Source organism: Lactuca sativa, chromosome 1, assembly GCF_002870075.4.
Source record: "Lactuca sativa cultivar Salinas chromosome 1, Lsat_Salinas_v11, whole genome shotgun sequence".
Taxonomy (NCBI): Eukaryota; Viridiplantae; Streptophyta; class Magnoliopsida; order Asterales; family Asteraceae; genus Lactuca; species Lactuca sativa.
Window position 1 is genome coordinate 108,210,134 of NC_056623.2, and position 72,089 is coordinate 108,282,222.

General features: G+C 38.1%; 1 protein-coding gene across 1 annotated transcript; it reads left to right on the forward strand.

Annotated features, from left to right (window-relative positions):
* The first annotated feature begins 14,786 nt into the window (after window positions 1–14,786).
* On the forward strand, window positions 14,787–15,410 carry LOC111921462 (uncharacterized mitochondrial protein AtMg00810-like). Its single transcript, XM_023917045.1, has one exon. The coding sequence runs from the start codon at window positions 14,787–14,789 to the stop codon at window positions 15,408–15,410; it is 624 nt and encodes a 207-aa protein (XP_023772813.1).
* The last annotated feature ends 56,679 nt before the right edge of the window (window positions 15,411–72,089 follow it).

The following is a 72,089-nucleotide window of genomic DNA, read 5'->3' on the forward strand; positions in this document are numbered from 1 at the left end:
CTTGAGTCCGAGATGTGGAATGGTACGAGATGTGTTTATGGTTAGAGATGGAGTTTGAGCCCGAAGTGGCGTAATTCCGAGATGATGAAATAATCTGAGACTATATGTCTGATAGAGCATTTATTATTATTGTCTATTTCTTTGATGTAACTTTACATAAGTCTAAGTTATTTTGTCTATTTGGATAATCAGAGTGTCAGAAGTAGTTCGATTATCCAGTCCTTTGTAGGCATTTCAGAGTGTTAGGAGTAGTTCGATCAGAAGCAGACATTGGTCTTAAGCATTAACTCAAGGTTTGATTTTTTAAACATTGGCCCTGCGCAATCACATCCTTGTTCTCACAATTGGTATGAGATCTTGAGTGGTTGTCCTTCGAATCCAAAAGATCATATTATAGATGATTTGAAATTACCTTGGTATTTCAATCATTTATGTGTTCAGGATAAAAGTTCTTCTATATACCACTTTTGCTCAAGATATCGTAACTTCAATGGATGCTTCTAATTCTCCACAAATGTATTCAATGCAAATATCAAGTAGCTTGGGTTGCCTTACTCGTGACACACTGCTAGTTGTTGAAGAGTATGATCATTGGAAAGTCATAATGAAAGGTTTAAAGATGTTGTTGTAACTCACATGGGCTAAGAAGAATAATGTCCAGCTCCTCTTATTACTGAGGATATAATGTTGATCAAGTTGCCTTTTCCTCAATGGTGTTTTGTGTTCCACCATATCTCTTTGAACAAATTAAACTATGTAAGTTAGCAAAAGAGATCTACGACACACTCCAAGACTTGTTCGAAGGCTCAAAAAACATGAAAGACAAGCATTTAACTTAATTTTTCAACGAGTTTGATACCTTTACAACAATCCATGGTGAATCAGTTGCCTCAGCTTCCAACCGATATAGAATCATTGTTAACAACATGACAGCTCATGGGATTATATGAACTCCATTAGAGTACATTATCAAGTATATAAATAGTCTTGGTAAAGGATAGGGAAATGTAAAATCGTGTCTTTAGAGCAATGGGTCTCTGAAGAAGCTAAAGCCTTACCAACTGTTTGATGAACTTCAAGGTCATGAATCAAATGTTTCACAAACCTTCATAGAACTCTCAGGAGGTCCTATAGTTGTTGTTAGTTCCTTTGAACCCCTTGTTTTGAACCCATATATCACGGATCCTTTCAAAACTGTTGCTCCACCTATTCATTCGTCACCACCAGGTTTGCTAGCCCCTACCAACTCTAACTACCAGCTGGACGGTGACCCCGACCCTAAAGCAATGGACTCCGAACTCCGCTTCCAACATGAGTTTTCTCTACTTTCCATGAAATACAAATGTCCTTTCAATCCCTATAACAAACCATATCATAACCGTTTCCATGCCCCTCACTAAAACAATCTTCAATTGTTTAACAAACCTTCCGAAAACCCACCAACTTATAAACCCAACATCTCTCCACCAAATCGCACCTCAGAATCTCAATAGAATCCGAAGTCTAACAAACCAAAAATTGTGTGCCACAAGTGTGGTTATGCTAGTCACTTTGTTAAAGATTGCCTCGCTGAAGCACCACAAAAACCCAAAATCAAGGATTCAGCTTACTATGTAGATCATGCTCAAGAGATGGCAACAAGCGAGAAGGCATTTTTCACAACTGTGTCCAGAGATGTGGAAGGATACTGGTCTTCTGGGGATGATGACGATGTGGCTACCGGGCAAAACATGTGTCTGATGGCAAGACAAACAATTGAATGTGATGAAGGCTATTGGTCCTCTGGGTCAGAAGAAGAAGAAGATGATAATGATGAACCAAATATTGCTACATGGCTACAAATGATCCACCTAGTCGAAGCATCGTTCAACAAGTAAAATCGATGATTACTGAGAATAATTTTGATTTATCTCTTTGTGAATCATATCTAACCCAGATCCAAATGGATATGAATACCATCTATAAAGCCTATGAGTCTGCCATAGAAGCCAGTGAGAAGAAAGACAATAAACTAAGTTGTCTTAGGTTGCGTTTCGAGGATAAGAAGTTAAAAATAGAGTCTTTAGAACATGATCTTCTAATGTCAAAAGATGAGTGTATCATTCTTAAAGACAAATGTGAAATCACTTATTGTAAAAGAAATGTTTTAATGTCGGATAACAAACGTCTCAATGCTGAAATAGATGCTTCACATAATTCCGATGATATTATTGAACCAAATGAACGGATGAGTCACAATTTTCGTCATCCTTGGTCAAAAGCACCTGGTCTCAGAAGCGAGTTTCCGAAACCCATTTCTCGTCCCTTAAAGGATTTGCATCTCACCTTTGTCACCTCATCTTGAGACTTCTGACCAATTTGCATCTCTAATTCCTGAGTTTCATCCAATAGTTGTTAAGTGTCCTTATTCCACCCCTCTTCCACCTCTAACAAACTTGGACCTGAATCGGACCTCGGAATTCCACTCTAGAATTCCAAACCCAGTAGTTCAAATTCTAAAACAAAGTCCTCCTAACAATTGTGTTGTCGAGGAAATAATTCCTGAGAAACCTGAACCTGATACTTCGGAGTTTGCCTAGGCATTATTACACGATGACATTGAAACCTCAAGTGATAACTCATCTGATTCATGTGAATCAAATTCCCAAGTGATTTCCAAAACAACCTCAGTGCCAATCACACTCAACTTTATCAACCCCTCCATTGGTCAAACTTCCAAGTTAAGATCTGACTTCGGGAATAAACCTTCATTGAATAGAAAAGATGTCGTTGATCCTAAGAAAGAAGCCAAAAATGCTCTCAAACAGGAAATTAGGTTAAGACAAAATTCTACGTTACTTGAAAACTCCAAAAAGAGTGTATCGCGAACGGTTAACATGTCAACTAGGAATCACAACACCTTTACGCCTTTTAAGATTCTCAAAAGACCATCCAATTCCCCTAGTCAGTTGGAACCTGTAACACTCGTGTTTCTAGCCTAGGCATTTATATTGAGGTCATAGTCTAGGTTAACCTTTGTAACTCATTTTGAAGAAATGAAAAGGAATTATGTAAATATTATGTAAATTATGTGTTTTGTGCTTAATTGTTAGCATTTAATTAATTAAGAATAAAAATAAGCATCAAAATCAAAGTGTGAGATAAGCCCAATATCTTTACATAAAGTTGTAGTGGTCGAAACAAGGATTTCGGGAATATAAAGAATACCAAAATGCGAGTTATAACGACGAAGTTATGACCTGTCGAAGTTTCGCGACAAAACCGACACGGTACTGAATGTCGTAAAAAGTGAGTTTTTGATAAATTACTTTTTAGCCTTAGAGATATAATCAAAAGTCATAGTATTCGTTAAACCGAGAAGTTCGATAAAAAGAACGCCCAAATCTGACTTCGTATAAGGAAGTTATGATTTTTCGAAGTTTCAGCTAAGAAGTAGACAACTAAAAATTCGAATTTTAGATCGAGAGATTTTTAGCCAACACAACCTAAAAGAGAATCGAAGGTCTCGTTATTACTAGCACAACGGTAAAAAGTCTGACGAAAACGGACGTCGGATGAAGAAGTTATGAATTTTTAACGGATTTCCTGTCCGGGTCTGTTAAAAATAATAATAAAAAAATTAAAGTCAAAATTAGCTGACGAAATCTAAACGGAAGTTGTAGAGCGTAATTTTAGCTACGCGTGCATATAAAGAAAGTAAAAAACAAAGCTCGTATGCGAATGTTATGAATTTTAGAAAATTTTCGCACAAAATTCGAGAAATTTCGCATAGATAAGCTTCACCCGGAAGTGCCACGTCACCCTCGCCTCGCATGTGCCACGTATCCGAAATCTGCTGAGTCACCGAAGCCACCTGGCGAGACGTGTCTCCTGCCCTCGCATCCGAAGTCCGGTCCACTAGAGGTTCGACGCGTGTTCCATTCCTCGTGTCCGAGCCTCGCAGAAGGAGCCATGTCTGAAGCCTTAAACTAGACCGCGGTCCAATCAGGAGGCGACAGCGAGCCCCTCGCAGGTGCGAGCCATGTGCGAGCCATGCGCAGCCCACATGCGAGCCCTCCCCTGCAAGCTTCGGATCTGCGACGCGTGGCCTCTTCTCAGCCCTTGGATCAGAAGCATCGCACCTATATATAGAAGGGTGCGAGACCTCCCGGGTAACTTTGAAAATTTGCCACTTTTAACCCCTTTTCCCATATTTTCTTCATATTAACATCCCCCAAAGCCCCAGTATCGATTATAAGCCCCGGAATAGACCATGAAGCGCCCAAGAAGCCCGGGAAATTTATCTTTTTGGTTTCGAAGCCCGACCTTTGCAAAGCCCGGTTTCTCAATAAAACTCTCGGTTTTATTAGAAACGGTCGTTTTAAGAAACGAATTGCTGCCCGATTATCATCAAATCATGTGAGTGTATAGTCAGTTTCATTTTACACATAGATATGAAGTATTTACCTTATAATACATGCTATGTGTAAATATATTAATTGTTTATTTGAGATAACTGTTGAGTTGATGTTTTATACAAGTTTTAAACTGTATATGTATTTTTTTTATCTATAAATATGTTGGGTAGAACATGGGTAGACAGTGATGTGTGATAAAATAAAATTGATGGGAGGCCTCGATGTATTTTGAGATCCAGTCATCTAGCGGAGTTTGGATGACGACCACAGAATTTCTAGACAGTCCAATGGGAAACATTAGCAAGTCCGCAACCTATAGGTGTTAATGAACTAAGAGTGTTCATTCGCTTTACTCCATCCCCCTCATGGTTGCCTTTAGGACATGTATGGCTGAGCAAACCCCTTAGCAGTAGTGTCCATCCCGATGATATTCTTTAAGCTAGGTCCCTTGTGATAAGTGTTTAGGGACGTAAAGTGAGGATAACGGGAACGGGTAATCAGGGTTATTGTTGATTGATGAACATAGTAAGTTTATTATTATTGTGGGTTGAAAACCCTATATGCTCACCAGGCTCCCAAGCGTGACCCACCCAGCTTTTTATGTTACAGGTAGTGGACCCCGAGCATAGTCAGAGGACGACGAGAGATTTTTGGATTATAGGCCAGTAGTTGTAAATAACTGTTGGAAGGCTTATAATGTCTTGTTTATGCTTTTGATCTGTATCGAAACATGACATCCCGAGGGTTTGATATATATGGAAAATATATACCTTCTTAATGAAGGGTTTTGATAATCTTTTATCATATGTTGTTTGGGGACGAATTCCGCAACATCTTTTAAAAAGATTTCTCTGATTTTAATTTAAAAAGCATAAATTCAATCGGTCTTTTTTGGCCGAGAAATTAGGGGATGTCACAGTTGTTATCAGAGCATTAGTTTAAGCGAACTAAGAAATTGTAGAATTTCTAGACTTGAACTTAGAATGCTAAGTGATGATTGTGAGATGAGTGTCTATCATATTTTAGACACGAGCACTAGTTTATTTTAGGTAAGATGCCTAAAATGCCCTTATATGCTAAATGCTATGTGTTTGCCATGTGTGCCATTATTTGTTTGGATCTATGGTCTGTTGCCGACCGGATCTGCAAACCTTATGTGTGTAGGATTCTAAGCGTATGATTATGAGATTAGAACTATCATGTAAACGTTTTGGAGTGATATGCGAAATAATATGTCTAACAAGCATAAAGACCTAAATTCGCCTTATTTGGTATATAGATTGTAATGGAAAGAACTCGTAGTAAAGCTGCAAATGCAAACGGAAACAGGGATCAACAGCCTCAACCTCAAGTAGTTGAGCAAGTACCTGTTGTAGGAGCTGCACCTGAGCCAATGACGATGGTTGCGGTACACGCAATGATGCAGATGATGTTAGATCGCCAAATGGAGGAGACAAGGCAATTCCTACAACAACATAGGGAAGAGACTATGATGCCTGTTGAACAACCCATATTGAATGAAGGGCAATCAGTAGGAGGGAACTACAGTGGGACTCTTGGTCAAGCCAACCCACCGGTAGTTAGACAAAACAACCAGGATGGAGGAGTTGATGGACGCAGATGCAAATACAAAGATTGCATGGCATCTAAACCGCCGTGTCTATCTGGAAGTCCGACACCGGTGGAAGTCATGAATTGGATCTACGAAATGGAGACGATGTTTGAAAGTTGCGAGTGCAGAAACAAACAAAAGACCGCACTTGCAATTCCTCTGTTAAAGTATGGTACATTGAGCCGGTGGAAGTTACTAGCTAATTCGATGCCCAAGGGTGAAGCTGGTAAGATGTCTTGGGAAGATTTTGTGGTACAACTGAAATTTCAGTACTGCGATGAGTAGGATCTTTCGGAAATCAACAATGAGTTCGAGAATTTAAAGAAAGGAAAGATGAGTGTTACTGAATACGCTGCTAGTTTTATGGAAAAGATGAAGCTTGTTCCTCATCTAGTTCCACCTGAACTCTCTAAGGTCAACAAGTTTGCCCTCGGATTACCAGTGGACTTTGGTCTGATGGTTAAGCAAGCAACCACTTTGAAAGCCGCCATTTGGGCTGCTAAGAATGTTGAGGTTCATATTAGAGAGAAGGGTCTGGAGAGAGCAGAAGTTGGTGAAAAGAGAAAATTTGAAGGAACTTTAGGTTCCAATAAGAAAAGCAAATTTTCTAAGTCCAAGAAGTTTGGAGGAGGAGGAGGAGGTGAAGCGAAATGGTGTGAGAAGTGCAAGAAAAAAGCACTCTGGGAAATGCAGTGACGAGGTGACTTGATTCAAATGTGGAAAGACTGGGCATTATGCTAACGTGTGTCCGTCCGACAAGAGAGTATGTTTTGAGTTCCATGAAGTAGGGCATGTTCTTAAGGACTGTCCAAAGAGGAAGGATGCAGCAAAGCCCAATCTACCACCAAAGCTGAAGGCGAGAGCCTTTCAGGTGACACTTGAAGCTACAAAAGAAGAAGTCGATGTCGTGTCAGGTACCTTTCTTGTAAACGAATTGTCTACCCAAATTTTGTTTGATTCTGGAGCCAATTACTCCTTTATATCACATGAATTTGGTAAAAAGCTAGCTTTGCCTGTAGATAAGCTAGTTAACGCTTTATTAGTCGAGATTGCCAGTAACAAGTTTGTTCCACTTGGAATTATTGCCTACCGATTTTAATGGATTCGACATAGTTTTAGGAATGGATTAGCTTAACACTAACGATGCATAAATATTATGTAGAAAGAAGATAGTGAAAGTAAACCCGCCAGGGAAAGAGTCGTTTATGGTGTATGGAGACAAACACATAGTATATTCTGGAATCATTTCCCTAATGAAAGTCAGGATATGTTTGGCCAAGGGATATACATCATATCTAGCATTCGTGGTCGATGCTAAGATGGAAAAGAAGGAGGTGCAGAATATTCTGGTGGTGTGTGATTATCTGGAAGTCTTTCCTGAAGATGTTCCCAAATTGCCCCCTAATCGACAAGTAGAATTTCGTATTGAATTTTACCAGGAACAACGCCGATAGCAAAAGCACCATATCGATTAGCACCAACAGAGATGAAAGAACATATGACACAACTTCAGGAGTTATTAGACAAAGGTTTCATTCGACCTAGTTCATCTCCCTGGGGAGCCCTTGTGTTATTTGTAAAGAAGAAAGAGGGGATCATGAGAATGTGCATCGATTATAGAGAGCTGAACAAAGTGACGATAAAGAACAAGTACCCGTTGCCAAGGATCGATGACCTGTTCGACCAATTGCAAGGTTCGAGCTATTTCTCGAAGATCGATCTTAGGTCGGGATACCATTAACTAAAGGTGAGATAGCAGGATATCGAAAAGACTGTGTTTAGGACAAGATATGGACACTATGAATTTTTGATTATGTCGTTCGGATTAACCAATGCCCCATAAACTTTCATGGATTTGATGAATAGGGTTTGTAAACCATTCCTAGATATATTCGTGATTGTATTCATAGACGACATCTTGATTTATTCGAAAAGCAAGCAGGAGCATGAAAAGCATCTACATGAAGTGCTAGAAGTCTTGAAATAGGAGAAGCTGTATGCAAAGTTCTCCAAATGTGAATTGTGGATTCAAGAAGTCCAATTTTTAGGTCATGTGGTTAACCAAGAAGGAATAATGTTTGACCCATCAAATATTGAAGTTGTGATGAAGTGGGAACAACCAAAAAGCCCTACGGAGATTTGAAGCTTTTTAGGATTAGCTAGATATTACCGAAGGTTTATCCTAGGCTTTTCTTCGATTGCTACTCCATTAACAACTTTGACCCATAAAGGAGCTACTTATGCTTGGAATGAGAAACATAAGGAAGCCTTTGAGAAGTTGAAGAAGAGATTGTGTGAAGCACTGATTCTTTCGTTGCCTGAAGGAGTTGATGACTTCGCAGTTTATAGAGATGCATCTGGAGTTGGGTTGGGTTGTGTTCTGACCCAAAGGGATAAAGTGATAATGTATGCATCGAGGCAATTAAAGGAGCATGAAAAGAACTACCACACTCATAATCTAGAGTTGGCAGCAGTAGTATTTGCCTTAAAGATATGGAGGCATTATCTTTATGGTACTAAATGCAAACTTTTCACTGATCATAAGAGTCTCCAATATCTCTTTAATCAGACGGAATTGAACATGATGCAACGACACTGGCTAGAGTTACTCAAGGACTTCGACTGTGAGATACTTTACCACCCTGGTAAAGCAAATGTTGTTGCTGATGCTCTCAGTCGGAAGGTAAACCTTGAAAAGAAAAGGCCAAGAGCATTGAGAGTTGAAGTTGTCTCGACAATTATGGAAAGTATAAAGAAAGCTCAAGAGGAAGCTTTAGAGAAAAATGACCGAAAGGAAGAACTTTTGGGCAAAACGTTAGTATTTGGTACAAACAACCAAGGGTTGAAGGTATTCCAAGATAGGATTTGGGTACCTAAGACGGGCGGAGTAAGAGATCTTCTGATGGAAGAAGCTCACAAGACCATGTACTCGATTCATCCCGGGAGTACAAAAATTTATAGGGATCTAAAGCCCTATTATTGGTGGCCAATGATGAAGCTCAATGTTGCTAAGTATGTGCCCGAGTGTGTAATTTGTGCTAGAGTTAAGGCACAACATCAGAAACCATATGGGAGTTTAGAACCTTTACCCGTACCCATGGGTAAATGGGTAGACATCACCATGGATTTTGTGACTAAACTGCCCAGAACAAGGAACGGTCACGACATGATTTGGGTGGTCGTTGATCGCTTCACTAAGAGTGCGGATTTCATAGCAGCCAACGAGAAATGGTCTATGGATAAACTTGCGAATTCTTACGTGAAGGAAATTGTGAGGCTTCACGGTGTTCCGCTAACGATTGTATCCGATCGTGACAGCCGTTTTACCTCAAGGTTATGAAGGAGTCTACAAGAGGAATTGGGTGCCAAGTCGTGTTTAAGTACAGCTTACCATCCGCAAACCAATGGTCAGAGCGAATGAACGATTCAAACATTGGAGGATATGCTGAGAGCATGTACCCTAGAATTCCAAGGTAACTGGAATGAACACGTACCTCTAGTAGAATTGTCCTATAATAACAGTTTCCACTCAAGCATTAAGATGGCACCTTATCACGCTTTGTATGGGGAAAAGTGTCGAACGCCATCATGTTGGCTGGAAGTTGGGGAAAAGCAGGTTATGGGACCTGAAATAGTCCACCAGACTGCTGAAAAGTTGAAAGTGATAAGGGAAAGGATGTTAGCTGCTCAAGATCAACAAAAGAGTTATGCTAACAAGAAAAGACAACCGATAACCTTTGAAGTTGGAGATTCGGTTTTACTTAAAGTCTCGTCGTGGAAGGGACTTGTAAGATTTAGGAAACGAGGAAAGTTGAGTCTAAGGTTTATTGGACCGTTCAAAGTTCTTTAGAAGATCGGGAATCAAGCTTACAAGCTAGAGTTACCGGAAGAACTGGAGGGTATTCATAACACCTTTCATGTGTGTTATTTGAGAAAGTTTACGGGAGATGTGCCCAACATAATTCCGATTTCTGAGTTAAGGTTTGATGAAAACAAGAGGTTGATCGAAGAACATGAGGCAATCGTTGACCATACGACTAAGAAGTTGCGACGCATGATGGTCGATTTAGTGCTTGTGTGTTGGAAACATACGAATGGGCCAAATCTCACTTGGGAAACGGAGAGTGACATGATGAGTCGCTACCCACATTTGTTTGGTGATATATGATTTCGAGGACGGAATCATCCTAAGGGGGAGAGAATAGTAACACTCGTGTTTCTAGCCTAGGCATTTATATTGACGTGATAGTCTAGGTTAACCTTTGTAACTCATTTTGAAGAAATGAAAAGGAATTATGTGAATATTATGTGAATTATGTGTTTATGCTTAATTATTAGCGTTTAATTAATTAAGAATAAAAATAAGCGTCAAAATTAAAGTGTGAGATAAGCCTGATATCTTTACATAAATTTGTAGTGGTCGAAACAAGGATTTCAGGGATATAAAGAATACCAAAATCTGAGTTATAACGAAGAAGTTATGACCTGTCGAAGTTTCGCGACAAAACCAGCACAATGCTGAATGTCGTAAAAAGTGAGTTTTTGATAAACTACTTTTTAGCCTTAGTGATCTAAACGCAAGTCATAGTATTCGTTAAAACGAGAAGTTCGATAAAAAGAACGCCCAAATCTGACTTCGTATGACGAAGTTATGATTTTTCGAAGTTTCAGCTAAGTAGTAGACAGCTAAAAATTCGAATTTTAGATCGAGCGATTTTTAGCCGACACAACCTAAATGAGAATCGAAGATCTCGTTATTAGTAGCACAACGGTAAAAAGTCTGACAAAAACGGACCTCGGATGAAGAAGTTATGAATTTTTAACGGATTTCCTGTCCCTGTCTGTTAAAAATAATAATAAAAAATTAAAAACAAAATTAGCCCACGAAGTCTAAATGGAAGTTGTAGAGCGTAATTTTAGCTACGCGTGCATATAAAGAATGTCAAAAACGAAGCTTGTATGTGAAAGTTATGAATTTTAGAAGATTTTGGCACAAAATTCGAGAAATTTCGCATACATAAGCTTCACCCGGAAGTGCCACGTCACCCTCGCCTCGCTTGTGCCACGTATCCGAAATCTGCTGATTCACCGAAGCCACCTGGCGAGACGTGTCTCCTGCCCTCGCATCCGAAGTCCGGTCCAGAAGTGGTCTGACGCGTGTTCCACTCATCGTGTCCAAGCCTCGCAGAAGGAACCACGTCCGAAGCCTCAGACTAGACCGCGGTCCAATTAGGAGGCGACAACGAGCCCCTCACAGGTGCGAGCCATGTGCGAGCCATGCACAGCCCACGTGCGAGCCCTCCCCTGCGAGCTTCGGATCTGCGATGCGTGGCCTCTTCTCATCCCTTGGATTAGAAACCTCGCCCCTATATATAGAAGGGTGCGAGACCTCCCGGGTAACTTTGAAAATTTGCCACTTTTAACCTCTTTTCCCATATTTTCTTCATATTAACATCCCACAAAGACCCGATGTCGATTATAAGCCCTGGAATACGCCACGAAGCGCCCGAGAAGCCCGAAAATTTATCTTTTCGGTTTTGAAGCCCGACCTTTGCAAAGCCCGGTTTCTCAATAAAACTCACGGTTTAATTAGAAACGATTGTTTTAGGAAACGAATTGTTCGCCGATAATCATCAAATCTTGTGAGTGTATAGTCACTTTCATTTTACACATAGATATGGCGTGTTTACCTTATAATACACGCTATGTGTAAATATATTAATTGTTTATTTGAGGTGATTGTTGAGTTGATGTTTTATACAAGTTTTAGACTGTATAAGTATTTTTATCTACAAATATGTTGGGTAGAACATGGGTAGATAGTGATGTGTGATAAAATAAAATTGATGACAGGCGTCGATGTGTTTTGAGATCCAGTCATCTAGCGGAGTTTGGAACGACCACAGACAAAGTCCAGTGGGAAACATTAGCAGGTCCGCAACTTGTAGGTGTTAATGAACTAAGAGTGTTCATTCGCTGTACTCCATCCCCCTCATGGTTGCCTTTAGGACATGTATGACTGAGAAAACCCCTTAGCAGTAGTGTCCATCCCGATGATATTCTTTAAGCTAGGTCCCTTGTGATAAGTGTTTAGAGACGTAAAGTAAGGATAACGGGAACAGGTAATTAGGGTTATTGTTGATTGATGAACTTAGTAAGTTTATTATTATTGTGGGTTGAAAACCCTATATGCTCACCAGCCTCCTAAGCCTGACCCACTCAGCTTTTTATGTTACAGGTAGTGGACCCCGAGCATAGTCGGAGAATGACGAGATATTTTTGGATTATAGGCCAGTAGTTGTAAATAATTGTTGAAAGGCTTATAATGTCTTGTTTATGCTTTTGATTTGTATCGGAACATGACATCCCGAGGTTTTGATATATATGGAAAATATATACCTTCTTAATGAAGGGTTTTGATAAACTTTTATCATATCTTGTTTGGGGACCAATTCCGCAACATCTTTTAAAAAGATTTCTCTGATTTTAATTTAAAAAGCATAAATTAAATCGGTCTTTTCTGGCCGAGAAATTAGCGGATGTCACATAACCGAAGAAGATTGAAAACCCCATTCTGAAAAGCCTGTTGTAGATACTCAATTTGTTCGAATTAACTCTCTTCGGACCATGTCATCTGTTTTTATAGCTAAATCTAATGGCATTATTTTCAAACCTCAACTTTCTAAACCAAGTATGCCGTCAAACAAAGAACAAAATATTTTAGAAAACTGTTTCTCGAAAATCTTCAAAACAAAATTTTGTTTGGAAAGTAAAAAATCTCAAATATGAAAGTGCAACTCCGAGAGACACAATGGTTCTTACCACTCCGAAAGTAAACAATCCGAGAAAAGTTGTTTCGAAACCACATGTCATTGAGTATGATTTTTGGATAGATGAGAAAACCATGGCTTTCTGCCTGTTGCCAAAAGGATCTCGAAACAAATATTACAAAACATCTGTTTCCCAAAAGTCACAACTGAAGTACAAAGTCTGTGCCCTTCTCCTTAAACCTAACTCAGAGCCTAAAAAGTCCACAACTCACTAATTTTATAGGCACTCTATGCTTCAAACTAAGAAACAATATGGTATATTGATAGTGCATGATCCATGCACATGACAGGATAGAAGGATTTTCTGCGAGATCTAAAACTTTCTGCAAATGATGGCTATGCGTCGTATGGAAACAACTCCAACTCTCAGATTCGTGGTTATGGAATCCTTACAAACGAAAATTTCTCCATTTCGAACGTGGCGTATGTAGCTGATTTGAATCAGAAATTGATTAGTGTTTCTCAACTCACTGATATAAATTGTCGAGTTGAATTCTGCAAGAAACAAAACTATGTCATATCAAAAGACCGGAAGGAATGTTTAATCAAGTCAAATCGCAAAAAGAACATGCATCATCTTGATATCAACATGATCATTGGCAAGCTTCAGCTCTGTTTACTCTCCAAATCCGTTCCTGATGCCAGTTGGTTATGGCATAGAAGGCTTCCTCGTTTAAATTTCATATATTTATGAATGATCTTGTTTCCGGTGAAAGCCACTCCTCAAGTTTGAAAATGATCATTTTTGTGTTGCGTGTGAGTGTGGAAAGCAATCGAAGAAGGGTCATCCAGTCATCATTGAAAAATCTATCTTGGAGCCATTAGAACTTGTACACATTGAACTATGTGGACCCTCAACAGTAGAGAGTCTACATCACAAAAAATACATTCTTGTTATTGTAGATGATTTTACGAGGTTCACCTGGGTCTTCTTCCTTTGGCTAAAGTTAGAAACAGTTTCATAACTTATCAATTTTATAAAAGGAATTGAAGTTCTCGTCAAACTACATATAATACGAACCCAAAGTGATAATGGTTCGGAGTTTACAAATGCAACTATTCAGAAATTCCTCACCGAAAAAGGTATTGATCACAACTTCTCAGCTCCCTACACTCTAGAACAAAACAGTGTAGTCGAAAGACGCGATAGAGCACTAGTTGAAGCTGCTCAATCCATGCTTAACTTTGCAAATCTTCAACTCTATCTTTGAGCCGAAGCCGTATCAACAACTTGTTTCACTAAGAATTAGAGTAGTATTAATCGATGTCTCAGCATGACACCGTACGAACTCATGAACGTTCGTAAGCCAAGTATTTCTTTTCTTCATATTTTAGGATGCTGGTGCTTCATCAAAATAAAGCGAGATTGGTGGCCAAAGGATTCACACAAATCGAAGGACTTGATTACAATGAGACCTTTGCTCCTGTTGCCTGTCTTGAAGTTATCATAATATTTCTTGGTTATGCTACTTACAAAGGCTTTAAGGTTTACCTGATGGACGTCAAAAGTGCTTTTCTAAATGGTGAACTAGATACTAATGTGTATCTCCAACAACCTCCCAGTTTTGTCAATCCATCATTTCCGAACTACTACTACAAACTCTGAAAAGCTGCGTACGATCTCAAGAAAGCTCCTCATGCCTGGTATAAGACTCTTACCGACTTTCTCAAGCGGTCTTGTTTTCAAAGAGGTATTCTCGATCCTACCCTATTTCGAAGATGAAATGGAAAACATCTTATGCATGTCCAAATATACGTTGATGATATCATTTTGGATCCACATATTCATTAATGGTTGATGACTTTGCTGAGTTAATGATCAATATATTCCAAATGAGTATGAATCGTGGATTGAGCTTTTTCCTCGGTCCTCAAATTAAGCAAACAAATTGAGGAATTTTCATTCACCAAGAAAAGTACATCTCAGAACTTCTTAAGAAATACTCAATGGACACATGTGCCTCTGCTACGGTACTTATGGGTTTTGTACACAAAAGCTTTTCAGACCCATCAGGTGTTGCTGTTGATGAAAAGAAGTACAGTGCAATGATTGGATCAATATTCTATCTTACGCCAAGTCGTCCAGACATTATGCTTGCTACATGTCTATGTGCCAGATTTCATGTCAATCCAAAGATGTCTCATCTTTTGTCTATTAAGCAAATATCCCGATACCTCAAAGGTACAGAGAGTCTCGGAATCTGGAACCCAACAAACAAGAGTTTTCTCCTTCAAGCATATTTAGAATCAAAATATTGTGGTCTACAATTGGACAAAAAACACACATTAGGTGGCTGCCAATTTTTGGGTGGTCGTTTGGTTAGTTGGTCATCTAGGAAACACAATTGCATTGCACTCTTAACAACCGAAGCAGGATACACTATTGCTGCTAGTTGCACATCTCAAGCTCTTTGGATGAAATCACAACTTTTGGACTATGGTTACTGGTTCAACGAATTCCAATCTGGTGTGATTCACAAAGTGCCATTACAATCTTGCACAATCCAATTCAACACTCAATGGCGAAGCACATCGATATACGGAAACAATTCATTGAAGATCATGTTTTAAATGGTAATATTAAAGTTATTTTTACTCCATCTGATGATAAGATTTCTGATGTCTTTACTAAGTCATTAGAAAAAACAAAGTTCAATAGTTTTCTAAAGAAAATGGGTATAATGATGCCTGATCTATAGTTCTTTCAAGAGGCTTGTACTCTCTGATGGTAACATCAGGAAGTGAACTAGTTCCGAAGTCAAATATTCTCTCATCTTAGAATTGTTGCCTTTCGGAGTAATTAGTATCATTTTAGTTCTCTTTTTCTAACCACTTTTTCCAATCTTAAGATGTACAGTTCACTTAGTCCTTTGAAGTTCATGACCAATATAGTCACATTTGCATTTTGTTATAATCATGCCTCGGAACATACTTCATAAGTATGGTAAGAAGATCATCTCGGAATTCAATTTCGAAACATTATTGAATTTTCATCTTATCTGTGTTTCCGAGATCAGACCCTTCTTCTCTTGGAGTCTCTCAATTTGTTTAACAAGTGTCCACTAGGATCTTCCTATCTTTGAATCTCTTATATTCAATCCGAGTCTGTGCAATCTTGTACTCTATATTAAGTACAAAGTGTTTTCATTCCTATCTTGGAAGTATCTTATGATAGTTCATCTCGGAACCCTTGGGCTCCGAGATCACTTCAGAAATCCATCTCGGAGTATTCTATAATCCGAGTCCATTTTAAAACTTCATCTTGGAGCTTCTCTGCTTCGTGATCAATTCTTTCAGAAACTCAAAAGGTTTTTCACTATTTTTTTTGAAACGTTTTTATCTTAAGAACCCAAACGGTTACTTTTTTAAAAATGATTACCCTTTTAATCCTAGAAAACACACCACTCTTTTCACACGTCTTCGTAAATTGAACATCCCATCACCTATGTGACGGTTTCTATTTTGCACATCACGCCATAGTATCCTTTAGCCATTGCATATCAACTCAATCCCTTTTTGGCAACAAATTATATGCGGTCCGTATCCTTATCCGGTTTTCATCATTACACCTCTGACCTGACCCATTTCGTTAACCTATTAAAACCCCCTTTGAAACCCCTTTTTACCGTTTACGCTCACAAAAAGCTTAACCCTTTTCTCTCTACATCTGTGTTCTTCAAGCTCTCAACCTACAACAATGGCTTCCTACCAATTAGCTCCCAAAATCACAAAATCAATTCCAAAGAAGAAGTCATCGAAAGGATCTGCATCGTTTTCTTCAACAGAAGCCTTCCTCAAGGAAATAACACAACTCTTCTCGCTGGACCCCATGGACTACGATGAGTCCATCCGGGTCATGATCGATTTCATCTATCGACACCCCATCTATGTTCCACTTACTAAGATCCTTAATCCACCCCTTCTTTTTCACCTTCTTCAAACTGCGTTTGAGAGGGCCAGAATTGATGTTGATGTTGTTGAGACTATGATTCCTAGAGATCACATTGTTGCACTTCATAAGAAGACTTTCCTAGATGTGATTAGAATTTCGGAAGACCCTGAAGGTTTCAATGTTCAAGAACCAACACCGCAAGAATTTTAGTCATTCCTTAACGACATTGGTTATGCATGGGAGTTCAAAATGAAGCAATTCAAGAAATCACCCGTTCATGGGCTGTGAACTATTCTGATGCACCTCATGCTGCAAGGTCTCTCCGGAAAGCACGGTGGAACTGATACACTTAGCAAGGACTGGCTGTACGTCATCTATAGCATCTTCACCGGAAAATCCAATGCCATCGACATTACGGAAGTCCTATGGTAGGACTTTCGGAAGTTCTTGGTCAACATGAAACCTCAAAATATTTCTAGTATGTGATTCTAGGCTCTGACTGTTCAAGAACGTTTCAAGGAATGGAAGTAGCCTATCCCAGTTGATACAATTACTAAAGAGGTACTTCTATCTTTCAAAGCAATCAAAACTTATCGAGTTTCGAACCAAGACACTTTCGTACCTATTAGGCGATTGCTTGAACATATGTTAGCCACTCTCCCATCTATTGCACTTCGGCAGGTTTCCGGAGTACGACTTTGTTAGTGCTGGGGTGGTAGGGACAGTGACAGTTTGAGCTGCCACTATTTGTTGTCTTTTTGGATTTTCCTGTGTTGTTTGCCGCTTTCCTTTTTTTCAGGGTTTCCTTGTGTTCTGAATCTCTTTTGGTGGATCGGAAGTAATTGTGATTGTGCCCTGGCGAACCCCATGGTCAATCGGTCGTTGAGCCAAGAACTTTGCGTTGTCAAACGTAATTGGGTTAGATGCTAGGACATGCCCTTGGATTTGGGGAGACAGTCCCCATATACACTTCTCTACCTTCTTCTATTCGGGACTCACCATCCCTGGACACAAGGCAACTAAATCAGTAAACCTGGCCATGTATGCAACAATATCAGATCCAGCCATCTTTAGATTCCATAACTCTTGCTCTAACTTCTGAATTTCGCCCCTTGGGAAATACTCCGCCAGCATTAAGTTTTTTAGATCCTCTCAGCTCATGGCATTAACAACCGGGAGAGATAAGGCTTTAACATGGCCCTTCCACCAAGTGAGGGCTCGATCAGAGAAAGTACAAGCAACGAACTTCACTTTACTTGCTTCCGGACATATATAGATTTCGAAGACCGTTTCGGTCATCTCGAACCACTGCATAAGTGCAATGACTCCTCCGATTCCATTAAAAGTTTTTGGTTTCGCATTAGTAAAATGCTTGTGTGTGCATTCTCTGGAATGACCATGACCAGTGCCACGGTTTAAGTGGTTAGTACTACTTCCTGCTCCACCTGTGCCATTAGAGTTTATATGTGTCAAAGCAGCTGCAACTGTTGTAGTTATAGCAGCTTGTACCACAGTTTAAGTGGTTAGTACTACGTCGAAATGTTATGACGTTTGTCACCCATAACTGCTGGTCGGGCTGTAGTTAAAAGCCAGGATGCGGGATCATAAGTCATGTATAGATCTATACACTCTTATCACGTTCTTCAGACGGAGACTTTGGTTATAAAATTGGGCTTTCTTGTATACCTTGATAGGTACTATGAAGACGAGTGACTCACAAATTCCCAACGAGACTACATATTTTCAAAATGAATATCGTTATATCTGAAATGGTTACCCTTTTTACAATGTTTATAAAGACATGAAAATAAGTCATATTTTTATATATAAACATTGTTTTATCTCGAGAGGGTAAAATGGTATCATGAGATGTTTTGCATGCTAATATTTTCATATAATAGTTATAATAACAACAAGAAAATTATAGCAGAAGCTTGATATTTTAACATGATTTATTTGTGTGTTTACTTGTATCCCCCCTAAAAGCATTTAAAAGGTATTTTAAAAAAAAAGCATTTAAAGTGTGCTTGTTGGGGTATGAACTCACCTGGTAAGAGTCATGATCTGAAGAAAAGCTTGGCTTTACGCGGGCAACACTTCGACTGGAAAGAGGTTATCTTTTCGAGAATTTCGGGGCTTCAGGATTTCGTCGGAACTTGGATACGTCACAGGGAGTTGGGGTAATCTTGAGGGGCTCAAACAGAGTAAATATAGGAGAGAGGATATAATTGAGCAACTAGAACTGGAGCCCTCGGTTTCTATTTATAGTGTGCATATTTGACTTTCACGTCGTGAACATGGAATTGTTCACGTCGTGAATTTGGTCATGATCAGTTCGTACACTAGACGTCTGACAGCCCGACTTTGGAAGGTGTCAATCACTAGTTCATGTCGTGAAAATCTTCTCACGACGTGAATTCTGACAGATGTTGAACTTTGTGCCCCGAACTTCATAAATTCATATCTTTCACATACGAGTTCCATTTTTGACGCACTTTATATCCACGCATAGGTGAGATTATGCTCTACAACTTTCGTTTAGACTCCGTCGGCTGGTTTTGATTTTATTTTTAATATTATATTTTTAGTAGGTCGGGACAGGAAAGGTCCGTTAAAATTTCATAACTTCTTCATCTGACTTCCGTTTTCGTCTGTCTTTTTATCGTTGTATTACTATTGACGAGACCTTCGATTCTCGTTTAGGTTGTGTCGCCTAAAAATCACTCGATCTTGATTTCGTGTTTTTAGCTGTCTACTTCTATTCCAAAATTTAGAAAAATCATAACTTCCTCAACGAAGTCAAATTTGGTCGTTCTTTTTATGTACGTTTACGGTTTAATGTATTCTACAACTTTCATTTAGATACCCAAGGCTAAAAAGTATTTTATTGAAATTTCGCTTTTTACGCTTAACAGTGTTTTACAGGTTTTGTCGCGGATCTTTTATTGGTCATTACTTCTTTGTTATAACTCGAATTTTAATGTTCTTTGTATTTCTGAAGACCTTGTCACGATATCTATCATTTTATACATCTCAATTTGAGATTTTTGAACATTTCTGTCGCGGATCTTTTATTGGTCGTTACTTCTACGTTATAACTTGAATTTTAGTGTTCTTTCTATTTATGAAGACCTTGTCACGATATCTATCATTTTATACATCTCAATTTGAGATTTTTGAACATTTCATTTTTGACACTATTTTTATTATTTCAAAAATAGGTTACAATACTTGACTTTAGATCATTACATTGACTTGAAATATCGGGTTGTTACACTTAGTCTCTATGGGTAATAGGGTCATCCGGAGCAATCTACCATTCGTTTCTCCAACTGATGAAGTCGCCGGTCTGGAGTTTGCCTCCGATGAAATTCAAGACAACATCATCTCTGACAAGTCTTCTAAGTCTCTAAAATATGATGATATTCATTAAGTCCCCGACGAAGAACATTAAGACGAGTTCAGGTTCAACGATGATAGTACATCCGTTGTTGTTCCTCCATTATTTTCCTGACATCACTTTCAGTCGAAAACGATCATCTTAAAAGCATGTTTTTGACTTTGGGCTTTCATCCTCCTCTTCTGAGCCTGTTGATGAATAGATCAAAATTGATGATCAAGTTCAAGATAATCTCGGAGGTGAAACATATTCTACTCCTCCTAAGCAAGATAACACAGTGACTCTAACTCATCCAGGCCCCTCCGAACCGCCAATAAACCAAGATGGTGATAAACCAACCCACATACTTTTCACCTCGGACACTAGATCAAGCGCTGGCAATTACGTTGATCTTGGAACTCTGAGACAGTATCTATGATGCAATGAAAAAGGTTGATGCAATTGAAACCTCCATTGTTGGACTCAATAATATACTTGATGCCAAGGTTGCTAGTTTAGACTCCAATTTGGATGAAGTCTTGCTCTCCCTTTCCGAAGCTACAAAGTCCGGACTAACTGTTGCTGAACGGGAAGCCCATTTGACTAACTTATCTCACTCCGGCTCAAGCATATCATTGAGGAAGTTGAAAAGAAGTACAATGAGAGCATGGATCATTAACTTGACACCATCACAACAATGTTGAAGGTTCATGACGACATGATTGGTGCAACAAATGAGCTCATCAAACAAACCAATGTTTGTCAGAAAAAACCAATCCAGAGAATGGAGAAGGAGATCAAGAAGAAAGATGAGATGAATATGATCATGCAACAAGTCCTAATCAAGCTTCTCAGGGCCTACTGGAATATTATGGATGTTCCGTACCAAAAATTTGATGAAATGCTCTCCATTCTTGCAGCCCTTTTCGATCATCTCAAGGCTCAAGCTCCCACAATTGATGCTTATGACGTGTTAACACTCTAAATGAATGCCAACATTCAAAAGGTGTTTGACAGATTCCCGGAGCTTCCTTCCAAAGTGGGACTTCAACATCCAAGGAAGTTTCCTTCCAAAGTGCTATCCGAGGAAGAGCCACAAATATGGTCTGCAGTCTCATAGCCATCATCCCTTGCTGATGTTCTGAAAAGAAGTCTGGAAGTGGCTAAGGGAAAAACGAAGCCTGCAATTGAAGCCTTCCTAGCCACTCAGTCAATTCTCCTTTTGATTCCCTCGCCAAGGATAGTTTCTATCGATGAAGGCTCTCCTCTTTGGAAGCCTGATGGTATTCCAGAATAGCCTCTGACTTACTCTCCTCCAAAGTATGTTATTGATGAAAACATGTAGCACATCATCTCAACACTCAAGAAGTCCCAAGACAAACGTAAAAAGCCTATCTTGGAAGTCCACTACTCTGAACCTCCTCCAACACAAAATTCTTGTTGGTCTCAAGAAGAAATACATCAAGCCATTGAGGAAAACCTCAGAATCCAAGCCTTAAAAGACAATCCAAAACCGATGTTAGGGATTTCTCTTCTTTGCCGAGAAGGAATAATACATGACATGGACATACTGCCATTTATATATTCTGACTTACCAGATCAAGATTCGAACCAGATCGACCTATGCAACTCTCCATATGCCAAGTTCTGCACCAAGTTTTCTCCTTTCCATGCAGAAGATGATCCTCAATTGATCATCAGAACTGAACGAGAACGCCTGAAGACCTTCTACTCCAAGAACGCACTTCCCCAAAAAGAAGTATGGTCTCAAAAGAGAATTACCAAGATCTCTGGGTGTGGAAGGAAAGTTTTAGCCATGTTTGATCTAAATTGTATGTTGTACCAATACCACATCATCCGAAACAAACCTACTCAATCCAACGACATCCTGACTATTGTTGCACATTTCTGAAGCCATCAAAAAGATGATCTCACTATTGGATCTTACCATGCTTCCTTGAGCTTCCTTAAAGACTATGTCGCGAGTTTTACAAATGTGAATTTAACTTAGCTCACCTATTTGTAACAGAGAAGCTCTTAGCCAAAACTAAATTTCAAACTGCCAAAACCCGAGCTATTGGCAGAAGGGCCAATTGATGAGTCGGTGCTAGGATTTATTTGCATGCAAAAGAAGACGAACAAGAAGGACTTCTTCCAAGTCCTTGACAAGCATCTAGTTCCTACCAAATCTCTTTAGAAATTCATCAATTATGCATCCAATTCAGAAGCTTTAGAGCACGTGAATGCAAATTTTATAAGTCAGCTTTAATGGTATATAACAGTCAGAGATTGGTTTTACCGGGCATATGTGTTCATCAAGGAAGATTCAAACTAAGTTCACTAGATTGTTATGTTCACTTAGGAGGAGATTATTGGAACCTGAAATTGAACCTCTCACAATCATACTATGAAGATCCAAAGTCAGTCTTGAGTTCGAGATGTGGAATGGTACGAGATGTGCTTATGGTTAGAGATGGAGTTTGAATCCAAAGTGGAGTTGTTTCGAGATGAAGAAATAATATGAGACAATATTTTTGATAGGATATTTATCATTCTTGTATGATTCTTTGATGTAACTTTACATAAGACTAAGTTATTTTGTCTATTTCGATAATCAAAGTGTTAGGAGTAATTTGATTATCCAGTCCTTTCTATGCATTTTAGTTTGTACGATGTGCCTCTTTTTCCTATATAATGAGTGTTTAATGCCAAGAATAAAAATGCTTTGTTGCTCTTAGGATAGCCTTATTTAAATTTACTTCACTCTCACTTTTCTCTTAAATCAAATTCTTTCAATCATTCTTCTTGCTCTTTTATTGTCTTTACCTTGATTATTCGCTTTGCTCTTCATTGTGACTTGAATACTTTGTTGAATCTCTTTCTTCAATTCTCGACTGGTATTACCAGACTTGTCTGGAACACTTAATCAGATGTAGACATTGCTCTTAAGCATTAACTCAAAGTTTGAGTTATCAAACCTTGTCCCCGCACAATCACATCCTTATTCTCACATTTTGGTGAAGCCCTGCAACGTGACATCCTTGAGCACTCATCTGAGTAGTAGCCTTGGTGTAGTAGATCCTAAGTCATTATTTTGCCCGCTTAGATCCTGATTCTCATCAATAGTTCTTTGTAAGTGAGCTACACCTAATCCACCTTTAAGTAAATTATGATTATAGTTATAGGTCGTTACTAAGAACTTATAATTAACATTTATCAATGATTCCAAGTTGTTATACTGATTGATCTACTTATGGGAGAGGTGCTAGAATGTTTATGCTAACTTGTTTACTGGATTTCAGAAAGGCTATATGCCAAAATGGTCCTACCTCCCGACTGTCTTACCTGACTGGTCCTTACATGATAGATCTTGGTGTAGACATTGGGTTTGTTGAGAAATTTAAGTTCTTATGATAATAAGTTCCATGAAATATGAAATTATACTAAGACTTATCATTATGTACATCTAGGTCTTGTGGAAAAGGGTGTAAGGCAAATCTCTACCTAATTCATCAATCACCTGACATTTTGTCAACTGAGTGAATAGTTACTTTCATCTTACACGTAGATATGCAATATCCAAATAATTAAATGCTATATGTGCTTGAGTGCAAAAATATTTTGTGTTAGATGACATATTATAAAATGATTTTTACAGGATTTATTGTATTTTCTTACTTATAATATGTTGGGTAGTAATGGGTAATGAGGGAGGAATAGAATAAAGAGGGATATAGATGATGAGAGATGAAAATAATAATAAAAGGCCTTAACTTACTACTACTATACTAGGCGATCTCGCAACCTGTAGGTGTTTTTGAACTATGTATTCACTAGGTGTACTCTAACACCTATTGACATATATAAATCGGAGGATTCCCTGAAATCATACTGGCAATATAGAAGATGATCCCTGGAATAAATCCTTAGGAATATATATAGAAGATAACCTACTAACAAGTATCCTAGAGGAATACCTGAACTAGAACTGTTAGCAAAGATGATCATTAGGGTAGATTCCTAAGAATAAAGAAGAAAATGGGGATGAGAATTGGGTTAACTTTTTTTTGATAATTAAACATTTTAACTATATTATTGTGGGTTGAAAATCCTATGTACTCACCAAGTTTCTCAACCTGACCCACTCAACTTCTTTTATCACATGTAGCTATACAAAGTTACACACATGATGGGAGATTCAAGGAGATATAGACTATTTGTCTAAGATATTGTAAGACTTGTTTATGTTTATGTGTTATATAAATTATGACATCCCGAGTTTTGAAAAATATAAAAAAAACACATTTCTTCAAAAATGCTTTGATAATAACATTATCATGTTTTTGGAAAAATTCTGCATAATTCATCTTTCTAAAACAATACGCAGATTTAATAAGAATAAACAGATCGGAATTTTTTAGCCGTAAAAATGGGGATGTCACTTAACGTGCATTACATCCCCATGGAGCCTCGTGTCCAAACTTCGTTGTGCCACGTCCCCGTGTCTCTTGGAGGAGCCAGCCACCTAACCATGCTACATGGCGCCACCAGGTGGTGTTACATCATTAGTGCATGTATTTTCTCGAAGATCTTCAGAAGACCATAATTTTTGCATACAAGCTCCGTTTTCTACATTTTTTTATATCCCAGAATCCACTTGATGAGGTCTACAACTTTAATTAAGGTGTCAACCGCTACGTCTCACTCTAACTAAATTTCATATTTAGACTACTTTAGACTATTAAAGTTTTTGCTAAACTCATAACTTCTTCATACAAATTTTGTTATCGACTGTCTTTATGTTCAAATGCTCCTAATCCTAAGATCTTCAACTCTCGTTTAAAATGTTTAGCCTAACAATAAACCGATTTGAATTTCGATTTCTATGCATGCATTGTTGCACTAGAAGTTCGAAAAATCATAACTTCCTCATACGAAGTTAGATCTGGACGTTCTCTATATGCACACTATTGGTTTTTCGGTTACTACAAATTTCGTCTAGATTGGATAGGCTAATCGTGAAGCTCTCAACTTCACTTTTTACGACATGCGTAGCCATTCCTGTTTAATCGCAAAGCTTCTAAGAAATATAACTTCTTCATACGAAATCGGATTTCAAAGTTATTTATATGTACAAAATCCTTGTCACATATACTATAACGTTCGTAAAGATTATTTTTCCTAAATAATGTTTTATCAAAATGTCATTTTTATCGCTTATTATTTCTTAACTGTCTAGCCCGAATCTTTAGGTGCTACAATGATTTTGCATGTGACCTTTACAGTTAACTCCAATGTCTTTCCAAATGTATCAAACTCTTGGACTTGCTTAACCTTGCATTCTCTCCTCATTCTATTTCGGACCTTCAGTCCTAACCTTCGAGTTACGGACTTGATGTTCATTGGAGACTCCTGCTTCTTCTCTAACAAACTTAATCTAGACTCAGGTATCCTAGAGTCAAATTCTAGCATGAAAGATACCTTCCTTTTTGTTATAATGTGGTACCACCACATTATTATAGGTAGCATTTATAGCTACATGTTTTTAGCCTTAAGAACGACTGTGATACTCCTGTTGATCGTTTCGATTGTGTTTTACTTCAATCTCTTGACTAAAGACTAAAAGTACGACGAACGTGTTTCTTTGAACCAAGTAACTCATTTCACAATATCATCATATTCAGACTTTATTATGACCACTAGGGTCGGAATAACATTCATCTTCATAGTCATTACCGAGATGATACATGAAAAAAAAACGAATTCAATTAATAGTGCCTTAGTAACCTTGTGACTCCTCCTGTTCCCACTACAAGTCTTGTGCTTCCGGTGGTAGGAGCCCATACTACCTTCCGCACCTACTCATGGTTGTCCTAAAAGTTTTATTGGAGTTTCCAAGTCAGCATATATGAAAAGGAATCACACAACAACTTAGCATAATTTACAAATTTTTTTATTTTTGAAGGCGGTTACAATCATCTTCAAATTTTATTAAACCCTATACCTTTTATATCAAACAATTTACTACAACACTATATATATATGTGGAATGACCACTTCTTGTTTTAAACTCTGATAAGCATATTCATTTCATTGATTTTCTCAAGAGACATCTGTTCCATCTTCTGTTGCATCCAGGATCTTCTAGAATGTCCTCGCCCGTGGCTTTGGCGGCACATTCGGCGTTGTCTCTTCCTTTTTTCTTGTACATTCCTTCGAAATATGTCCATTACCTCCACATTCATAACATTTATTGTCATTGAATTTAGAATATCTAGAATAGTGACCCATTCATCCACATTTGCAGTAGGTCACCTCCTTATCGCACCATTTTGCTTCATTTCTACTGTCGGATCTCTTATTGTTGGGGCCAGACTTTTAGATTTTACTCTTATTATCAGATTTTGGGAGTCTTTCACACTTCATCCTCTTGCAAACTTCAGTCTTATCGTTGGTTCTTCTCTTGGTCATGTCTTCCATAGACCTTAGAGCCCAGATGGCTACCTCAAAGTAGGTGCCTTCTAAACCGACACAAAATATTCCCACGGTAGTCCCTTGGAGTGCCTATCAACTTTTGATAGCTCGTCTGGAACAACATATAGGGGAACTCTATTTTTCCAATGAAAGTATTTGTGTACCCATCAACATACATGATTCCCTTTTTCAATGTTAGGAGTTGATTCTCTAATTTCAACATATTTTATGTTGACTAGAACTTGCGCTTGAAGTGAGCCAAAAAAATTTCTCATATCAATTGCAAAGGCTTATTAGGACTTAAAGTTTTTTCCTAATGTATTCCACCAACGGATTGCTACACCCTTGAATTTCCTTACAACATAGGTGGTCTGCAACTTGTTTGTGCAATGACAGGTTATAAAGTCTAGCTTCATGTCTAAAATCCAGTCCATGAATCCTACTAGATCTTATTTCCCACTAAGAGATGACGGCTTGCAAGTTGTAAAATCCTTATAATGACAGTAGCCTTTAGGTTCAACATTCCTTTGGAGTTTTGAGTCTTCCAGAGGAGGGAGTGGTCCCTGATGAGTTTTGCGAGGCATCATTCCCTTCCTGAACTGTTATTACACGAGAGGGAAATAGTTTATTATCGTTCAACGACTACCAGATCATTGATCTAGCATATTCTTGAGTTAGGAGATCCATAAACTCCTGCCTTTGCTAATCTAGCATATTTTTCATCATCAATCGAACAACATCCATCAGAAACTGATCAACTCCTACTTTGACGTTTTGAGGTGTTGAACCTCCTTCATTATTGACGACTCTATCGCTCATTGTGATCGTCATGTTCTTCTAAACCGATAGGTTTGAGTATTTTAGTATTGTAATACCTTACTTATGATATATATATATATATATATATATATATATATATATATATATATATATATATATATATACTTATATTTCTTTAGCACCTAATAGCATTTATGGAATCTCTCTAATGAATGCAATCATATAAATCATTTAGAAAATAATAACAACTAAGGCACATTCCCTAGAGTAATACAATTCTTGTCTCAATTTCGGTGTACTACATAAAATAAAATAGGCACTCACCTCACAATCATCGATTAGCATTCTAAGTTTAAGTCTAGAAATCCTCAAAATTCCTAGTTCACCTAAATTAATACTCTGATACCAGCTATGACATCCGCATTTTAGATCGTCTAAAAAGACCTTTTGTTTATGCTTATTTTAAAAGAAAGTATTCTTCATATTGTGCAATTGGACACATGAAAAATATCTGCGAAGAATTTTTTTTTCATAGATTTATTAAAAACTTGAGATGTCATAATGGATACAAGAAACATAAGCATAAGCATAGTCATTATTGGCCTTTCAATATCTATTATACTATGGCTTGTATTTAAACGAATCTGCATTGGATCTAAACATCATTATCTTTGTACTACGTCCTGTGATACAAAGAAACTGAGTGGGTTAGGTTGGTAAACCTAGTGAGTACCTAGGTTTTTCAACCAGCAATAATATAATTAACTTTTGTTCAATTATCAATTTCAGATCTAACAAATTAACCTAATTACCCATCCCCATTTTCTCTTATATTCATCTCTAAGGATCTATTCAAAATATCATAGTCAACCTTGCATTCTGTAGTATTGATAAGGACATCTCCTAAGGATCATCCCTAATATCACATAGACAACACCTCTTTGGAGATTTCTCCGCAATTCATTTCAGTAGGGTACATCGCATGAACAAGTATTCAATCGCCTACATTTTGTGAATATGCAAGTGTTCTACTGGACCGTTTAGAATGGTCCATGGTTATCATTTATACTATGCTAGATGACCACAACGTAATCATCGCAAAAGAAATTCATTTCATCTCTTAATCATCTTTCATATCTCATTGTCCTTCACTACCATATATATATATATATATATATATATATATATATATATATATATATATATATATAGAGAGAGAGAGAGAGAGAGAGAATATGTCCGAAAATACTTATATAATTAAATCGAGTAAAATAATGTCATATAGGTTCATCTAACACATAATGCAAATAATAGGAACACATAACATTTAAATATTTAAATACTTTATATTTGTCTGTAAGATGAAAGTAATTATGCACTCACTTGTTAAAAGTGGATGAATTAGAATTTGGGTTGCGTTTCGTTTGGCAACTTGATGTTTCCCTTGATGTGACCTACGTACGATTATTATTAAGTCTTAGTTACATATTACTTATGATTAATGATAGTCTAGATTCCTCAACAATCTTCATTTCTATTTCAATATCTATCAAGTAAGGAATAACAGGGTAGGATCATATTGGACGTAGGGTCTGTTGGTATACAAAGTATATTATATATAAATACCACTTTAAACACCTCACTAAATCCATCCTATACATCATTCCCTAAAGTAGATCAACAAGTATAATGACTTGAAATCATTGATAAATATTATTTATAGGTTCATAATAACAATTATGTACATAAATATAAGTTACACTAGAAATAAAATAAGTTTAGCTTAACTTACATGGGTATTACGGGGCCAGAACTCCAACCGAAAAGTTTCTATTTCGCCAACCCTCTGATGTACTAGAGCCCAATTACTGATCAATAAAACCCCCTAAATTTGGATCTATAGAACTTAGGAGGTTCTGAGAGTGCTTAGGAAGTTTTGAAGTAAAAAAACAAGCTTAATTTGTGAGTTATATATAAGATGAAGGGGGCGCGAGCCATGCATATTAATGGGCGCACCACACCCTATATCGATGAAATTCCCTTCGTTGCCCGCCACGTGTCACCACACCAATGGTCCATATTGTATCATTCTAGAAGGTGACATGTGTCATATGACCATGGAGCAATGTGTTCAAGCTTCGTCGTAACACATGGCCGTGTCATTTGGACGACCCAACCACCCGACCATGCCACATGGCGCCACTAGGTGGTGTCACGTCATTAGCGCATGTATTTTCTTGCAGATCTTCGAACGACTATAAATTTTGTGTACGAGCTCCGTTTTAGATTTTCTTTATATCTTCAAAATCCGCTCGACAAGTTGTACAACTTTCATTAAGATATCAATTGCTAATTCTCAATCGAACCAAAATTCATATTTTGACTGATTTACACTATCAGTGTCCTTGCGAAATTCATAGCTTTTTCATAGGGATTCTTTTCTCGACTGTATTTATATCGACAGACTCCTAATCATGAAATCTTCAACTCCTGTTTAGATTATTTTGCCCAACAAACAACCGTTTTTAATTTCAATTTATGTGCCTGCACTGTTGCGCTGAAACATTGAAATATTATAACATCCTCATACAAAGTTAGATTTGGAGTTCTCTATATGCACGCTATCGATTTTATGATTAGTACGCCTTTTGTTTAGATTGCTTAAGCTAATAAGCAATCTATCTAATATTCACTTTTTACGACACACATAGGCATGTCTGTTTAATCACTAAGCTTCAAAGAAACATAACTCCTTCATACGGAATCGGATCTAAGAGTTCTTTATATGTACGGAATCTTTGTCACATATATCATTACTTTGGTTAATATTATTTATCCTAAATAATATTCTATCAAAATATTGTTTTATTGCTTATTATTTCTTAATTGTCTAGCCAGAATCTATGACCTTAAAAAGATAAAGAGGAGTCATGAAACCTAGCAGCTGGAAGGCTTATTAAACTTGATTCCCAATTCTAAATTATCAGGCGTGTTGATGATAAATGGAGGTGACTGGGAGATTACTTTGTAATTTTTAATATCAAGCTCTAAATGGATTATTATTGTATTGAAATTTCTTGAATAGAAACTAAGTTGATCTTTTTACTTCATGTCATAAAAACAGATAAATGGAAAGTATTGTTTTCTTTAGAGTGAATAAAAAGAAACCAACTTTTACTATTATCCATCAGTGTCTAAAATTTGAAAAAGGAAGAAATGTTTATTGATACTAAATGAAACTAAACTATCCAACCTCAAAGGGTATAAAACTAGTTTTTACATGTTCCAGTAAAGAAGAAAGATTTGAATTCTTCGTGGATTATGTTTTGTAAACTAAAGTGCTTACTAGTTTTTGTAAAACACCCACCAATTTAATAGGAAGTATACCTAGAAATTTACACTAATAAATAACAGAGCACTAGGTATATGTTCATATTAAACCACACTATACAAGTAGTTATCAATATATATAACAAAACGCATCCAAGAACTTAGTTGGGTAGTTATAATTTTATCACAAAAAAAAAAAGGAAAAACTATACATGAACTTATAGATATTCTAACACTCGGTTGCAACCTTACCCTCATCAATGCTACTTAGTCTTTAAAAGCATTTTTAAAAGATAAAAAATAAGCATTACAAGCATAGTAGGTAATGATATCATCATAATGAAACAATACAACGAATAATAGTAAATATCAACAATACAGTAATACACAACAAGAATTAGATTAAACTTAGCTATTCTATTCAACATTTAGTTTTTAGCTTTCCCAATCATATTCAACTATAACTGTTCAACTATATACAATCTCAACTTTCAACTTGTACAATACATTAGCTATACTCAACTATAACCATCTTTGTATAGTAATAATAGTTATATATAACTATAATTATTTACAAACAACATGAATACTTATATTTAGCTATAACTATATACAATCAACGTCAATAGCTATATTCAACTATAAGTATTTAGAATGTGGTAATCACTTTTTTTCAGCTACAAGCAGCTATGCTAGTTATATTCAACTATAACTATTAGTCGCAGTCTTTTAGTGCTCATCCAGTATTAACAACTCACATACTTCAGAAAGATTACATAACATACTAGTATACCACTTATCCTTTATAGAGGATACACAAAATTACTCATCACAAAGTGGCTTGATTGCTTGAGACTCGAGTGCTTGTATTCCTATCATATTTCTTGTCTCTAAAGTTGCTATAAAAACATACAAATCTTGAGAGATATAACTCAATACATTACTCATTTGAAAGTTATAAGTCAAGATATTACTCATTTACTAATCATTTTCACTTGATATTTTCATTAAGTCTTATTGTTCATTTAAATCCAACCCAACTATATTTCATCAGCTAGAGGTTTACATGTCTCAATCCATTAATACATAAACCAAACACTATATGATTATCATTTATCAATGTAAATTATATGCCTTCTAATACCACCATTTAGACACGAGTTAATCACATTTCCTAATGCCTTCAATTAAACTAATTATTCTTCATGTATAAATCGTTGAAAAACACTAATACATCAAGTTACAAATTTAATTTCACTAATATCACATCTTTCCAAATCTAGGTTTTATATTCTTCGTCATCAATACAACACCTAACCGTTGTTATAGCCTATAACTCTTTGAATCATGTTTACTAAACACACTTATACCATCTGTATCAGATTCTCCTTCCATGTTAAGTGTATAAGCTTTAGGGTTCAATAGTTCATAATTTTTCACCTTAAGAATTCAATTATGTCTCCAAGACAAGACTCTAACCTTGTTATTTAGTATTAGAAGCTTGTTTCTTGGTTTTCATGAGACAATCTTGTTGAAGCTTCAATCCTTGATGAAAATTTCCTAAAATCATCATAGATACCCTCCATATGATGTGTGGGTGTGTTATGGAGAAAATGACATACATTTATACTCCTTATCCCTTGTTTTGTGAATTTGGTCCTATTACATGATCACTTACACGATTATCTAACTTCTAAAACATCCCAATGAATAAACATACATCATTTATTCATCATTTAGAACTTCGAACAACTTATATGATCTTTTGTACCATGACATAATCCGGTAATCCTTTAAAATGACTTACTTTTACCAATGTACTTTTTATTTACATACTTGGGCACCTGATCACACTTACATGATCGTGTAATTCCCGATGGTACAAATTAGAAAACTTACTTTACAGTGTTTACTTTTATCACCAATAACTTCCTCATATGAATTTAGATTTTATTGAATTTTATATCTACATAATCGTCTTGAAGTCAACTACAACATTTCTATTGAAAGCATCTAACAAAATGTTCTATATTTTCATTTACTCTACAAAAAATTAATCCTATAAGCTTTTTTTACAATAAAAATCAGTGGGTACATAGTTTCTATGAATATTTTACATAATCTAACATAATAAACTTTCTAACTACTGAGTCTTGGTACATGGAATTTCAAATTCTCTCCCATTAATATGATTCCATCCTAGGAATAACTTCGAAATAAGTAGGTGCATTTCGTTTAAATTCATCTTCGGGTACCCACGTCACATTTAAATCAAAGTCATGCCACCATCGAACCTTTACGAGTCCAATCTTCTTCTTTTTTAAGTTTCTTTTCCTTAGAATACAAGAATTTCTCTAGGTATTCTCGACATCGTAGTTTCTCATTCAATTCTATCTTATATAATGATACATTTTGTGTCTCCTTGTGGAGTGTTATTCACAGACACGACACATGAAATATATTATGAATACTGTGAAGCTCATATGAGATATCAAGGAGATAAGAAACGAATCCTACTTTTTGCAATACGAATGGGTCCGATAAATCAGAGACTTAACTTATCCTCTTTCTAAATCAAATGATACTCTTCCACATGAACACTTTTAATATTACCATATCTTTGACTTTAAATTCTAGCAGTGTCTAATTTAGCAACATATTTTTTTCCCATGATTGAGCCACTGTGATATGTTCAAATATTTCATTAATATTTTCTTATGTACCTTCAACATTGTCGAGTTATTTCGTTGGATTTTTCCAGCCTTAGTCCAACATGTACGAGTTATACACGATGCTCCATTAAATATTTCATATGGTGACATATGAATATTGTAATGATAGTTGATATTGTAAGAAAACTCTATCAATGGTAGATGATCATTGAAGCTACCTCTGAAATCTATAATACAAGCACACATTATATCTTCCAACATTTAAATTGTTCTCTAACTCCATAGACGCGTCTATTTGTGGGTGATAACATTACCCATCGGCATGTCAGAGACCATCTTCTCCTTTTTTTCGCAGTTGAGCCACCCTTATATGTTCACATAGTTCTTTAATCTCTTCTTATGTTCCTTCACCTATGTCGAGTTCCTTAAAAGGCTTTTTCTCCAACCTTGGTCCAACAGGAGATCTACACAATGCTCTGTATAATGCTTTATAAGGTGCAATATGTATATTATAATTATATTCGGTATTATAAGCATACATCATATCTTCTAACATTTGAATTGTGCATTCATTCTGCCCGTCTCTGTGGGGGTGATAAAAGCTACCCATCACCATCTTGCAACCCATCTTCTCTTGGCAACCTTTCCAAAACTGCAATGTAAATCGAATATCTCTATCAAAAATAATAGAGACTAGGATTTAAGGTCCTTTACAACGGGTTTCAAGCCTATCAAAGATCAACCATTGGACATGGAAACAACAAAAAAAAATACTGATCTAGAAGACTCAAAACAATATGGATCTAATTTAACAAATCTAAGCAACTTATTAGAAAACAATACTTAATGATATATCATTCATCTCTTGGGAGCTTTCTTCTTTTGACGAGCTAGTCGAATGGAATAGAGAACCCAATGTAGAATGCCACTTCTAAAATCACAACCCAAGAAACAAGATACAATCAAATCTAAGCATCACTTGAACTGTAAGCTTCAACTAGAACTGAAAATTGATTCAATTGTTAACCATGACGTGGTGATCTAGCTGCCACGACGTAGGAACTACACTCTCGGAATTTTTAGGGTTTTTGAGGATTTCGAACTTTTAAGACTAAAAAGTAATTTTAACAAGTATCAAATTCGGATTTGGAGTCGTCTATTTATAGGGAGGTGATTATCAAACTCTAGAGATAACTACCAAATATAATAGTAATTATGTATGCTAGTGAAATCATTCTAGAATATTCCATATTCCTTTACTTACTGTTAGTTAATTAAAATATTAATTAATTAAAAAAATAAGTGCCTCAGATAAATATTTTTTTAGTTCTGTTTTATTGTTTTCTTGCGTCTAACCAAAAATGAAATTGCTATTTATAGTAATATTACCTGTTTATTATGACTATTGGTACTAATATCCATCACTTTAACCACCTTTTGATGTATATATATGCTAATCTTTCGTTCGAATAATTTATGCAAATATGGATAAATTGTGCCAATTTTCTCAGTTAGTTGAACATTTCGACAAGGTTTTTGATGGTTCGATTTTACATGTAAGAAAGTCTTACATCTTTCCAGGTACCGTACCACTTTTATTTTCATTATAAGCCATCACTGTAAGGATTTTAGCATACGACACATTGTTGTGTTATTTGGATGCATCGAGTAGCAGGTGCAATGAACGTCACTAAGAAGCAACTTTTGAGCTTTCTTAAATTTAGGAACCCATAAACGTCCTTTAAACATTTTAAAGCCATGTGAATCATCCTTCACTTGTTTGAAATGCCTTACCATTTGTTCACCTTTCACGGTTTCTAGCTTTTCCGCTTCGATTTAAGCTTGTAAGATTAGATCTAGTTAATGACTGTCAATTCCCATTGGAGCCGACACTACTAGAATCCATTATTCCTTTCGACTCAAAGTATCAGCCACTATATGAGGCTTATCGGGGTGGTAAAAAATTTCACAATCATAATCCTTTAGCAGTTTCATCCACATCTTTTTTCCACCATATTAAGCTCCTACCAATCAAATAGATATTTTAAACTCTTATGCTCTATGAGTACTTTGATCTTCATCCCGTAAAGGTAGTGTCTCCAAATATTAAGTGAAAATGTCACTACAACTAACTACAAATTCTGAAACGGATATGTCTGTCCCACCGGTTTCAATTGTCATGATGCATAAGCAATTACTCGACCTTGTTTCATTAAGATACATTTGAGACCAATTCGTGAAGCATCGTTAGGAATAAAAAACATTACCTCAACCTTGTGGAAAGGCTAGTATCAGGGTGTCAGAAGGGCAGCTTGAGGCATCAGAACACTATTTGTTGTGCCTCTAACTAGTTAAACTTTCCAGTCCATCATTTAAACTTTATCACTGGTGCTGCTATGCTCAAAAATAATTCCACAAACCGTCAATAATCACCGGCCAACCCCAGAAAATTATTTATCTTTAAGAATTTTCGGCTGTTCGCACTTCATTATTGCTTCGATTTTTGCAGGATTCACTTTGACACCTTTTCCGCTAATAACATGTATGGGAAATTGGACTTCTCCCATTTACAAGAAGTTCCAAAAGATGTCATAAGTGACTTCAATGTTCATCTCGACTTCTTGAATAGATAAGTGTATCGTCAATGAATATGATGATGAATTTATCTAAAATGGAAAACACACCCGATTCATAAGGTCCATCAAAGCGGCTCGGGCATTTGTCAACCAAACAACATCACTAAGAATTGGTAATGGTCGTAGCGAGTACGAAACATAATCTTTAGAATTTAAGACTATCATAACTTCTATTGATGATACTACACCTCAAATCTGTTGTAGAGAAGGAATTTGCTCCTTAAAGTTCATCGAAGAGGTCATGAATCCTCAGAAAAAATGATATTGGTTCTTTATCATAATTTTATTCAATTCATAACAATCGATACATATATGCATCAAACCGTCCTTTTTGAAAAAGAATATGGGGGCACCACACGAAAACGAACCGGTTCGGTAAGAAAACGATCCAATAATTCTTGTAACTACATCTTCAATTCCTTCATCTCAGTCAACACTAGATCAATGAAAAACTCTACTTGTCGGTCAGACAAGAATCTTGTTAACTAATCCAGAAATACCTCAAGATATTTAATTACTACCTCGACATCAACAACACCTCATCTATTTGTTTAGTTTATGTCATGTATGCTACATATAATACACCCCTTTATTGAGTTCATTCCATGCTTTGTCTGTAGAAACTATGAGCATTTCCTTGTAATGTCATTCAACCTATACAACAATCTCGAATGCATCTGTTGCTTCAATAAAATAAAATTATTACACATTATTGAGTGTTGTTTGTTGCTAGCCAATTAGTACCAATGATAACATGAAATTCCCTAGCGGTGATCGGTTTGAGATCGATAATGAAAAAAATATCTTTAGTACCCAGCCGACACCCCCCCCCCCCCCCAAAAAAAAAACTGTTCTCCGTTCGACACATCTTCTAGTTAGCTAATTATACCACAATACTCTCACTTAGTAGAGTTAAAGTTATAGATAACTGAGTAGCTAATATAACTGGTACAAACTAAAAAGATTATGCCTAAACTTTGTGTAAATATACCTGAAACCACATTCAATTTTTCTTTTTCCTCACATGTTCTTATTTAGAATGCCCAACCTTTCACTTCACTCCCATGACACTTTTTATCATCTACGGAAGATCCTTGATCAAATCCTGCTAAAAAATATTGAGTCTATGCTTTTACCTTTGGAAAATTCAAATGGATGTAACCACTCTCCCCATAATTAAAATAGATATATCCTTGATCCATACAAGCTTTCACCTTATGACCTGGCTTCCTACATGTGAAACACGAGAGACGCGATGCTACAATTTCACAAGCTCCCATGTGTTTCTTTTGAATTTTTTCACACCATTCCCTTCACTTATATTTAGGTCATATCTGGATTAAGACCCTAAAAATTGTGATATCTTCACATCTCCTCCTGGCTTCCCTTCCAATTTTGTTTTGGCACATCACTACACTTTTGTATACCTTTTTTCGAATCTTGGTGTTTCAACTCATTTTCTCCACTTTTGGCCACCTCCACCACTTGATGAAAGGTGGTGATTTGAGATGCTGAAGAAATTCTTGTTTTTAAGGTTTCAAACTTACACATAATGGTTATGATTTCTCATATCAGTATCCACTTGATACTTTGAAAATCTCTCCCTTTCGTTAAACTCGATAGTATATTTCTGCATAAATTTCAACCCTTGTTCCAAATGCATAAATCCATCTTCTAGTTATTTCATCGCTATAATAGAGTAATGTTCCTATGTGAATTTGACTATAAATTGTTCCCAAGTTAATATCCGGATCAAGTTCACTCTAAGAGTGTTGTTAACTATTTTCCACCAAAAGCGGGCTTCATGTTAGGTCTCGTAGATTTTATAGTTGTGTTAATTTTTTATGTTAAAGGTTTTACAAGTATGTTTGGTATAAATCATTACTGATTCAGATGTGATGTGATTTTTTTCATTTCATATATTTTTCTATTACTTAGCTTCACAATTTTGGCTATTGACATAGGTATCCTGACCTCATTGGTCAGAGCCTAACTAAATCTTCTCTCATGTAGTATACGTAGGAGGGTTAGTTAGCTAGATAGATAGAGAGAGAGAGAGAGTGTGTGTGTGTGTGTGTGTGTGTGTGTGTTTTGGAGTTTAGTTCTTTTGTTAGTTTTTAGAATTATTGTTTACTCTCTAATTAAATCATTGATCTTATTTACTCTAGTGTGTTCATCTGATTTGATCATATCTTCCATGGCATTCTTTTATTAGAATCTATTTGTTCATATTATTCTTACAAGTGGTATGAAAGTAGGATTTATGAGATCTATTTTCAAATCCCCAATTTGTTCGAAGTTCTTCTAGTTTTCTAAATTTTTACTTTGATTCTTTGATCGATTCCACATTTTGCAAAAACTATTTACAACTTGGTATTATTTTCTTTTCAACTATTTTGATTCTAATCCGATTTTTGTGCATGTTCTTCTGTTAAACATGTCAGAATATGATTCTTAGTCAATTTCTTTCAATCTCCCTCATGTCATTGGATCTAATACTAGACTTCTAATTCTATTTCACAAAGATTCTGAATTTGGGTTCTTCACTTTGAAGATTACATTCTTTGTATTGAAACTCATGGATCGAGCATCTGGCATGCAATCATGAAAGAAACTTACAAATACTCAAAAACAATGAAAGTTGTCAAAACTCAATGAGAATTGAATAATATCGTTGTTGATAACGAAGACTTTCTGAATGATGACAAAGGATCAATTTCAAAAAATCTTAAGAAAAAAAAGTGAATTATGATTCCCTTTTCCACCAGACACATTTAGATTGTTGAGTTGTCCTGAAACTACTAAGGAAATTCTAGATAGAGTGAAAGAATTGTATTCTGGAGATGATGATCTCAAACATTGTATTCAAAGAACTCTTACTTCTGATGAAACTCTTGATCAATTTTTCAGTCGATTTAATCATTTTGTTAGTTAAATGTTGAATTATGGTTCGAAAAGAAAACAATTAAACAAAAAGTAACATTGATGAATGAATTGAAATTCTAATGGAAATCCATTATGTCAACTATCAAAGCTTGTGAACAATTTATGAATTACGATTTAGCTAAGATGATTGGATTTTTTAAATCTCATGTAATTGAAGTGCTAGAAGATGAAAAGTCAGGTCCACATTCCATTAGCATTTTTTGTGAAAGTTGATGGTTGAAAATGAAGGAAGTCCATAGATCTCATGGTGAGCAATCCGAGGAAATTCTTCAAGAAAAAATTCTTTCCATTAAAGAGTAACACCTCAATTATATCTGATAATGGAGGAAGTAACTTCAAAAATGGAAAGTCAAGTTCTAAGAAAGTGAAAGGAAAAGGATACAAGGTGTATCAAAAGGAAGAAGAGAAGAAGGAGAAGAAGTTACTCGGAGACTGGAGGTTTGATTGCAATTACTATATTGGAAAGAACTATTGTGTAAAAGAATGACTGTTGAGGAAACAACATGAGAAAAAGGAGAAAGAAAAGGATGACGCATATTATGTGTACATGATTGAGGATCTTCGCAAGATGAAGCTTATAGGGAATGTGATGGTTGTTGGAGAAGAACAAAGTGATGATGGAAACGTTGAAGTATGGTCAACATACTTGAAAGATCATGAGGTCCGAAAGCCAACGCGTAGAGCGTGTTAAGTTGCAAAAAAGAAGGTAGATGCAAGTGGTGATATTTTTTGTTGACCCGTGTGAGCTCAGGAAGCCAAGTTTACTTCACTGATGAGGGAGCAAGTGTTGGTGTTTGTTATTCCACAAAGATGGTTCGGGAGTAGATGGCAAAAAGAGAAAAGGTAATCAATATGGTACATTCTATCCTTGAATCTTTGAATATTGCTATTTCTTGTTATAATTTTGAATTCAATGAGCTAAGAGATATGATTTTGGAATTTTGATGAAAGCTTAAAACCGAATCGTATAAGAAATTGTACGGATACGACTTCGTAATTTAGTGAAAGCTTAAAATGAAATCGTATAAGAAATTCTAATCTTGATTATGATCTTAGCAGGATTTTGTATAAGAATGGGGAAAGAAGTTTAAGAGTAGAGGAGTTGGAGATAGAGATTTCTAGGGCTACGAATGATGTAATATTGTTGAAAATATATAATATCGTTTTCATGAAACAACGAAACATATTTTCTCAGATAGGAAATCATTTGTATAATAATACAACTCAAATCTATCTTTATTGTGACATTGCAAAAGACATGCATAAAAAGACGCTTCCATTCTTAGAATTTATGGAAGAAGGAATAGATGTTGAATGCTATAATTGCGAATCTATTGTTTCACCTGATGAGTCATTGAGTGATTCATATAAATTTGGACTTGAAAAGATTAATGAATTCATGAAATCAAAATAAAATAAATTGATGATGAATGATGTGTTAAAAGAAGAAGAAAAACAACAAATCAAAAAGAATTCAGTTGAGAAATATAACTAGTTGTGAATTCGGAAGAAATTCATTGTTCTGTAAATGATATTAAGTTTGATGAAAGCGAAATGCCCAAAATATCAATTGAAGAAGAAATTGAGTGTTCTTCTTCGCAAATTTTCCTCTTTACTTTTGGGGCAAAATAGTTGCAACAACTTGCTTTGTTCCGAATAAAAGTATCATCACCAAACGCCTCACCAAGACTCATTACGAAGTTTTGAATAATTCTAAACCCAATTTTCATTTCATTCATATCTTTGGTTGTAGGTATTTTGTGGTCAACAAAAAAGAATATTTGAGCAAGCTCACACCCAAGTCAGACGAATGAATCTTCTTAGGATATTCAACAAACAAGGTTGCATACAGAGACTATGAGACTATCAGAAATTATAGTCTCACCTACTCCTCAACCACAACACACTAAAGAATCTTGACCCTATATTTACGAAGACTCCTCGCATATGACTTCCAGCTCGTCGGTTATATGGGAAAGCATACATGCTAATCCAACGATCGTCACAACCATCGGGGTTCTATTCTTAGAATAAGTTGCTCAATTAGTTAAAAATCGTTGGCATGTCTCTAAAAAATCATAAGAATTTGAAGAGGAAGAAGTTAAGGAGATAGAAATAGGAGATGAAGTTCCTAGGATCACGCTCACATCAATACAAGGGGATGCACTAATTGAGGGGTAACCGTTAACTTTGCAGGGGGAACCTTCATCATTAGTTGTGTACTCGATTCCTACAGTCCACGATTTAACTATGAGATGTTCACAAACCGAGGGGGACAAGTTCAAGATGTTCAATGAGAAGAACCTCCTTAAGTTTAAGACATTCCATCTAATGCAGGTGCTAAATATCATCAATCATGTCTTCACATTTGGACTAGTGATCATCCACCTGCCCAAATAATAGGAAGTCCTTCTACTGTTATTATACTTTGATCCTTCGAGACATGACTAAACATTGTGACTACACAACATTCTTGTCATTGGCTGAGCCTGGAACTATTAAATATGACCTTCTGGATTATGATTGGATTGTTGCTATGTTAGAGGAGCTTAAGGAGTTCGAGATAAAAAAAAGTTTGGAAAGTAGTTCCCAAGCCAAAGGGACATACTATTGTTGGAAATTGTTGGGTTTTTTTTGGAACAAAGTGGATGATGCAGGTCCAGTAATCAGAAACAAACCCCGACTTGTAGTAAAAGGTTATAGCCAATTGGAAGGAATCGACTACGATGAAATATAGGCTCCAGTTGAGATGCTTGAGGCCATACAAATCTTTACGGCGTATGTGGCGCACAAAAATGTTAAAGTATATCAGATGGATGTAAAAAAAATACGTCACACCCCAAAACCGGAACGGCGGAAACGTTCTGGGGTGGATGACGTCATGTCAAGTATCACAACATATGCAGTATAGTAATCAAAGTGCAACAACCATTGCATTAATAGTAATAGTTTTACATAAGTTACAATTCATAGCAATATCAAAGTAATACAAGTAATAATATAGGTGCAGCTTGGTACTAGGCTGACTTCGCCAAAAGCTCCTGGGATGTACCTGTCTATCGCTGACCTGAGAATACAAGTTATTTTGAAAGCGAGTATCAGTATTTTTATAAATGTTGGTGAGTTCATAAGTATTTAGTGTCATTTTTGTAAGTAAGCATTTTATTCAAAATAACTTTATAAAATGTAGTAGTTAAGAATCTACGGTGTATTAGAGTCCTTTCCAGAAAATCCTATATTTCCTAAATAAAAGCAGTCTTCTACCAAGACTAAACAGAGTTATGTTTTAAAGAGTAATTTTCCCTGAAATACTATCATTACCAAAATACGGTATTTGATTTTAATGAAAGTAGGAGGATATCACTAGTAAAAATACTAGGGGAAAATAACATATGCCTCAGTAGAAAATACTACTGACTAAGGCAAAAGAAATCATAGACTCCAGGAGAGTATCGAATAAATGATACGCCTGGCTCAGTCTAACAAAAGGAAACACAGAACCCAGACGGTATCAAATGTACGATACGACTAGCAAGGTCTAAAACAAAGAAACACAGACCCCAGACAGTATCAAATGAAAGATACAACTAGCAAGGTCTAAAACAAAGAAACACATACCCCAGACAGTATCAAATGAAAGATACAGCTAGCTAGGTCTAAAACAAAGAAACACAGACCCCAGACAGTATCAAATGAAAGATACAGCTAGCCAGGTCTAAAACAAAGAAACATAGACCCCAGACAGTATCAAATGAAAGATACAGCTAGCAAGGTCTGAAACAAAGGGAAATCTTAAGTGGGTTGTTTCAAGAATATAGTGTTCAATTCTCGTTACCTTAAGGCCATGAATTATAAGATAAACATGGAGATACTCGTAACCATACATATTGACACTAGAGTACTTGACGCCCTGCAAGCGTCAGAATAAATATGACATTTGTCACCCCTTGGCTTGGTAGGCCGTGGACTATAGCTAGCAGTCAGGGTGCCGGAGTGTCAGTCCCGTATAGATCTATACACACAATGCCCTCTCTCCCTATAGCAAACTCTGGTTACCAACTCGACGATGGGGAGATCCGTGTCTTGAAGATGCATCTCGTATAATGAATTCTGATGTAGGTATTGGACTGATGATAGAGACTCACAATGAACTGACTCCTTTGGAATTCTCATACTAGAAAGAGTAAATAGAGCTTCCTAACTATTCCTATAATAGTTACTAGTGTCCCTGATCTACGAGTGACGGGTGGGAGGATGCCCTTGCTACCCAAGGAACATGAACTAGCCGATGGAAACCTTTATGTCTATACATGTATACATGATATATAATTAATGATTAAACGACCTTCGGATGGATATCCGATACCCACCAGACCACATCCAAACAAGGAAAAGGAAATAGGGCAAACTAGCCTTCCTAAGTCCTTTAAACATTATTTATATAAATATACAAGTACAGGCATGCATTTAACGAAGTAGAAGCCTTTAACGAAGTAGAAGCATTAGAAGCATGGAAGAAAACTTTGACGAAAACTTTGGAAAACCTTTACACTTAAGAAAATCGTGACTTGATATCCTTTTGTAAAATAAGTTTGAAGACCTTTGGAAATCCTTGAAAATCTTTCATAAACAAGTTTTGAATATAACTTTGATAAAACAATATAAGTAAAGAAAAACCTTTGTTTAAAATACTGATGTAACTGGTTTTGAAGTAAAACATACAGCGCGAGAGACAATCTGAGAAAAGATTTAAACAAGTAAAGACGTTTTGGAAAACCATTTATAGTATCATACTTGGTAAAACAGCTGAAAGTGTAATAAATCCTTATGCATGCGGGTTATCAATCACATATGATTGATATTATAACTAGCATGTTTTAACTTGTATTCCTCCCCCCATAAAATCATGTAAAAACATTTAAAAGGTTAATTCATGGGTATGAACTCACCTGTTGTAAGTGGATCGAACGAAAGTGCTGGTTGGGTGCTCGGTGTCAAGTAAAGACTTAACCACACTTAGTGACCTATTAACATTTGATGACATATGTTTACATACAATTAGTATATATAATACTAATTAAACACGTATATGCATCCTAAAGTGCGGAAAACACTTTGGTTAAGTGCTAGGGGTGTCCCGGGTAGTATCTATGGGTGTGTATGGCCTAGTTAGGGAGTTTACTCTTCAAGAGTAAACTCTTTATAGATTTTACACCCCTAAGAGCATATCCCCATGAGTTTACGGCCGTAAACTCATGGGTGGTGTGTTCTTTGATGCTTCAAGGTCTTATCTCACTCATAGAATCATGCTAGAGTCGAATCAAGGACTAAGGAAGTGATTGGGGCTCAAAATGGACACAATAGGGAGTTTACGGTTCATTGACGACTCCTTGAGGAGTTTATGGCCGTAAACACATGATTTTACGGTCGTAAACTCATGTTTGTCCATTTCTTTTGTTGTTTGGTGGTTCTAACTCATGCACGCAAGGTTCTAGTCACTTATATGAGCATAGGAAGGTGTTAAAGGCACTTAAACACCTTGGAAAGGTGTTTACGGTCTATGAAGATGTTCTTGGGGAGTTTACTACCTTAAACACATGAGTTTATGGAATTAAGCTCATGTTAGTCCATGAATCATGTGTTTTGGTGCATCAAATGAAGGATTACAAGGCTCTAGGCACTCATGGAAGCTTTTGGAGGTGTTTGAGGGGTAGTTTAACACCCAAAAAGGTGTTTATGGTCCTTGAAGATGGGTTAACGGTCTAAGAATGTTCTTAGACAGTAAACTCATGTTTACTTCCCATTTGTTACGATTTTGGTGTTCTAAGTCCTTTCATGCAAGCCTCTAAGTCATTGCTAAGCATTAGAAGTGGTTTGGAAGGGTTTTTGGGCACCAAAACCCTCTTTCAAGGTGTATACGGTTTTGGGATGCTCCCAAGACCGTAAATGCTTGTTCTTGGGGTTTTTGGATGTTTAAGCCACGAATTTGCAAGCTAGATGAGAGAAACAATAAGCTAGGAAGGTTAACTTACCGATTTGAAGCTCGAAGGGGCGATTTTTGACCAAAAACCCGATTTGTAGAGAGAGAAAGTAGAGAGAGAAAGTCTCTAAGGTGGGAAAAAAGTGGGGATTAAACCCACTCAACCCTTATATAGGGTGGAGTTTATGGCCTGGTTGGGGGTTCACCCAACACCAACCGCGAACGGGGTTTTTCAGGACTACCGTTAAACACGGAAATTTTAAAATTATACCTCCTTAATTTTGGTTCACTTGACGAATATTATTTAAAATATTCCAACGGGTTTAAATCCGATCAAAAATATTTTGGGATAAATTTGGCTAATTTTTGACGTACTTAATTTCGACGTTAAAACTAACGGAAATTTTTGGGTTGTCACAAAATATTTCCTTAATGGTAAACTAAAAGAAGAGGTATACTTACAGAAACCTCTATGTTTTGATAATCTTGATCTCCCTCTTTACTTTTACAAATTGGAGAAAGTTTTTTACAGTTTGAAGAAGGCACCAAGGGCATGCTATAAAACTATTTCTATGTTTCTTGTCGAGTATGGTTACAAGTGTAGGGTCATTAATCCTCCCTCTTTCGATGTTGAAGTGAAAAGACTATAATGCTTGTGCAAATATATGTGCATGGCACTATATTTTACTCAACTAATGAAGTGATGGTAGATGAATTTGTAAATTTCATGACGAGAAAATTTCAAATGAGAGTAAATAGAGGGATCAATTTCTTTCTATGATTATAAATCAAGCAACTCTCACAAGGAATATTCAATCATCAAGAAAAGTATACCACCAAACTTTTAAAGGAATATTCCATGGATAACTGTTCTTCGGCAAAGGTCCCTATAGGCTTTGGTTACAAAATCAAAGTTGATCCCATTGGAGAGTCATTTGATTGAAAGATATACAAGGAATGATTGTTTCACTATTATATTTGACCACAAGTAGACCATATATACTTATATAGTCTTGAAAACAGGTTTACGTGAAAGACACCAGGTTTATACCAAAGTATCTCATTTAAATGTAGTTAAACATATTTTTAGATACCTACAAGTGAGTAAAGCATTAGGTCTTTGGTACCCATAAAGAAACAAATTCAGTCTGTAGGCTTACACAGATGCATATCATATGGGATATAATTTAGAGTACAAAAGCACGTCTGGAGGATATCAATTCATCGGTAAAAGATTGTTGAGTTGGTCATCAAGATAGTAGTACTATGTATCACTTTCACCGCAGAGGAAGAATATATTATGGCTGCCAGTTGCTATTCATAAGTCCTACGGATGAAAACACATGTCATGGATTACAACTACAAAATGCTTGCATACCAATTTACTAAGATTCCTAGATTTACATTGCAATTTCACACAATCCAATATACCACTCTTAGACGATGCACGTTAAATTACATTATCACTTCATCAAGGATCACATTCTCAAATGTAATATAGAATGAAATATTGTTACATCACATGAAAAAAGAGCATATGTTTGCACCAAAGCACTTGATTGCACAAAATCTAATGGATTTTTAGAAATTTTGGGAATAATGAATCCTGGCCCGCAATTTTGCTTGAAGGGAAAAATTAATAGAATGCTTCACTTATCTTGTTACCACAAAAACGTTGAAGCACATTTATTTGTCTATGTTTTAAAGTTCATCCACTTAAGTCTAATTATTGATCACAAACCTCATAAATTATTCCTCAATAAACATTGTTCACCAAAGTTTATTTATGATGTTTAAAATTTTCGAGTCATTTTATTATTTTTATATTCAAACCTCACAATCAGGTTGAATTTCAGTACAAGATTGTACCGTAATTGCAGTCGACACATCATACTTTAGTTCTCCGTTCAAGAACAGAGAAATCTTTTTCCTATTAGCAATAAATAAAGTTTGAAAGGGTATGTGCTATATAATGAATGGGACCAGATTAATATGTTTTCTAAAGGATTTTTTTAGTCTGATTCATGTGATGACTTTGTCCTTTATCATCTTTTCAAAAATTAGCGTCGACACATGGTTATCCATTTTTAAATAAACTAAGGAGATTTGTCTTTTCAATTAAATGTCTGTCATGTTTATCATTTATTTTTGAATAAAATAATTTAAAATGATAGAAACCCCTTGGGTTTTCATCAGTTGTAAAAAATGTTTCCTGTTTGAATTTACTTTTGAAATATGGAGGTATAAAACCTTCTCTTTCTTCCCAAGAAAGCTTTACTCTTTTTGAACTTAGAGACAATCTTCATCTTTTTCTCTCTTCTTTCTCAAACCGTTTCTGCATGTTCTTCACACTCTTTTCAAGTAACAATGATGAAATCAAATGTCTCAAATAATCAATCAAAACTTGTTGGTTCAATCTCTACAATTAAGAAATCTAGTCTATCGATCACATCAAGCAACTACATAATGATCTTTAACACCCATGACCATTATGATGATGCAATCCAGTTGATGATAAGCTATATTCCAAAACATCCTACTTTTGGTCCATTTGACTATGTTATTGATGTTATTCCCTTTTCGATCCCCTTTAAATGTGTTTTCTCTACATACAAACCAAAAGAAGACCTTGGCTAAATTTGTTTCAAGCTAGAAAACGATTCAACGGTTGTTCATAAAAAATCCAAATTCTTTGAAGGGATCAATCAAAGGGTTCTATTTTCATCTATGTTCAAGAAACCTAGCAATGACGACGTGTTTCAGGCTCTATACAAGATGGGTTACCAATAAAGATTTAATGGTGTTGCAAACTTTATTAAAGGAAAACTTCCAGCAGTCTGGCAATTTGTTTGTCATTATTTGATTCATTATTTATCTGGAAGAACAGGTGGAACAGATGTGATGCGAAAACAAATCTTAAATCTCCTTCGGAGAATTTTTACCAATGAAGCTATAGACTGTGGAACCGTCCTTTGGGATAGTTTCATCCATTACATTGCGAAGAAGACGCTAAGAGAACATCTGATAGAAGTGACCTCAACGAGGTTCTAGTCACTATGCATCCGCAATTTGCAAAACGAAGCTCAAGTCAGCGTCGACAATGATATCAGTCTTTTCGCTTGCAGATATATCAAAAGTTACACTCTTCCAAAAGATTAAACTCTTTTTGGACCCATTTGAAAACTGCCACATTATATTTGGAATGAGATATGACTTTTTGACCATGTTTTAACCCTTCACGTTGAGGCTTTGATCAATATTCCACCGTATCGCTCTACCCCACCTAGCCCCACACTGCAGACTACAAGAGTTATCTCGAAACCTAAGTCCTCCAAAATAAAAATGAAAGTGAAAGCAATGTCCAAACCAAATAAAATTGTGAAAAAGGGTACCAGTGCCCAAAAGAATAAGAAGGTGCCACAAACCAGACCGATACCGAGGATCCAAGGCTGGCTGGAGAATTAATGCACACTAAAGAACCTAGACAAACCAATGAGCCATTAAATGTGACTTGAGCATTGGGATCATGCTCTTGGAGTATTTGGAGCACTTAGATCACAATGGAGCACTTGGGGAAAATTGGAGTTGCTTGGAGCAACATGGAGTGGCTTGGAGCAACTTAGAGTAACTTTGAGCATTTAGAGCAACTTGGAGAAACACGGAGCAAAATGTTGTTCCATAATGACTGATTTTGCGTCGTCCCTTGGTATGTTGCACCATATAGAGGCATCTTGCGTCATCCATGAAGATGTTTGGCCAAAGGGACAGGAGTTATGCCAACGGAATGGATGTTGAACCACACGCATGAGATGTTGTGCAACAAGGAAACCAAGAAGGAGATGTTACGCAAAGAGAAGGATGTTGCGCCATCCTGAGGAGACAATGCACTATGGAGAAGATGTTGCGACATCGACCATCTTGGTACATGATGCGTCATCTCGATTCCTTTGTTGTGTTATGTTGATCCACACTTTCCTAAACGATGAACGTGCTTAATACACCATTTTGTGCCACCATGATGAATGTTGGACCATTAGCGTTCATTATGCGCCACATGTGCATCATGATGCTCCACAACCGTAAAGGTGGTCCATCATGTGCATTGTTGATACTCATGGGATGTATGACATGGAAGAATGTTCTAGAAGATGTTGCATGGCGGTTTATGATTGGTTGACACCATTCATGGGCCTATGGGCCAATGGGTTTGGCCCATTAGGGTTTTAGTTCTGATCCCCTAAATATAAATAGGGATTCATGCTAGATCATTTTCTATCTTGAATTCTAGAGTGTTAGGTGAATGTTTGTGAAAATTGTATTTGTAACCTATGTTTGAGAGCTTTGAAATAAAGAATACTCCCATCCTGCCCATGGATGTAGGTCACCTTGACTGAACCACGTAAATATTGTGTGTTGTGTGCACATAGTTTTGCTAGTTATCCCTTTACTTCCTAGCAGGTGGTATCAAAGCTGCGGTTTGTATTCCTATGATTGAAGATGTGCACTCACAAGTTTGATGTGGAGAAATTCAATGGTTCAAATGACTTCAGATTCTGGTAGGTAAAGAATAAAGCATTTCCGGTTCAACAAGGATGTGCAGCGGCACTAGAAGAAGAGGCAACACTGCGTAAAGAGATGTCGACTGAAAAGAAGGTGGACATTCTGACGAAGGCTCATAATGCCATTCTATTGAGCTTGACAAAAGAAGTACTAAGGGAGGTCGTGAATCAAAGAATTGCTTTTGGGCTCTAGGATAAACTTTGTGAGAACTACCAGCACAACTCACTGACGAATAGGTTGTATCAGAAGCAAAGGTTGTACACTCTCAGAATGTCTAGAAGTACCCAAGTGAAAGATCATTTGGATAAGTTCATCACATCATCTTGCATCTGCAAGGGGTTGATGTAAAGATTGGAGATGTAGATCAGGCGCTCATTCTCATATGTTCTCTTCCAAATTCATATGAGAATTTCGTTGCTACCATGCTCTATATTAGGACAACGATCACTGTGAATGATGTTAAGGACTCTCTGATGTCTAAGGAACTGAAAAGGAATGTTTCAGTTGGAGAGGAGGTGTCGAGTTTCGGTTTGTTTTCAGGGAGCAGAAGGATAGAAGAGAGGCAAAGGGGAAACAAAGGCAGATCACATTCAAAATAAAAGTCTAAAGGTTCATCGAACACAAAATGTTATAAATATAAGGAGCATATTCTGGAACATTCTTCCATGTCATACAAGCCATGAGCATCAACAACACACATGTTGTATCACCTTGTGCCATAGTGGAGCATCATGATGTAAAAGTGGCGCATCATGAACCCTAATGGTCCAACATCGATCATGGTGGGACAACATGATGTAATCCTTGAGCAATACCAATTTACGAGCATCCTTAAACGATCTTGAGCATCATAAAGGACTTCATAGCATACTTGGCTCATCAGGGACCAAGATTGTCCATCTTGCGCCATAATGGGGAAACTAGTGTATGGATGGCACAAGTGGCTTCAAGTGTGGCACAAGAACATAAACACTAGAGCAAAAACACCATGATGGCGCAATAGGAACATGCACGTCGCAACAAGGCCATGCATGGCGCAAGAGTATACCTCATGGTGCAAGAGGAACCCATCATGGCACAAGAGGAATCATCATCGCACAAGAAGGAACACCTTGGCGGAACAACATCCTTCTTGGCCCATCCCTTTATCATATGGCGCAACAAGGTCCCCTTTTTGGTTCATATCACTCCCAAGTGCTCTGAACCTCTTTCGGGTGCTCCATACCCTCTTTTGAATGATCCCTTCATTTAGCAATTGATATGTTCCTTTGTCAGACGATCTATTCCTTTCTCAGATGATCCGTTCCTTTGTTCATGCTCCATGAAGCCCAAGTGATTCTTTGAGTTCCAATGCTCCAAATTCTCCATGAACATGATCCAAAATACGCGAGTCACATTTAACAATATCAACCTTGACTTGAGCATCCTATCAACTCCACCTATAACAAGAACTTCCTTTCCCTTCCTGCCATCAATCCCCCAAGCGGCTTACCTCTTTCGAACATCAAATAAGTCCAAGCAAAGCTTGAGCTTCTCCTTGGGCAACAAATTTGTCAACATATTTTCTTAGTTGGCCTTGGTATCAATCTTTTGTATTGAAAACTTGTCTCCTTCCAGAATATACCGAATTAAATTTAACCTGGCATCAATGTGCTTTGTCTTATCGTGAGATAAAGGGTTCTTAGCAAGAATCAAAGCACTTTGACTTTCACAATACAAGATATGTTTCTCCACCTTTAGAACAAGATTTTGAACATACCAATGCGACCAGACCTCTTCCTTTATTCCTTACGTCATGGACATGTACTCTGATTCAATTGTAGATAAACAAACAGTATCTTGTAAAGCTGACTACCAACTGATGGCACATCCGAACAAAGTGAATATGTAGCATGTCTGTGACCTACGCTTCAACAAGTCACTAACATAATCAGAGTTAGCATATCTCACCAAGTCACTCTTTGTATTAGCTCCAGACACCAAGAAAACATCCGTCATTCCCTTCAAGTATCGCAAGATCCACTTTACAACTTCCCATTGAGTCTTCCCTAGATTTCTTATAAATCTGCTAACCACACTAACTGTATGAGCCAAATCAGGTCTAGTACATACCATAACATACATGAGACTGCCAGTAGCACTTGAGTATGGAACCATGTTGATGTACTTATTTTCTTGATTAGTAGTAGGTATAATGTTTAGACCAAGTTTAAAGTGAGCCGCCATTGGCCGAAGATCCCATGGGTTTCTCTTTGGTTTCATCTAGTCTAGACTATTCACTTCCACCCTGCTCTTTGTCACTTATCATAACTCTATCTAGAGTTTGAGTTGCAAACTGCACCTTCTGGATAACACCTTGATCTTTGTTCCCTTCTTGATTTGTATCACCTCCTCTCTGGTTACCCATGGAAGATTCATCAAATGTTCGATCTATGCTCAAGATAAATTTAGGAGTTCTTCCTTCGTCTATACACCACAATCGATAACCTTTTACTCGTGTCGCATATCCTAGAAGTATGCGCTTCATTTCCCTTAGCTTAAGTTTACCAGCATTCACATGAGCATATGTGGGGTATCCAAATATACATAAACTAGAATAGTCAGAGGGTTTCCCGAACTATACCTCTTAAGAATTCTTCAAGTCTATTGTAGTTGATGGTGATCACTTCACCAGATAGCAAGGAGTGTTAACTGCTTTCACTTAGAATTGCTTCGGTAAGTTACAAAAATATTAGTATGCACCTTGCACGCTGAATGAGTTTTTGGTTCATCTATTTGGTCACTCCATTTTGATGTGGTTTGTGTAGTACAATGCGGTCCCTCATTATACCTTCTTCCTTGTAGAAGTTGTCAAATGGAGCATTGGAGAACTCCAACCCTTTTTCAGTCATCAGAGTCTTGACTTGTTTTCTAGTCATTTTCTCAACCATGGTCTTCCACTCCTTGAAATTCCCAAACACCTCATCTTTGGTCTTCAGAAAGTACAACCAAACCTTCCTTCAAAAATCATCAATTAACGTCACAAAGTATGAGCATCCTCCTTGAAAATTCACTTGTGTAGTACCCCACAGATCTGAGTGAACATACTCCGAGATTTCCTTGCTTGTGTTTTGACCAGTATCGAACTTCACTTTGCGATGCTTTTCCTTTATGCAAGCTTCACAAAACTACATACTTCCGGTAGCCTCTCAACCAAGCAGTCCTTATTTACTTAAAATCGGCATGCCCATCTCACTCATGTTCTCCAACCTACTATACCACAACTCTGCCTTATCATCACCTTCATTAAAGGATTAGGAGATAGCCATATTTACCATAATTGTACTACTTTCTAGGATATAGATCCCTCCATGATTCATTTTCCCTTTCGTTTTAACAAGAGAACCTTTGGTCACTTTGGACACAAAATTTATGTGGTTCGGTCAAGGTGACCTACGTCCACGAGCAGGAGGGGTGTATTCTTTATTTCAAAGCTATCAAACAGATGTTACAAGTACAATTACATAGATCTTTGTTTATTACTCTAGATTTCAATATATAAAATGACATAGCATGCATCCCTATTTATACTAGACATACAATACCTAAAACCCTAATGGGCCAAGCCTATTTGCCCATAGGCCCATGAATGGTGACAACCAATGATATTCCGCCATGCAGAATCTTCTGGAACATTCTTCCATGTCATACAAGCAATGAGCTTCTGCAACACACATGATGGTGCCCCTTGAGCCATAGTGGAGAATCATGATGTATAACTGACGCATCAGGAACACTAATCGCCCAACATCCATCTTGGTGGCATAGCATGGTGTAATCCTTGAGCAATACTAACTTTTGAGCATCCTTGAACGATCTTGATCATCATAAAGTAATTCATAGGATACTTAATTCATCAGGGGCCAAGATGTGACATCCCCAAAATCACGGCCAGAAAAGACCGGTTTCATTTATGCTTTTAAAATAATTTCAGAGTAAATCTATTGATTTAGAAGAGATGTGAAATTTGTCCCCAAAACAATACATGTTAAAATAAAGTTTATGAAAGCATTTCGTAAAGAAATGTATTTTCATATATAATCAAAACTTCGGGATGTCATGTTCCAATACAGACACAAAAGCATAAAAATTCAAACATAGACCTTACACAATTATAAACAGCAACAGGTCTATAAACAAAATAACTTCACATGTTCCCGAACTTATGCTCTCGCGCCACTACCTAATATACAAATAAACTGAGTGGGTCAGGCTTGGGAGACTGGTGAGCATATAGGGTTTTCAACCAATAATAAATAATTATATTTAATTTCACCAACCAACAGTATCCCGATTACCCATTCCTGTTATCCTCACTTTATGTCCCTAAAACAACAACTATCACAAGGCATCTAATCTAGGATTTTCATCAGGATGGACAATACTGAAAAGGGGTTTCCTCAACAATAATTCTCCTAAGGCAACCTTGAGGGAGATAGAATACAACAAATGAACACTCAAGTTCACCAACACCTACAGGTTAAGAGCCTGCCAGCATTCCAAAGGACATTCTAGAAAAAGTTCGTGGTCGTCATCCATATTCTGCTGAATGACTAGATCACAATAACATCGAGGCCTCTCATCGGTTTATCACACATCAACTATATACCCATGTTCTACCCAACATGTTTGTAGATAAAAACATACATATGCATTCATATGCAACTTAAAAACTGATAAGATACTCATTCAATACTCATCCCAAATAAACAGATAATATATATACACGTATATTTATACACACGTCACACGTATTCTAAAGTAAATACTTCATATCTATGTGTTAGAAGAAATGGAATATACACTCACTTGATCAAAAGATGATTGGACAGCACTACGGCTCTAAGAGTAGAAGCTCTTCGGTGAAACTAGAAGGTCTTCGCACACCAGGCCTCTCGCAAGCAGAGCTTCGGCTCGAAAACTCTTTTCTTCTCGGGATCTTCAGTGCTTCAGGACTCTCTTCGGGTCTCGGGATGATACCAGGGCTTCGGGGGGGTTAATATAGGGCTTAGAGAGGCTATAGTGGGTGAGAGAGTAAGGGAGGAGCAACCAAAATCAGCTGACCATTGATTTCTATTTATAGGGTGAATTTTCTGGGTTAATGTCATTATTTTCAAGTGCTCACGTCATTGGGCTTGATCGTCACTTGTCACACCCAAAACCACGAACGGCGGAAACGTTCAGGGGTGGAGGACGTCATGTACAGTATCACAACAGTGAAATCTAATAAACAAGCAACAACATCATCCATTGCATTACAAGTAGAATTTTAATACATGTGTGTTATTTCATTGTAGTAAGACACCAAAAATATACAATCAAAATAAAAGACAAGTCTTGTCTGCTCCGTTTTCTCAAAACCTGGCTATCGTACCTGTCTACTGTTGACCTGAGAATACAAGTTATTTTGAAAGAGAGTATCAGCTTTAAAGCTGGTGAATTCATAAGTATTTAAGTGTCATTGTCATGCTTATGAAAATCTATCATGAAGGCCATGTAAACCTTTAAGTGAAGATGTTGATGTAACTATGAAAAACCCTAGAAAATCCCTTATTTTCTATAAGTATGAAGTGTAGTCTTCTACCAAGACCCGAATGTTTTGTTATGACTATGTAGTCTTCTACCAAGACCCAAATGTTCTATAAGTATGAAGTGTAGTCTTCTACCAAGACTCGAATGTTTTGTTATGACTATGTAGTCTTCTACCAAGACCCGAATGTTCTATAAGTATGAAGTGTAGTCTTCTACCAAGACCCGAATGTTCTATAAGTATGAAGTGTAGTCTTGGGTTACCAGGACAAACACGACATCGCCGAAGCGAAAGATAGACCCTATGGACATCCAAAGAGTGCCCCCTCATCCTCTGTAGCGGCAGCAGGGTGGAGGGAGGGTTAGTCCCAACATTGATCTCCTAATATCGATTTTTAACCTAATGATCCTCCGAAGATTCACATCTCATCCACTGTTGCAACAGTTGGACAAAGGGATGGTTAGTCCCGTCACTGACTACTAAGTAAGTAACAACCTTAAACATCCGTAGACATTCATCGACCACTGGTGCTAATCAGTGGGGTTCGGAATGGTAAGTCCCGCCGAATTATCCCGTTGAACTGGGACAGGAAAGATAATTTACACAGTAAATACTAATAAATCATCCTTGTAGTTCTAAGTACAAGTATCCAGGTAAGTAAATACAGGATAATGCACCTAAGTAACAGTGTTCCTATATGGTATTCATGTAATGTGTTCATGTAATCATAATCATGTATCAAGTAAGTATATGTAACCGTACTCAGGTATCATGTAATCAACTGTAATTGTACTCATGTATCAGGTAATGTACTGGTATAGACTCATGAATGAACCGACTCTTGTGTGATTCCTTGTAATAGGAATAATGTTTTGTTTCTTCTAACTATCCCTATGATAATTAACTGGAAAGTAAGTGGTTGTTCAAGTAGATTTATGCACCCTCGATACACCAGGGTGTGGGAAACTGAACGAAGGATGGAAACTATAATCTCTAACATATAAGTGAACATATGTGCATAAGTATAGTTTGATTCAAGAAGGTAAAATAATGGTTTTGCAAGATATCTAGGAGTTTTGAACAATAATTAAGAGTGACTTGATGTCATTAAACATTTCAAAACTAATACTTTTGTTATCAAAGTATTTTAAGATAGAAAACCATTTCCTGTGACACCTTTTGAAATATGTGAAATCTACTGAGTGAAAACACAGTTATAAAATACATAAGATTGATTTAATAACATACTGTTTTCTACTTGTATTCCCCCCCCCCCCCATTAAAGCATTTTAAAATCATTTCAAACATTGATTAAGGTGTATGAACTCACCTGTAGATGGTGATTGGGATGAACTGAACGGTATAGGATTGCTAGGTGTCAAGCGAGGACTTGTACACACACTACGATCCTAATGAACATATAATCACACATATATGCACTCAATTAGTCTTAAGTTACTAATTGATAAAGCTCATACATCCTAGACATAATAAACACTTTATATAAGTGTTTTAAGCCCTAAGGATTGCATCTAAGCTATTGTGGGACAAGGCACTTGTGTTTAGGGTTCCAAAGGACCCCATATATGAGTTTACTCCTCATATACTAACACACATGGAGTTTACGGTTGTAAACTCTTCAGTTTACGGCCGTAAACTCCCAACCATGGGTGTTTTGTGTGTTTTGAAGTTCCAAATGATTCCTAGAATTATTCCAACTTGGTGGTTAAATCATTGGAAGGGTTTAAGGTCTAGAAACACTCCATTAAGGAGTTTACGGCCCTAAGGCCATTTCCTTTGGATTTTACGGCCGTAAACTCCATTGGAATGGTGTTCTTTTTGTTTTCAAGCCTCAAGCATGGGTGGTATAAGTTCTAGGCTTTTATTCTAAGCATATGAAGACATTAGGCACACTTTGGTGCCATTCTTTCATGTTTACGGCCCAAGAACAAAGTCTTGGCCGTAAACTCACTTTGATAAGTGATTTTGATGTGCTTTGGTCCTTCAATTAAGTGGGAAACAATTCCATGTAAAGGTCTAGGGCTTTAGGTGTCTTAAAAACACCCTTTGGTCCATTTCTATGGAGTTTACGGCCTAAGATACACTTGGGCCGTAAACTCTCATTTTTTTGTGTTCTTTGATTGTTTTCTTGTCCTTAATACACCTACAATTGAGTCTAGGGTAGTAGCATAACACAAGGAACAATCTAGGCTCGGTTTCGGGAGTTTACTTCCCAAGAACACCTTGGGGAGTAAACTCCTAGATCTAATGATTTAGCCATCTAAATCATGTTATAAGCACATAATAAGCTTTCTAACACTACTAGAAAGAGTTACTCACAATTTGGGATAAAAACCCAAAGATCCGTGACAGAGAAAATGGCTTTTCTCTAGTTGGAAATGTGAATAATGAATGAATTTGGTTCAGAATTGTATTTATAGTCCTGAGATATTTTTGGCAGAAAATATTTTTATTCCTGAAATGATCTCTAATATAACAGAGTGTTGGAATAACAGTGTTGCACAAAACCCTAGTGCACCCACTCTCTTGATATTTCCTAAAGTGTAAACCCTGAATTACTCAAACTTACGCGAAAAGTCTGAAAATTAACTATGACTGCTATAACTTCTATTGAAGTGATATAGTTTATACAGAATGGAAATTTCGGGTTGTCACATCATCCCCCCGTTAGAAGGAATTTTGTCTCAAAATTAGAATTTAAGCAATTAAGAAATTACAAATAACTAAGCGAAGAGGTAAGGGTATTTCAGTTTCATCTGATCCTCACATTGCCAAGTGAATTCCGGTCCATGCTTTGCGTTCCAGCACACCTTCACTATCGGGATACGGCTCTGCTTTGTTTGCTTGACCTCTCGGTCCATGATCTCTACTGGTTCCTCCACGAAGTTGAGGCTCTCGTTGATCTCGATCTCATCGAGTGGAATAACAAGAGTCTCGTCGGATAGACTCTTTTTCAAGTTTGACACGTGGAAGGTAGGATGTACGTTACTGAGTTCTTGCGGTAGATTGAGTTTGTAAGCCACAGGGCCGATTCTTGCGAGAATCTCGAAAGGCCCTATGTATCTTGGATTGAGCTTCCCATGCTTTCCAAAGCGTATCAAGCCCTTCCAGGGTGAGACCTTCAGTAGGACTCGGTCGCCCACCTGGAACTCCGATGGTTTCCTACGCTTGTCAGCGTAGCTTTTCTGTCGGTCTCTAGAGGCTTTCAATCACTCACGAATTTGAACGATCTTCTCTGTCATTTCCTGAATGATCTTCGGACCCATGAGAGTGCTTTCGGGAACTCGTCCCTTTGCTAACTGGGTATCACCCACTTCAGCCCAGTACAGAGGGGATCTGCACTTTTGGCCATAGAGGGCCTCGAATGGAGCTGCCTTTATGCTCGTATGATAACTGTTGTTGTAGGAAAATTCAACAAGGGGTAAATGAGTATCCCAAGCTTTTCCAAAGTCAATCACACAGGCACGCAACATATCTTCTAAGGTTTGGATAGTCCTCTCACTTTGCCCGTCGGTCTGTGGATGGTAGGCTGTACTCATGTCCAGCCTAGTTCCTAGGGAACTTTGTAATGACTGGCAGAACCTCGAAGTGAATCTACTATCTCAGTCCGAGATGATAGATAAAGGAACACCGTGCAGCCTTACAATCTCCCTAATGTAAGTTCTGGTAAGTTTCTCCAACTTGTCTGTTTCTTTGATCGGTACGAAGTGTGCAGACTTGGTCAGTCTATCGACGATGACCCATATGGAATCAAGTTCACCCTTCGTCTTGGGCAACTTGGTTATGAAGTCCATATTGATCCGCTCCCACTTCCATTCTGGTATGTTCGGTTGTTGTAGGAGACCGGAGGGTTTCTGGTATTCGACCTTCACCTTTGCGCAAGTAAGGCATTTACTCACGAAGGTAGCAATATCTGCTTTCATGTTAGGCCACCAGTATAACTTTTTAAGATCCAGATACATCTTATCTGAACCCGGGTGGACGGAATAACGAGTGTTGTGAGCTTCGGTCATGACCAAGTCTCTGAAGCCACCGTGTTTCGGTGTCCAGATTCGATCCATGAGGTACAAGGCTCCACCACCCTTGACTTCTATGTTCTTATCCATCCCTCTAAGGGACTCACCAGCCACGTTTTCAGGTTTCAAAGCGTCGAGCTGAGCCTCCTTTATTTGCGTGGACAAGTGTGAATGGATAGTTAGAGTCAAAGATTTGACTCTACGACCAGTATATTCTTTCTGACTTAGGGCGTCGGCTACTACATTGGCTTTACCCGGATGATAACGAATTTCGCACTCGTAATCACTAAGTAGCTCGACCCACCGTCGTTGTCTCATGTTGAGCTCTTTCTGGTCGAAAATGTGTTGTAGACTCTTATGGTCTATAAAGATCATGCTTTTTGTACCGTACAGGTAACGTCGCCAGATCTTCAGAGCAAACACAACTGCTCCTAGTTCAAGATCGTGGGTTGTGTAGTTAACCTCATGTGTCTTCAGCTGTCTCGAGGCATAGGCGATGACTTTACCTCGCTGCATCAGAACACATCCGAGTCCTTGATTGGATGCATCGTAATAGACAATGAAGTCTTCTATCCCTTCGGGAAGGGATAGTATCGGGGCGGTGCACAAGGCTCGTTTGAGCGTTTGGAACGCTCTTTCTTGTTACTCTTCCCAGTCAAAGGCTACGCCTTTCTGGGTCAGGGTTGTAAGAGGTTTCGCTATGCTAGAGAAGTTCTGAATGAACCTGCGATAGTAGCCAGCGAGACCTAGAAATTGACGAATTTCGGTAGGTGTCTTCGGTGCTGACCAGTTCTCAATGGCTTTGATTTTGGAGGGGTCCACGTGTATCCCCTCTTCGCTAACAACATGGCCCAAAAATTTGACTCGTCGAATCCAAAATTCACATTTGGAGAACTTTGCGTAGAGCTTCTCTGATCGCAATGTTTCTAAGATTTTACGGAGATGTTGACTATGCTCCTCCTTACTTCGAGAGTAGATGACTATGTCATCAATGAAGACGATGAAGAACTGATCCAAGTAAGGACGACACACCCTATTCATCAGATCCATGAATACTGCGAGTGCGTTAGTTAATCCGAACGGCATCACTACAAACTCGTAGTGCCCATATCGAGTTCGGAAGGCTGTTATGGGAACATCCTCCTCTAACACTCGTAGTTGGTGATATCCGGATCGTAGATCTATCTTCGAGAAGTAGTTGGCTCCTTGAAGTTGATCAAATAAATCGTCAATGTGGGGCAAGGGATAACGATTTTTAATGGTAAGTTTGTTGAGTTCTCTATAGTTGATGCACATGCGAAACGATCCATCTTTCTTCTTGACGAACAAGACCGGTGCTCCCCAGGGTGAGAAGCTTGGTCGAATGAATCCCTTCTTGAGAAGTTCGTTAAGTTCACTGGAAAGTTCCTGCATTTCAGCCGGTGCCAGACGATAAGGAGATTTGGCTACGGGGGTAGCCCCTGGCACTAAGTCGATTCTGAACTCGACTTGGCGTTGTGGTGGTAAACCGGGAAGTTCTTCTGGGAATATGTCGGGAAAGTCGCATACTTCTGGGATTTTCTGGCTGTCTTTCAGTTCTTGACTGGTATCGAGGACGTGTGCGAGAAATGCATGGTACTCCTTCCGCAAGCACTTCTGGGCTTGACTGCACGAAATGATGCGAAGGCTCGTACTAGGTTTGTCGTTGTAGATAACTAAAGTTTCGTTGTTAGGAAGGTTAAGACGAACTACTTTTTTGAAGCACATAATGTCGGCGCGAAGAAGAATCAACCAATCCATACCGATGATAACATCGAAACATTTAATTGGGACTGGCATGAGATCTATCTTAAAGGTATGGCCATTTAAAGTTAAGGTACAACCTACGTATATGTAGTTTGTACTCTCTATTTTCCGGTTAGCCATTTCTACCGTGAATGAACTATCTAATGCACATGGTTTTTGTTTAAGCAGGTGTGCAAATTTGTGACTTACAAAACTTTTCTCGGCTCCACTATCGAAGAGTATGCAAGCATATGAGTTATCGAGGAGAAACGTACCAGTAACTATCGTAGGATCAGCTACCGCTTCCTCGTGGCCTAGGGCCATAACTCTTCCTACTCCGCCAGCCATTCCTGCTTTAGGGCAGTTCCTCTTGTAGTGGCCCACTTCGCCACAACCGTAGCAATCTTGGCCCATACCGGCGTTAGGAACCTGGGCGGCTTGAGCTGTTGGAGTCTTGCAGAAACGGACTGTGTGTCCCTTCCTGTTGCAGTTAGAGCACTGCATCTCCTTGCAAGGTCCGTGGTGGTGGAAGTTGCACTTGGTGCACTTCAGGAGAGTTCCAGCATATGTTTTTGCTGGTAAGAGGTTCACAGAGACAATATTAGTAACTGTGGCTGCATTGATCGCCACAAGTTGTTGTTTCTTGGAAGATCCTTGCGAAGCCCCTCTTTTCCTCTTATTCCACAACTTCCTGTTGTGGTGGGGGTTGGAATTTTGTGGTACGGGTATAGGGATTGATGGGTTTTGAGGTTTCCTGTGGTCTATGAGAGATTGTGCTAGCTCTTTGGCGCTATCGAAAGTAATATGACTAGAAGCTATCACACTTGACTGGATCTGGGGCGACATTCCCCAGATATACCTCTCTATCTTTTTTCTCTGGAGAGCAACCATGTCGGGGCATAAGTTTGCCAGATCACAGAACCTATTTGTGTAGGTTGTGATGTCGGATCCAACCATTTGTAGACCCCAGAATTCCTGCTCGAGTTTTTGTACTTCACCTCGAGGACAGTATTCTTTCATCAGCATGTCCTTTAACTTTTCCCAACTGATGGAATACACAACCACCAAAGTCAGATAGTTAACATGGCTGTTCCACCATGTTAGTGCTCTGTCAGAGAAGGTACAAGCTGCAAACTTGACCTTGTTTCCTTCTTGGCATCCGCAGATCTCGAAGACAGATTCCATCTTCTCAATCCACTGTCTTAACACCATCACCCCACTAGTACCGTTGAAGCTGCGGGGTTTGGCGTTTGTGAAGTCCTTGTAGGTGCATCCCCGAGGGTGTCCATGGCTTTCGCCGTGGTTCGAGGGTGGTGCACCTGTTCCTGATCCACTAGGGGCAGGAGCGTTGGTTGCTGACACAGTAGCTGCAACTGCTGCTGTGAAAGCTGCCTGGAACATGTTGGCATTGAAAGGATTAGGTGGTTGAAGAGGTACAGGTGGTGGTGGAGGTGGTGGTATTGGTGCTTTGTTGTTTGGGTTTCTCCTTGTACTTCTGCGTGGCGGCATCTTTAACTGTACGTTTAAAAGATGACGACATGGATAAGAATAAATGATTAATGAATGTGTCTCATGGACTAAATTCCCATAGCCCAACAACAGAAGGAATAGTATGACTAACTGAAGAAGATAGCATTTGGATAATAATTTCCATAAGATTAGATATCTGTCAATAATACTGGAATTACAGATGTAACAAGTTCGGGAAAAATGGCCTAGAAGTAGGCCTTAGATCAACCAAGATGGAAAATTTTGACAGAATTAAGACTAGATCAAGACCTAACAGGTCTAAGATTTATACAAATAGGAAATTAGACCAAAGTTTTACATAAACTAGGTTATATGCAAAAGATGAGTTGACGATATTCTATCGGCGACGAGAACTGCTAGCATGAGTTCTCGATCCCGACAGTAGACGTTCAGTGTCCCTTATATGCCTGTCCGACCTTGCTTGCTAAGCTCGAAGTTCTCTAACTTCAGCTCGGTTTTAAGCAAGTTCCCTCTGCAGATTTGCATTGCGGACCAGAGTCCTTTCATGAGCAGACTCTAGTTGGCGAATGTGGACAGTGTTAACACCAGAGTTGGCATCGACTTCCAAGACTTGATTGATAGTCTCCTGAGCCATTATCGTGTTCTGAGAAATCCTACGCACCATGATCGGTAGGACTCTATCAGCAGAACCCCCTTCAGTGAGGTTGTAGAAACTTCGGTATCCATTGTAGGGAATGGGCTGACCCTGTTCATGACTCCATGTATTCAAGTTAGTGGCCCACAGAGGTGTGGGTCCTTGAAATGCGGGACGGGGGTTCAGGTTTGGGTTTTGAGCATTTGGGGGTAGGTTGTTGACTTCAGGCTCTGAGTCAGAACTATCGGAAAAACCCTCAGCATGGTGATCGTCCAAAGGGATTGGGTGATCATCTTCTGGTTCTGCCTCTAGCCAACCAGCTTTGCCTTGGTTTGGGATGTACAGATCGCCATGGTGAAATCCAGCCATTTTAATCTACGCGAGAAAAGGGATATAAGAAATAGCTAAAATAGACGAACTAACTAAGATAATTACAGTAAGACCAAATACCCCTATGGTATTTCTTTATGGTTATGTTGGTAAGTTTTTAGACTTGTTGCCATATCACAACCATTCTTGGGCATATGCTAATCACTCCTCGGACCAGCATAGTTGATCAGGCTATGCCATTCCCAAGACTAACCATATATCCCCAGGCTTACTTGTGATATTCAACAATCGTAATACTTTTGTCCTTGTCATTGTGACACTGATTTTAGTATGAATGCAGGCACGTATACTTACTTAAATATTTTATTATTTAAAAGTATAACTTTGAGACAGAGTGTTTTAATCCCGATGTATGTATAGTTAGTATATCTTTTATGAGTTGATATACTATATTCACTCTAAACAATGCTCTGATACCAATCTGTCACACCCCAAAACCACGAATGGCGGAAACGTTCAGGGGTGGAGGACGTCATGTACAGTATCACAACAGTGAAATATAATAAACAAGCAACAACATCATCCATTGCATTACAAGTAGAATTTTAATACATGTGTGTTCTTTCATTGTAGTAAGACACCAAAAATATACAATCAAAATACAAGACGAGTCTTGTCTGCTCCGTCTTCTCAAAACCTGGCCATCGTACCTGTCCACTGTTGACCTGAGAATACAAGTTATTTTGAAAGAGAGTATCAGTTTTAAAGCTGGTGAATTCATAAGTATTTAAGTGTCATTGTCATGCTTATGAAAATCTATCATGAAGGCCATGTAAACCTTTAAGTGAAGATGTTGATGTAAGTATGAAAAACCCAAGAAAATCCCTTATTTTCTATAAGTATGAAGTGTAGTCTTCTACCAAGACCCGAATGTTTTGTTATGACTATGTAGTCTTCTACCAAGACCCGAATGTTCTATAAGTATGAAGTGTAGTCTTCTTCCAAGACCCTATGGACATCCGAAGCGAAAGATAAACCCTATGGACATCCGAAGAGTGTCCCCTCATCCTCTGTAGCGGCAGCAGGGTGGAGGGAGGGTTAGTCCCAACATCGATCTCCTAATATCGATTGTTAACCTAATGATCCTCCGAAGATTCACATCTCATCCACTGTTGCAACAGTTGGACAGAGGGATGGTTAGTCCCGTCACTGACTACTAAATAAGTAACAACCTTAAACATCCGTAGACATTCATCGACCACTGGTGCTAATCAGTGGGGTTCGGAATGGTAAGTCCCGCCGAATTATCCCGTTGAACTGGGATAGGAAAGATAATTTACACAGTAAATACTAATAAATCATCCTCGTAGTTCTAAGTACAAGTATCCAGGTAAGTAAATACAAGATAACGCACCTAAGTAACAGTGTTCCTGTATGGTATTCATGTAATGTGTTCATGTAATCGTAATCATGTATCAAGTAAGTATGTGTAAACGTACTCAGGTATCATGTAATCAACTGTAATTGTACTCATGTATCAGGTAATGTACTGGTATAGACTCAAGAATGAACTGACGCTTGTGTGATTCCTTGTAATAGGAATAATGTTTTGTTTCTTCTAACTATCCTTATGATAATTAACTGGAAAGTAAGTGGTTGTTCAAGTAGATTTATGCACCCTCGATACACCAGGGTGTGGGAAACTGAACGAAGGATGGAAACTATAATCTCTAACATATAAGTGAACATATGCGCATAAGTATAGTTTGATTCAAGAAGGTAAAATAATGGTTTTGCAAGATATCTAGGAGTTTTGAACAATAATTAAGAGTGACTTGATGTCATTAAACATTTCAAAACTAATACTTTTGTTATCAAAGTATTTTAAGATAGAAAACCATTTCCTGTGACACCTTTTGAAATATGTGAAATCTACTGAGTGAAAATACAGTTATAAAATACATATGATTGATTTAATAACATACTGTTTTCTACTTGTATTCCCCCCCCCCCCCCCCGCCATTAAAGCATTTTAAAATCATTTAAAACATTGATTAAGGGGTATGAACTCACCTGTAGATGGTGATTGGGATGAACTGAACGGTATAGGATTGCTAGGTGTCAAGCGAGGACTTGTACACACACTACGATCCTAAAGAACATATAATCACACATATATGCACTCAATTAGTCTTAAGTTACTAATTGATAAAGCTAAGACATCCTAGACATAATAAACACTTTATATAAGTGTTTTAAGCCCTAAGGATTGCATCTAAGCTATTGTGGGACAAGGCACTTGTGTTTAGGGTTCCAAAGGACCCCATATATAAGTTTACTCCTCATATACTAACACACATGGAGTTTACGGTTGTAAACTCTTGAGTTTACGGCCGTAAACTCCCAACCATGGGTGTTTTGTGTGTTTTGAAGTTCCAAATGATTCCTAGAATTATTCCAACTTGGTGGTTAAATCCATGGAAGGGTTTAAGGTCTAGAAGCACTCCATTAAGGAGTTTACGGCCCTAAGGCCATTTCCTTTGGATTTTACGGCCGTAAACTCCATTTGAATGGTGTTCTTTTTGTTTTCAAGCCTCAAGCATGGGTGGTATAAGTTCTAGGCTTTTATTCCAAGCATATGAAGACATTAGGCACACTTTGGTGCCATTCTTTCATGTTTACATTCCAAGAACAAAGTCTTGGCCGTAAACTCACTTTGATAAGTGATTTTGATGTGCTTTGGTCCTTCAATTAAGTGGGAAACAATTCCATGTAAAGGTCTAGGGCTTTAGGTGTCTTAAAAACACCCTTTGGTCCATTTCTATGGAGTTTACGGCCTAAGATACACTTGGGCCGTAAACTCTCATTTTTTTGTGTTCTTTGATTGTTTTCTTGTCCTTAATACACCTACAATTGAGTCTAGGGTAGTAGCATAACACAAGGAACAATCTAGGCTCGGTTTCGGGAGTTTACTTCCCAAGAACACCTTGGGGAGTAAACTCCTAGATCTAATGATTTAGCCATCTAAATCATGTTATAAGCACATAATAAGCTTTCTAACACTACTAGAAAGAGTTACTCACAATTTGGGATAAAAACCCAAAGATCCGTGACAGAGAAAATGGCTTTTCTCTAGTTGGAAATGTGAATAATGAATGAATTTGGTTCAGAATTGTATTTATAGTCCTGAGATATTTTTGGCAGAAAATATTTTTATTCCTGAAATGATCTCTAATATAACAGAGTGTTGGAATAACAGTGTTGCACAAAACCCTAGTGCACCCACTCTCTTGATATTTCCTAAAGTGTAAACCCTGAATTACTCAAACTTACGCGAAAAGTCTGAAAATTAACTATGACTGCTATAACTTCTATTGAAGTGATATAGTTTATACAGAATGGAAATTTCGGGTTGTCACATCATCCCCCCGTTAGAAGGAATTTCGTCTCAAAATTAGAATTTAAGCAATTAAGAAATTACAAATAACTAAGCGAAGAGGTAAGGGTATTTCAGTTTCATCTGATCCTCACATTGCCAAGTGAATTCCGGTCCATGCTTTGCGTTCCAGCACACCTTCACTATCGGGATACGGCTCTGCTTTGTTTGCTTGACCTCTCGGTCCATGATCTCTACTGGTTCCTCCACGAAGTTGAGGCTCTCGTTGATCTCGATCTCATCGAGTGGAATAACAAGAGTCTCGTCGAATAGACACTTTTTCAAGTTTGACACGTGGAAGGTAGGATGTACGTTACTGAGTTCTTGCGGTAGATTGAGTTTGTAAGCCACAGGGCCGATTCTTGCGAGAATCTCGAAAGGCCCTATGTATCTTGGATTGAGCTTCCCATGCTTTCCAAAGCGTATCAAGCCCTTCCAGGGTGAGACCTTCAGTAGGACTCGGTCGCCCACCTGGAACTCCGATGGTTTCCTACGCTTGTCAGCGTAGCTTTTCTGTCGGTCTCTAGAGGCTTTCAATCACTCACGAATTTGAACGATCTTCTCTGTCATTTCCCGAATGATCTTCGGACCCATGAGAGTGCTTTCGGGAACTCGTCCCTTTGCTAACTGGGTATCACCCACTTCAGCCCAGTACAGAGGGGATCTGCACTTTTGGCCATAGAGGGCCTCGAATGGAGCTGCCTTTATGCTCGTATGATAACTGTTGTTGTAGGAAAATTCAACAAGGGGTAAATGAGTATCCCAAGCTTTTCCAAAGTCAATCACACAGGCACGCAACATATCTTCTAAGGTTTGGATAGTCCTCTCACTTTGCCCGTCGGTCTGTGGATGGTAGGCTGTACTCATGTCCAGCCTAGTTCCTAGGGAACTTTGTAATGACTGGCAGAACCTCGAAGTGAATCTACTATCTCAGTCCGAGATGATAGATAAAGGAACACCGTGCAGCCTTACAATCTCCCTAATGTAAGTTCTGGTAAGTTTCTCCAACTTGTCTGTTTCTTTGATCGGTACGAAGTGTGCAGACTTGGTCAGTCTATCGACGATGACCCATATGGAATCAAGTTCACCCTTCGTCTTGGGCAACTTGGTTATGAAGTCCATATTGATCCGCTCCCACTTCCATTCTGGTATGTTCGATTGTTGTAGGAGACCGGAGGGTTTCTGGTATTCGACCTTCACCTTTGCGCAAGTAAGGCATTTACTCACGAAGGTAGCAATATCTGCTTTCATGTTAGGCCACCAGTATAACTTTTTAAGATCCAGATACATCTTATCTGAACCCGGGTGGACGGAATAACGAGTGTTGTGAGCTTCGGTCACCGTGTTTCGGTGTCCAGATTCGATCCATGAGGTACAAGGCTCCACCACCCTTGACTTCTATGTTCTTATCCATCCCTCTAAGGGACTCACCAGCCACGTTTTCAGGTTTCAAAGCGTCGAGCTGAGCCTCCTTTATTTGCGTGGACAAGTGTGAATGGATAGTTAGAGTCAAAGATTTGACTCTACGACCAGTATATTCTTTCTGACTTAGGGCGTCGGCTACTACATTGGCTTTACCCGGATGATAACGAATTTCGCACTCGTAATCACTAAGTAGCTCGACCCACCGTCGTTGTCTCATGTTGAGCTCTTTCTGGTCGAAAATGTGTTGTAGACTCTTATGGTCTATAAAGATCATGCTTTTTGTACCGTACAGGTAACGTCGCCAGATCTTCAGAGCAAACACAACTGCTCCTAGTTCAAGATCGTGGGTTGTGTAGTTAACCTCATGTGTCTTCAGCTGTCTCGAGGCATAGGCGATGACTTTACCTCGCTGCATCAGAACACATCCGAGTCCTTGATTGGATGCATCGTAATAGACAATGAAGTCTTCTATCCCTTCGGGAAGGGATAGTATCGGGGCGGTGCACAAGGCTCGTTTGAGCGTTTGGAACGCTCTTTCTTGTTACTCTTCCCAGTCAAAGGCTACGCCTTTCTGGGTCAGGGTTGTAAGAGGTTTCGCTATGCTAGAGAAGTTCTGAATGAACCTGCGATAGTAGCCAGCGAGACCTAGAAATTGACGAATTTCGGTAGGTGTCTTCGGTGCTGACCAGTTCTCAATGGCTTTGATTTTGGAGGGGTCCACGTGTATCCCCTCTTCGCTAACAACATGGCCCAAAAATTTGACTCGTCGAATCCAAAATTCACATTTGGAGAACTTTGCGTAGAGCTTCTCTGATCGCAATGTTTCTAAGATTTTACGGAGATGTTGACTATGCTCCTCCTTACTTCGAGAGTAGATGACTATGTCATCAATGAAGACGATGAAGAACTGATCCAAGTAAGGACGACACACCCTATTCATCAGATCCATGAATACTGCGAGTGCGTTAGTTAATCCGAACGGCATCACTACAAACTCGTAGTGCCCATATCGAGTTCGGAAGGCTGTTATGGGAACATCCTCCTCTAACACTCGTAGTTGGTGATATCCGGATCGTAGATCTATCTTCGAGAAGTAGTTGGCTCCTTGAAGTTGATCAAATAAATCGTCAATGTGGGGCAAGGGATAACGATTTTTAATGGTAAGTTTGTTGAGTTCTCTATAGTTGATGCACATGCGAAACGATCCATCTTTCTTCTTGACGAACAAGACCGGTGCTCCCCAGGGTGAGAAGCTTGGTCGAATGAATCCCTTCTTGAGAAGTTCGTTAAGTTCACTGGAAAGTTCCTGCATTTCAGCCGGTGCCAGACGATAAGGAGATTTGGCTACGGGGGTAGCCCCTGGCACTAAGTCGATTCTGAACTCGACTTGGCGTTGTGGTGGTAAACCGGGAAGTTCTTCTGGGAATATGTCGGGAAAGTCGCATACTCCTGGGATTTTCTGGCTGTCTTTCAGTTCTTGACTGGTATCGAGGACGTGTGCGAGAAATGCATGGTACTCCTTCCGCAAGCACTTCTGGGCTTGACTGCACGAAATGATGCGAAGGCTCGTACTAGGTTTGTCGTTGTAGATAACTAAAGTTTCGTTGTTAGGAAGGTTAAGACGAACTACTTTTTTGAAGCACATAATGTCGGCGCGAAGAAGAATCAACCAATCCATACCGATGATAACATCGAAACATTTAATTGGGACTGGCATGAGATCTATCTTAAAGGTATGGCCATTTAAAGTTAAGGTACAACCTACGTATATGTAGTTTGTACTCTCTATTTTCCGGTTAGCCATTTCTACCGTGAATGAACTATCTAATGCACATGGTTTTTGTTTAAGCAGGTGTGCAAATTTGTGACTTACAAAACTTTTCTCGGCTCCACTATCGAAGAGTATGCAAGCATATGAGTTATCGAGGAGAAACGTACCAGTAACTATCGTAGGATCAGCTACCGCTTCCTCGTGGCCTAGGGCCATAACTCTTCCTACTCCGCCAGCCATTCCTGCTTTAGGGCAGTTCCTCTTGTAGTGGCCCACTTCGCCACAACCGTAGCAATCTTGGCCCATACCGGCGTTAGGAACCTGGGCGGCTTGAGCTGTTGGAGTCTTGCAGAAACGGACTGTGTGTCCCTTCCTGTTGCAGTTAGAGCACTGCATCTCCTTGCAAGGTCCGTGGTGGTGGAAGTTGCACTTGGTGCACTTCAGGAGAGTTCCAGCATATGTTTTTGCTGGTAAGAGGTTCGCAGAGACAATATTAGTAACTGTGGCTGCATTGATCGCCACAAGTTGTTGTTTCTTGGAAGATCCTTGCGAAGCCCCTCTTTTCCTCTTATTCCACAACTTCCTGTTGTGGTGGGGGTTGGAATTTTGTGGTACGGGTATAGGGATTGATGGGTTTTGAGGTTTCCTGTGGTCTATGAGAGATTGTGCTAGCTCTTTGGCGCTATCGAAAGTAATATGACTAGAAGCTATCACACTTGACTGGATCTGGGGCGACATTCCCCAGATATACCTCTCTATCTTTTTTCTCTGGAGAGCAACCATGTCGGGGCATAAGTTTGCCAGATCACAGAACCTATTTGTGTAGGTTGTGATGTCGGATCCAACCATTTGTAGACCCCAGAATTCCTGCTCGAGTTTTTGTACTTCACCTCGAGGACAGTATTCTTTCATCAGCATGTCCTTTAACTTTTCCCAACTGATGGAATACACAACCACCAAAGTCAGATAGTTAACATGGCTGTTCCACCATGTTAGTGCTCTGTCAGAGAAGGTACAAGCTGCAAACTTGACCTTGTTTCCTTCTTGGCATCCGCAGATCTCGAAGACAGATTCCATCTTCTCAATCCACTGTCTTGACACCATCACCCCACTAGTACCGTTGAAGCTGCGGGGTTTGGCGTTTGTGAAGTCCTTGTAGGTGCATCCCCGAGGGTGTCCATGGCTTTCGCCGTGGTTCGAGGGTGGTGCACCTGTTCCTGATCCACTAGGGGCAGGAGCGTTGGTTGCTGACACAGTAGCTGCAACTGCTGCTGTGAAAGCTGCCTGGAACATGTTGGCATCGAAAGGATTAGGTGGTTGAAGAGGTACAGGTGGTGGTGGAGGTGGTGGTATTGGTGCTTTGTTGTTTGGGTTTCTCCTTGTACTTCTGCGTGGCGGCATCTTTAACTGTACGTTTAAAAGATGACGACATGGATAAGAATAAATGATTAATGAATGTGTCTCATGGACTAAATTCCCATAGCCCAACAACAGAAGGAATAGTATGACTAACTGAAGAAGATAGCATTTGGATAATAATTTCCATAAGATTAGATATCTGTCAATAATACTGGAATTACAGATGTAACAAGTTCGGGAAAAATGGCCTAGAAGTAGGCCTTAGATCAACCAAGATGGAAAATTTTGACAGAATTAAGACTAGATCAAGACCTAACAGGTCTAAGATTTATACAAATAGGAAATTAGACCAAAGTTTTACATAAACTAGGTTATATGCAAAAGATGAGTTGACGATATTCTATCGGCGACGAGAACTGCTAGCATGAGTTCTCGATCCCGACAGTAGACGTTCAGTGTCCCTTATATGCCTGTCCGACCTTGCTTGCTAAGCTCGAAGTTCTCTAACTTCAGCTCGGTTTTAAGCAAGTTCCCTCTGCAGATTTGCATTGCGGACCAGAGTCCTTTCATGAGCAGACTCTAGTTGGCGAATGTGGACAGTGTTAACACCAGAGTTGGCATCGACTTCCAAGACTTGATTGATAGTCTCCTGAGCCATTATCGTGTTCTGAGAAATCCTACGCACCATGATCGGTAGGACTCTATCAGCAGAACCCCCTTCAGTGAGGTTGTAGAAACTTCGGTATCCATTGTAGGGAATGGGCTGACCCTGTTCATGACTCCAT

Bases quoted from the DNA above. Each gene is read 5' to 3' on its own strand.
- LOC111921462 (XM_023917045.1), top strand. From the start codon at position 14,787: ATGGACACATGTGCCTCTGCTACGGTACTTATGGGTTTTGTACACAAA.